Source organism: Vigna unguiculata, chromosome 11 (assembly GCF_037176805.1).
Source record: "Vigna unguiculata cultivar grain cowpea cultivar isolate G323 ecotype 2 chromosome 11, ASM3717680v1, whole genome shotgun sequence".
In the NCBI taxonomy this organism is placed as follows: Eukaryota; Viridiplantae; Streptophyta; class Magnoliopsida; order Fabales; family Fabaceae; genus Vigna; species Vigna unguiculata.
Window position 1 is genome coordinate 37,237,315 of NC_140802.1, and position 72,089 is coordinate 37,309,403.

Genomic DNA, 72,089 nt, shown 5'->3' on the forward strand with positions numbered 1-72,089 from the left:
TGACATAATCTTTTGCTTCAGGGAGAAGAAGAAAAGAGAAGAAAGGGCTGAACCACAAAAGACTAATGAGGCCATTACACAACAACAATTTTCTAGCCTTTAGTTATGAGGTTTGCTCTGAAATGTAAGAATTGGTATTCTTGACTTGCTCTTTTTCTTTTGTTGGTCTTGTGCATTGGGTGAATCGGAGTGGGGCAATTCTATCATCATGGTTTTGTATACTATACTTGATCTATCTTCTTCCATGGTGATCCAGCTAAATCCTACTTTCTGCTCAACCACAATTTACCTGTCCAACACAGTCTTGTGTAATCTTTTCTTACATGTATTTTTTTTTTCTACCACACGGTCGCAGATGTATTTTGTAGTTCAAATACACACCCGGGAAAGCATATGATCTGGTAATTGAAATTGAAATTCTTCATATTTCAGAATCTTACCTTGTGTTTGGATGGAGCATTTCAACAATGCTCAGAAATTGAAATGCTTTGCATTTGAATTGCTTGCAATTAAATTTCCTTCATTTTCTAAATAACTTGTTTGGATAAAAAAATTAAAATACCTTAAATTTCAATTTCTTGTTTGGAAAAAACAATTAAATTTGGGAACGGGTTTGACGACTCAGATGGACCGAGCTGACCCACCCAACTACCCAACCAAATTGGTCTGACCCGACGACGCAGACGGGCCAGGCCGGCTGGAAAACCTAGACAGGCTGGGTCGACCCGATGATCTAGACAAGCTTGACGGCCTATACCTGCCGGTCATGCCTGTCAAGTTCATCAACCTGGCCTGACACGACCTAGCCTAACTCGGCCCGTCTGGTCATTGGCCCGGCTTGGCCCCACTAGGTCATCAAATCGACTAAACCCATCTGGGTTGTCGGGCCCGTTTGTGTCATCGGACTCAACCCAACCTGGTTTGTCTGGGTCGTTGGGCCAGCTCGACACATCTTAGTCGTCAGGCTCGCTCGGACGGTGTGGGTTGTCAAGCTTGACCGACCTGTTTGAGTTGTCAAGCTCGCCCGACCCGTATGTGACATCAGGTTACCCGATCCGTCTAGGTCATTGGGCTCGCCCGACCCGTCTGGGTTGTTGGGCCTGCTTGACCCGTTTGTGTCGTCAAGTTGGTATGATCGTATGGCCAGCCCAGCTTGTCATGGTTGTGAGGTTGAGTGAGAAGAATTTCAAATTCCACCTTTTTTTAGGGTATTTGAATTTCTTCTAATTTAGCTAATTGAAATACTTCAAAAAAATGCATGCATTTTAAATGCTTTTTAATTTCTCTATCCAAACAAAGTATTTCATTACAAAGAATTTCAAATTCTTCAAATAAATGAATCACCCTCTTGAATTGCCTCATCCAAACACACCCTTACATTTTTTGGAGTCAATGTCTAGTTCACATCTCGAATATTTCAGACAAACACGCATTTTAGATTCGTCTTTTCCTTGCAATTTATTGGACTCTGTTTACACTTAACCGAAAAGTGTAAAGACCAAAGTATATTGGATAGGAAAATGATATTTTAATCCACTTTTTTTGACTCACTTTTAACCCATCATTCTCATCACCCTTAGATCATTTATTTTAATATTTTGTAGTGATGTGATGTGATGATCTAAGGATAAGAGTGATATGTTAAAAATGAGTAAAAAAAATGGATTAAAGTATCATTATCCTATTAGATAGGCAAATAACATATTTTTCCCTCAACTTTACAAGTGAATATGGATTTAATTGAATTTTGACACCGATATTTGAGCATTTTAATTAGAATTTGCAATGATACTAAGTCATTACTCTAACTCCTCATACTCTTCCGAGTAGCCACCAAAGCTGCGTATAAGTTAACCCCGAAAAGAGAGGGATATTTTTCTTTCACCTCCATACTTTCTTCGTGCCCCTCTGTAAGCAAAGTGAAAGGACAAATGTGTCATCATCTTCTTCCCTGCACCCGTTCCTCCTATACCATCGCACCTCCATATTTTTTTTCCACCTGGTACCCATTTCTCCCACCTCCACCGGCGCTCTTTTCCATCTCCACTGGCAAAACCATCTTCCTCCACCTCCAACCAAGCCCCTTCCTCCATCGGCGCCTATAGTGCAAAGATTGACCAATACTAAGCATGGAAAGCTCTCATCTCTTAAAAAAGCATAGTCTTCTTTTCTTTCCCTGAATCCCGTGTAAGCAAAGCGTTAATATTAGTAATGTATATATTTGGCCATTTCACCTTAAGGTGAGGAGTGATAGGAGTGTGTGCTACCATTTTATCATTTTCAGCAGTACCGGTGCAGGGGAAAATGTGATAATATAGATTTGCATTATGAATTGAATAATTGGTAATGTAAATTTGTATTATGGATTACATAATCTGGAATTTAGAATCCGGATTAACTATTCAAATTTGTACTTATTGTACTATCTTAAATGTAATTTTGTATTATGAATTGCAAAATTCAAAATGTAATTTACATTTCAAATTGTTTTTTAGATTTGCATTACAGATGGTATAATCCAAATTTGCATTTTAAATTGTCTTTCAAATATGTATTATGAATTGTTAAATTCGAAATGTAAATTACATTACAGATTATACAATCATATATATTTATAGATTGCACAATCTAAAACTATAATTAGAGTAGAAGTTAAATAAATACAGGGGTGTATGAAATTTGTTTTAGAAGATATTGATATTTAGGTTAAACATATTTTTAGTTTATAAACTTTGACGCAAAATTAAAATTCGTTTTTTTACGGAACTTTGATACATTTTAATACCTAAATTTAAAAAATGAATGAATATATTTCTTTTAAACAATGATATTAATTTTTTTTTATTTCAGTTAAAAAGATTATATCTATTCATTTTTAATATTTGAAGACAAAAATGTATCAAAATTTTATATATGGACGAATTCTAATTTTGGATCAATGTTTAGATACTAAAATTATATTTAACCTTTTATTTCTCTTCTAACAAACAAATTTTTCCCCAATGTGGACATGTCGGTTTACTCCCCTCAACAACTTTAATTCGTTCTTTTATGGAACTTTGATACATTTTAATACCTAAATTTAAAAAATGAATGAATATATTTCTTTTAACCAATGATATTAATTTTTTTTTATTTCAGTTAAAAAGATTATATCTATTCATTTTTAATATTTGAAGACAAAAATGTATCAAAATTTTATATATGAACGAATTCCAATTTTGGATCAATGTTTAGATACTAAAATTATATTTAACCTTTTATTTCTCTTCACAAACAAATTTTTCCCCAATGTGGACATGCCGGTTTACTCCCCTCAACAACTTTTTTCTTCAATCCTTTCATAATCTCACGCCAAAATTAGCCCTTACACATCGAGTCTACATGAAATTATGTATTACAACTGCAATTGCTGTATCCCATCATCCCAATGCATTTATCATGTTTACGGTCATAATAATTCTAGAAATGAGAATAGTGGTTTTCACATTGATAGAAGCCACAAATATTTAGAAGGGGTTAACTACGACTAATTAGTATAGGAAATTTCAGCTGCATAACACTATAATTGTCTTAATAATGAGGGACCTAACTAAGACGAGAAGGGTCAATATCATCTGGGATTTTAAATGTATCAGCTGCACCAAATTTCCGAAATTCCTCTGATGGAGAGGCTTCTTCATCACTGTCATCTTCCTCAACTTCTGGGCGTGGTGATAAAGGATCATACATACTTTTAGACTTGCAATTACCCGTGGATAGCATGTTAACCTGCCCAAGGTGAGAAATCTCAACCACAACTGTATCATCATCCACCGGAAGGGGTTGCTTCCAAGGCTCCCCATCAATCCTCATGAATGTATGATCCGCAGCACCTTTCCGAAACTCAAAACGGATTCTGTGTGCCTAATGAACAAGGAAAATGACAGATAAAAACTGCTATTTAACTTTTATTTCAGCCATCTTATAAATTGTAAATTTGATATAGATAAATTAATGTGACAGTCTCAGTAACAAACTGCAAAAGTATACCCATCATTTTATCATATCAAACATATACCTGAGCAAGACGCGTTCCATGTCCTTTTGGAGCATACAAAACAAGCCCATGCCACGCATTTCTAAAACCCACAATTTCTAGGAGGCCATCATCAACAAATGGTGGTGTCAAATCTCTCTGTATTCAATCAAGAAACCTTAGTTTTCTAAGAGAAAAAAAAAAAAAAAAAACTAGCGTGAGATTATACATATTCACCAGTAGTACTTAATCTCAAAACTAGCAGGTAACAAATATTTTGCAAAGTAAATAAAAACTGCAGCATTAGCATATGGGAATTACGTCACTCTGCTTCCTCCTGTTAGGTGTACCCCATGGATTCAGTCCACCAGAAAAGCTGGGCAAGTTAAGACATACAATTGACCGGATACTGTACATTCAATGAAAGGATCGTATTAGGCGTTATTCAGCAAGTAAACATAGGCAGCACCCAACAGACAACAAAAGAGGGTGAAGTAAAAGTAAATTTCTATAATTTATCTTATCTGGTCGTTTATTAAACATCTATATACAATAAGTTTCCAATGTGAGTCAAAAAACTATAGCAACCACCATCAAAGCAATTTTGTTCTGAAAATTATTATGAACTGTAATTGATTGTCTCTTGAAAGTTTGATCTTTGGCTACTTGAAAATGCTATTCTTTAAATAACCTTATTTTTGTGATCTTAGCGTTTAAATGTTTCCCTTAAACATATATGGTTGAATATATAAAATGATTTACCTTGGAGGTATGTTTAGGTCTTGCCATTCACCATGCCTTTTCATGAATTTTACTTTAGCTAGTTGTGCTATGTTCCTGCATTAGAAATCAGATTAGATTAGCTTTATGTGGTAGGTACAGACGCATGCTTATTAAACTAGCATACAAAACACAATGTTTAAATTGCTAGAAATGCTCTGAATTTCCTTTATGAAACACTGTTACAATCCATCCTGTATATGAATTTTACAAATTAAACAAGAAAAGACAATCTAAAAGAACCCTAATATTATGAGTGCTGTGCTGATCACGTTTTGTTTCGACATATATCATTGTCAATGGTACGCTCTGATAAATGGACCGAGTTATAAACAAGACTCAACAGACATAAGCAAACCAAATATAGGATACCATTAAGTTTTGTTTTCTTTTACTTGTTATCTAATTTGCCACAACCAAATAAAGTTGGACTAAAAATAGTAGAGCGCTATTATTCTGATATCTCGCCTATATTTAGTTCAAACGCTTGCTAGTTCCAATCGCTGGTTAGTGACTGCCATGACCAGCATTACCGCCACACCAAATACAAACTTCTAAAAAGTTGGAAGGCTACCTTGTAAATGTGGTCATTTGGGAAAAAAATGTCAACTAGAGAATCTACAATAATACACTTGAACTATGTAAGAAAATAAAACTATTTTATTGCTAACAATCACATACATTACATTATCAGCATCTCTATTCATAACAAGTAAACCCTCTAAAATAAAGAAATAAAAACTTGTTGAAATGAATATGAAGAGGACTCTAGATATATTTTGTTTTAATCAATATAAAGATACTACATACAGATATTTTTATCCTAATAATTAGCTATTTAAAACACTTCTCCAAGTTGGTTAATAATATCGATCCTTCTCAACTTGTCTACAAGATCTTGAAATCTATAATGAGAGAACCCCTTAGTGAAAATGTTTGCTATTAGAAGCCAACATGGGTTGTAACCACAAGGTCTATGTCAAGATTATCTTTGATGCGGTGCATGTTGATTTCAATATGTTTGGTCCTATCATGTCTTATCATATTATAGACTTTACTTATGGCTGACTTGTTATCAAAGTAGAATTGCCTACAGATGTCAATCTCCACTTTAAGGTATATGATTTTCATTTATAGTCCTTCATATATACCTTGAGCAAGGCCTCAAAATAAACTTTTGCACTAGGACGAGATACAACATCCTGTTTTTTGTTCACATAGACCAGCAATATAGCGAGTTTACCTGTAAGAGTGTTTTTATGAATAAAGTATGATTTCCTTGACTTTACTTGTATTTAAGGAAACAATTGCTTTTGTAGATCTCCACAACATGCATTTGGAGATTGCTTAAAACCATACAAGGTTTTCTCAGAGGAATCTCCATATACAATTCTTCTAAAGCTCTACAAAGAAAAATGTTTTTCCATCCAACTACTATAAACCCCAACCAAAATGAGTTGCCAAAGCAAGAACAAAGAACACACTCAAGCAAGAACAAAAGCAGCAAAGACAGAGCAGAACAAAGAGCGAGCGTGAATGATTTGAAGGTAGCAACGGCTATGGTTGTTACTGTTGTGATGCTGACAACAGTGAAGCTAGCACGATGGTAGGGAACCCAATTGATCAAAGTTACAAATGTGTCTATTTTATTGATGAAAAAGCTTGAATAAATCTTATTCCATTTCATTGTCTTAAATGGTCAAAGCAATGCACTTAAATATTACCAAGTACATACTTGGATAAAGATCTTGGAAATCTAGAAATACTCAGCACAATTAAAAGTTAAGACCTATAAAAAAGGATATAAAAAATTGCTATAGAATGAAGATGGCTTAAAAATATATGGTCAAAGCATCAGGGTTCCAAGTTAAGTGGTGATAAGTAGATGCATATTTCACAAATGCATACAATGACAGGTTTTAAGGAACTGACCTATCAGCAGGGTGCATAAGAGGAGTAAGAAACCATCCTTGTGAGCATCCAAGCTTAGCATAAGTAGTCTAACGAGTGCATTCAAATCAACACCAGAATATCAGTTTTTAAAAATTTCTGAACAAGAGTACATATCTCTTCCAAATTTATCTAGGCTTTCCTTTCAAGAGTGAGAAAGTCAAAGAAATACTGTCATTAACCAACTGCGCATTGTTTTAGCATATAATTATAGCACTGAAGGAACAATTGCATACCTGATTAATCAACTGGTTTTTGAATTTTTCAGGATTCTTCTTTCGTTCTGAATGAAATGCATAAGACACTTGAGCATCCATTCCTACAGTCAACAGTGGGTGATAATTTAACAACCACTAAAGTAGGGTGGACAGATAGATAAAACTCCTCCAATATAATCAACCATCTAAACATTCCAAGAAAAGATAAAAGTAATCTGGCTATAAACAAGAAAAATAGCAATGAAGTTGACAATCAATGAATTTAATTTAATAGGCAGATTTGCATAACATAATATATAAGTACATATTAACATTTACCTTGCAGTTCAAGTTTTCTGTGTATATTTATTTATACATTTGCTAAAACCTAATCTATAAGAGATCAATGGATTGGAAAAAAGGCTAAGTTAACGCAACAAAGTGTCAATCAACTAACAATATTCTTCCACAAGTGGAAAATAGATTTTTAAAGTACATACACCACAACGTGAAGTTAAGCAACAGAAGAGCTCAGGAGTAACTAACTATTCTTACTTACCCAGACTGAAGTAATTCCAAAATCCCCCACGAAATGTGTGGCAACCTTCCTGAAAAGCAGTTAGCAACATCCTTTAAAAGGTCAAAATTAAAATTGGGTCACACAAAAATTCTTTGACAAGAACCGTCATTCCTCAGTTTCAATAACTTAACTCAATAGTAAAACAAAATAAGAAACCCAATAAAATCACCAGAAGATTTTATTATACTTGCGTGCAGAGTCCCCCAAATAACATGGTCCTAATCTCTATTTAATTGGACCCAAATGGAATAATGTTGAAAATAATGCGTAAAAAAGGTGTGCTTCTAGCATTTCTCACTAGAAAAAAAAAAAAGCATATAAAACTTTCATTGCAAAACACAAAAAATAAATGAAGGCATTTTTCTCTTTGAACTGACCAAATTGCACCGTGAATCAGATTTCTCAGAAGATTGTGAAATAGTATTTAGTGACTCATGCAATGTCTTACCATATTAAGTTCATCTGCTTCAGACACACGATGGAAGGCATGCAAAGAATGTGGTAGCTCAAGCGGTGGAATTGGATCACAGGAACCTTCTTTAGGAGCTCTCATTCTCATGAGAATGTGCCAGCTGAAGGTTAGGAAAGTGAAGAAAAAGTTATCAGAAAACAGCATTTTGTAGAATGTATGCAGAAACTGAATAAAAAATGTGTTAAACATTCATCTAATTGCTCTGGATTAAGGGGCATGAGGACTGAACTTGTGAGGTATAAAAGAAAATCCAGACATATTACAGAGTACAGCAGCCCAAGAGGAATAACAGCTCAAAGTCTAAGAAAATCACATTGCAGTGTCGTCAACACAGCTAACCCGTGAAATGAATCAATCAAAACAAAAATCACTAGTTTTCAATTAGGATTTATTACAAAATCAACATGTCTACATCTCTATACACAGTTAAGCCATTCGCAACTATACTGTCATTTAGCCCTGCAAACAATCAAACCAGGAATCATAACCTGGTCACATAAATTTATTGATCCAATATCAACTATAAGGACATACGAGTATTGTACTAAGAAAAATGACATTAATCTAAATGTCATCCATCTAGGTATAAGAATAATAAAATAATCTCAAAAATGAAATAATAGACCCAGACAACATTACTTGTCTATCTTTATTTCCTTTGCCTTCATCACTTGATTTAAAAAGGACTCAACTGATGCTTGATCTGTTGTCGGGTTCTTCTTCCCCTGTAAAGCATAAAAAATGTGTTTATTGTCAATGACTGTTAAAAACTTCCTACTTCTAGCATAAATAGAAAAACATTAAAGGAGCCAGAAACCTTTACATATACAGGAAACAAAATGGTTATTATATTAGGAAAAAAAACGTAAGAAGTTCAGGAATAAACCAACATAATAATAATATGCTCCCTATAAAAGTAATCAATCAAAGAATTTACACAATAAAAACTCTCGATATAAAACTGTAGATCTAATACTATGAAGTTCATGACAGAGACAAAACAGGTAAAATATTCTTCATGCACTTTAAAGTTTCACTATATGTTGTTCCTACCCAACCAAACGCAAAAGGCAGATTATTCCCTGTGCCCAATGGCACTGTGGCAATAGGTGGAGGGTGAGATAATTTGAGATCACAAACAACTCCAAGAAGCCAGCCGGCTGTCCCATCACCCCCTGCAACCTATAGCCAAGATACATATCAGAAACTCAAACAAAGATCACACAAGCATTAAATTTCCTCACAAACAAAATAAAAAATCACTACCCATTAAATATTTTTCTCTTCAAAACTCACAATTAACTTCAATTTCTTCATGATCGTTTTAGCAAACTGATCACCCTGTAGATTAAGGCTTTCCAAATTAGCATACACCGTTCTGAGAACCTTATCAGGTGCCTGCTCCCCCAAATCAAAAACCTGAAAAATTACAACTTCATGAATTTAATTACCTGACTTCTCTAAAACGAGCTACTCAATTCAAAAGGTAAAGTAACTTTTATTAGTTGTTGATAAGAATATCAACATCCATAATAAATCATATGTGATAGAACACCAAAGGTTGATTTTGTAGTTTACCACTGAGATAAGATAGATTGTGTCACCCAAAAGTCACTCGAATTAAAACAACTTGATAAACTGGAAGGATCAGACCCTTCTGAAGCGTGTACTTGGATTCACTTTAATTCTTCCATAGTTGATTCCAATTCCAATTCCATGTTGAAAGTCAAAGCAACAAATACTTGCTTCCACTTTTTCAATTTTTGGATGTGATTTTAGATACCAGAATCAATTCTGGTCTCCAGACTAGAATTAAAAGGGTAAATTAAAGCATGTCAACACCAGAAAGTCAATTATTAATATAAGTTGTTTTGACGTGAGAATCAATGGGCAATATTCCACGCACATACGAGAATATTTCACTTGAATTTTCTTCATTGAAAATCTCCATCATCAAAATCCCATACCCATTTAATCTATTATTTAAAATTTCTTTCTTAAGTTCCCAGCCTAAAATCTTACTGGAAAAAAAATGTCACAGAAAGAGATCCAAACTCATGCACATACTCAATAGATCCCAAACACGTCAGAATAGAACATCCACAGTTAATTTTCTGGATACGATATTCAATATGAGGTTAATTATCAACCTGTTTTGGATTAAGTAAATTGCGATAGGTTTGGAGGAGATCTCCTCCGAGTTGACCGCCACTCTTGGAGTTGACAAAAACGAGGACGGGACAATCAGGCTCGTGGCCCTCATTTTGAACGGGAGAGCCCGGTACGAGAATGTGGTCGGGAATTATGAAGTTTCTGATGAAGGAAGAAGAAGCCATTGCCTGGTGTGATGCCATGTCACGTGCAGCAGCACAGAGAGACGAACAAATTGAGGCGAAAGTCACGTGACGTTGCTGCTATGTTCCTCCGATTATCTTCGGATTCAGTTTGGGAATTTGATAGGGCGAATTGTGAGAATTGGAATTGGGAGTGCGAACAGAAGAGAAAAGAGGAATGCAAAGCAAAAAGTTGAGTTGACCTGAACTGTGTGCAAACGCAATGACAGCGTTGGAAAGGAACTACGAGGTTTCTTGTTTACGTGTTTGTTTGGTTGTTTGTGATACCAGTGGGGTACACGGGTAAAAGAGACTGAAGTAGATAGATAGATATATAGAAGTGAAAGCCTTTTCCATTGGATACTCAAAAAGCACAATATTATTTTTCTCATATATTATTTTTTTTTTTTTGTCCTTTTCTTTTGTTATTTTGATATTGTTGCATAAATTTTTAGTTCTTGATCATTGAAAAAGTCTTACTGTTTTATTGTTGTTATCAGAATATAAATAGTCACTTATCATTTTGGCATGACATCTTATATATTGCATCATCATTGAGAATAAGAAGAAGAAAATGACATAAAGACCAAAATAATAAATTGAATATATTATAGAATTGATTTATATATTTAATATAAAACTACTTTTCAAATTAATATTTACTATTTTTATGATGTCATCAACTACTATATATAATATCTCTAATAAGAATATATATATATATATATATATATATATATATATATATATATATATATATGCCTTTGCTAAAGCCCTATACAATTAATAGCACTATTTCCTGCGAAAGGAAATCAGGATTCTTAAATATTTAAAATGGCAATGCAAGCTTAACAAGATAAATACAAAATAGGTAAAGTGCATTAAACAATTCTATGATTAAACGTAAGCAGAGAAAATCAAATATGGTTGTTGAGGCTCTTTTAAGAAATCACACCTTGCTTACTATGATTGGAACAAAATTTTTTAAGTTTGATGATATAGAGAATTTTATTAAAATGATGACAACTTATCTTAGTTTTTTCAAGGGTTCTTTAAAGTGTCACAAAATTTATTTTCAACAAGATTAAAAAGGTAAAATGTTTTATGTACATAAAGGATCTTTAAGGGAGAAACTCATAAAAGTTTGTGAGGGTAGATTAAAGAATATGATAGGGCTTTGAAAACTTTAGAGATTTTGAATGATAATTTCTTTTGGTCACATTTGAGAAGGGGTAATGTTAGTTTGACATAATTTTTTTTATACACATTTAACATTTACTATTTTAATTTTCAATATTTTTTTTATAAGTTGTCATGTGGTTCTTTTTATATAAAAAAAAAATATTTCCCTTTGAGAAAGGAAAAACATGTTCAAATTTTCCTTTTTGTGAAAAGTGGATCACTTGTTTAAATGCCAAATTTAAAGTTCAACTCTATACTTTTAGGTTATTTCTTTCTGCACCCATCGAATTTCTTTCTGCGCCCATCAACCGGATTTTGCTTTCCGGAATACACTAATCAATTCTAAAAATACTTTTTGGAAGACACTCTTCCCACCCCTATTCTAGATGAAACTTTGCGAAAGCACCCATTTTATTCTATACCATTAGGTTGTTGATGTGTATCGTATTATAAAATTTCTTCTTCAAGGAGGTTGGGTAACTCTATTACTTTCAAGGAGTATTATGTATAATAGATATTAAAAATTCTTGAGTCACTTTTAAAATACATTTATGAAAAAATATGAAATTAAAATCTTACTTTGTATTGCTTATCATTTCTAAATTGATAGTCAACATAAAGGTAAATCTAATTTTATCTCAACTATTTAAATGTCCAATTACTAGGAACCTAAAAAATAGTAAAAATGTTTTCATATAATAGACCGGTCAACACCACTAAATACCATTGGCGTAAAAAAATCAGGTATTGGGCAATAAACAACACTCATGTGAAATACACTTATCTCACAAACAACATATAAAGTCAACATTTTTGCAAATATAGGCCCAATGAAAATATGTAGGTCTTCAAGTGCTTGAGGTGGTTTGAATGAAGTGTATTAATTTGGTTTGTAATATTGATAGGATAAGACTCATATGATAATAACATTTACAATCTTCTTTTGTTGTTTGAAATGACTTATTTGTACTATTTCTTCAATACCATTACTTGTATATAGTTTAAGTGTGTAAAAGGGTTGCAACACCCTAAATGCTCACTTTATAATATTTATTATTCATTGCTTATAAAAAAATGTGACATTTGAAAGTATCATGTCAAAAATTAAGTTTGTTATGTGTCAAAATTTGGATCATTTTACCTTAAAAGGTGTATGTGTCAAAATTTGGGTCATCTTCTACTTAAAAGGTGTGTAGTGTCAAAATCAAAAAGATTCTAATGTAAAAGATGACTTTAACTTTGCATGTGTCATATTATTTTTTTTTTCTCTCAAATCAAACACCTTTATTTCTATTTTATTTCCCAATTATTTTATTTACTTTGTTTATCGATAGAATATTCGAAATATTTCGACTCATACATATTTATTCACTTATATTTATGAGGAGAAAGTTTGCATAATAGAGAAAAAATATGCATATTGAACCTTTCCTCATATATTTTATGAATCTCTAAAACTTACTTAGAGTCTCTTAAACTTAAAAATAGGATGCCAAAAAATCCAAAAAAAAAAGTTACAACAGCCTCATAAACCTATTTTATAATATTATTGAAATTTTATATTATGCTAATACCACACGCTTATGCAGAAAGAGGTATTGGTGCTTTAAGATCTCAGATAGTTATAGTACATACCTCTTTAATTTAAGTGTGATTTCCTGATTTTTCAGCGTTAGCTTAATTCATTTTTTTTTATACTATTTTTTTCCCTTCAATCGAACTAATCCATAAAAGAAAAGGTTGCTTAATAACTTTAAACTAACTCTAAATATTTGTAATGCATTTTTAAAATCTAGGCATCATTGTAGTAGGTATCTCTTGAAAACATTATTAAAATAATTGCAAGTTACTTCCATTCTCTCACCCCACTTAGGACCTTATTATATGTGCTATCTTTGCTTGAGCCAGAAGCTTAACTACCTCGTCCAGAAGAAACAAATCGTGTTACATATGCGTGCATGAAACATTATGTTTGGAACAAATTAACAAAACAAAAAATGAAAGATTCAAAGTTGGTTGCAGTTTTGGAAAGTATTGGCCAATGATAAAACACCGTATCCATACAATGAACTTAATAAAGTTAACATCAAAGTGATGGTAGGTCAGTGATTCAGGGAAGCAATCGCCATCAACACCTTCATTTTCTGCTATCTGTATGTGATCTTCAATGTCTATGATTAAACCAAATAATTAGGGCAAATTTTATACAAGAAAAAAATATTCCGAATACCATGTTGTTTGTCCAATTCAGCACAACACAACTTAATGCATGTTTTTGTTTAAGTTCACGTTTGAAGCTTTAATCGGTTCCGAATGGGGATTTTTTTTTTATTTCAAATGATTTTAATTTAAACATAGATTATGAATTTATGTTCAATTTGATTTGGTATCAGACGACATGTATTTAGTATCTATGTTTCAAATTCTCATGCCCAAAATATTTTTATATATTTAACAAATAATTTAGGGTGTCAAAATTTTATTTATAAATGTATATAAATTTGAGAATAACATAACAAAATTAAAATTAATATTCTTATTTATATACAAATTTTTATATATATCAAAAGTTTAGGCAGAACAATTCCGTGAATAACAATGAAGATGTGTCGCTAGCTATCTATTTTAATGCATCAAAATTAATATAAATATAGGTATAACATTATTATTATTATTATATAAAGAGAATTCGGATTTTTTTGCAGTATATGATTTATTTTTTCAATTTTATCTTTTTTAAAATTAAAATAATTGTCTTACAAATTTTATTCTTCAAGTGAATTTTTTTTAATTTAACTATTTTTTTATTTGACTTTTTTCCTTAGTATATAGTTTTAAACTAAAATATCTATTATAAAAAATTATTACCTATAAAATAAATAAAAACTATCTATAATAAAATTGTAAAAATAAATTTATATTTAATTTTATAGTTATAATTTTTTATTTTTTATTATCATAAAAAGATAAAAACACTAAGACATGTGTTTTTAATAATGTATTTATTTTATAAATTATCTTTTAACTTAAAAATGTTCATGTTTAATTTTTTATGTGAGTTATTTAATATATGGTTATGTAAGATCATAACAATATTAACATACAACAAGGTTAGCTATTTTTTAAAATATTATTACTGTTATTTTAGAATGTCTAAATTTATTTACATTAATATTTTATTGAGTAATTTTATTTGAATCATATTTAAAGATTTTTTTTATCTAAGTTTAAATTTTAAACAATTATTCTCAAATATTTTGTTCAAATTTTTTAAAAATTAAAATACAAAAATATTTCTGAATATTCATAAAAATCCGTAGGTATGAAAAAAAAATCTATAAATTTTCAACCGTTAACAAGATTGATTCTTTTAGACGGGACGGATACAATGTAATTAGTTTTAGAGTAACATTACAAATTTGGTTTCCAACAAAAACACTTGGTCCACTGAGAGATTTTTAACCAATATTTTGTGGGTGTTAAAATTTTGGTTGAATTAATTTTTTGCTCATATTTTTTTCTAAAAATGTTAAGTTGGTCTTCTAGTTATTTTAGTCTTAATTTAGTTTCGATTTTTTTAAAATTAGTACAATTTGATCCTTTTCATTAAATTCTTTAAAGCGAATCAAGAATTTTTTATCAAAATTGACACCAAGATTATGTCACCAACAAAGTAAATTATTTTTATTCACAACCTCAATTTTGATGAAAAACTTTGATGTGTTTCAAAAAATTTAACAAAAAAACAAATTGTATCAATTATTCAAAAATCGGGATCAAATTGAAACTAAAAATAACTCGATGACTAACTTGATATTTTTGAACGAAAATAATAATTAAACCCAAAATAACTTTTATATAAAAAAAATCACTGTATTTAATTTTTTATTATAATAAAAAATAATAAAATTATTATTATTGTCATTCTTATAATTATAAAATTAAATATAAATATTTTTTTTATTTTACTATAATTAATCTTCATTTATTATGATTAAGTTTAAAAAACCAATCAAATTGAAAAAGAGTAATAGTTAAATTAAACAAAGGATCACTTAAGAGATTAATAAAATAATTATTTCAATTTTAAAAAATTATTTAAAAGATAAAAATTAAAAAAAGAAAAGTTTTATTTTATATAAATATAGATATATAAAAATTTGTAAAAATACATTTTTAAAAGAAATGTTTCAAATTATATATTAAATTATATAAATAAAAAAATTTGGAAGGCATGACCTTCTATATATATGAAGGTCCGTCATTGACTTGGTCAAAGATTATTGTAAGTTGTAGGTATCTTTTTTATTTACTTTTATTAATGTAAACTATTCTATTATTTTATCTTTAAATTTTATAACTATTTTTTCCGTTCAATTAACTGTTATTATAATAAAATTATAAAAATAACTTTTTTTAACTATATTTTATGGATATTTTGTGTAATTTAATAATATTTTTTGTTTTAATAATTATGATAATTTCTTTTTATATTTCATTATTGTAATAAAAAAGTGGATGCACATGTTTTCACTAACAAAAAAGAACTTTTATAATGTTACTCAAGACATTAGGAATTTAAAGAAATTGACCTAAAATATGACTGATGACATTATTGTAATTAAAATTACAAAAATGATGTTGGTCCACATTATATTAAATTTGATGTCGAATCGATGTCAATTGACATCAATGTGTCCTAAAATTGACGTCAAAAGGTTTTATGATGTTGACCACACTCTCGTTCTATGTCAAACTCGTTTTAAAAAACATAAAAGAAATAGTGTGAGACCGTTTGGACAAAATCTCTTCGGTTTTCTTTCTTTTTTGCACAAAAGTTCTCCCAACAATCGATTTTCATCTTCAATCCACCTCACTTCATGTTAACGTTGTGGTGGTCGTTTGGGCTCAATCTTTCATTCCTTCCAAATATATTTCACAAAGGTTGGTGTCTTCTCATCTTCTTTCCCACTTTTAGGGTTTTGTAAAATAGGTAGAGTGTTTTAAGATTACAAATTGATCTCATATATTAGAGTTGTGGTGGTGAGAAACTTCAAAAGATCATAACTTTTGCAATGAACTTCAGATGAAGACACTCAAAAAATGAAAGTTGTTGAAAATGGGCGATGAATGTGTTGGCCAATACCCAAAGGAGGTTAAGGTTATGAAATTTTCAAAAATCCATTGTTTGAGGTTTTTTTTGTCTTATTTTTCACCATTTTTTCATAATTTACAACTTTATTTGTGATATTCAAAGTATTTAGAAGGTTATGACTTTTTTTTGTATATCTTGTATTGTATATTGATTTCCTATGGGTTTAGTGTAGGAAAATATTGATGAAAAAAACAAAAAAAAAACTCACAAATTGACTTTTGTTGTCCACTAGTGTAAAACATATACATTAGATCGGTTCTGGAGCACATATTAAATCGATTTTGTAACCGATCTAATATACAACGATGCAATATGTCTAAGAGATATTAGATCGGTTTTAAAACAACCTATCTAATACTTTAAACTGGAAAGGAAAAACAGATGTGTACTCACACTCTTTGTCTCAACTTGAATGCCTGAAATTCAATAGGTATACACAACAATTAAAGATAAATATACAAATTACACAAAAAATAGAAAACAACTCCACAAAAATTCAGATTTCCATTCCCAAATCAAAATGAACACCGAAGAGAAAATAATTCCAAAAAATTAAACATTCATCTGAGCATCTCTATATGGTTTCAATAGACCATTAGCCTACCCCTAATCATCCTTGGAATAAACCCAAATCAAGAAAAAACAAAACAGATAAATAGAGGGGAGGAGAGTTAGAGTACAGGAGGCGCGAGCAGTGGCACAGAGAGAAGAGAAGAGAGCTTGGAGCTTGGGCGGCAATGGCAGCATTAGGGCCCGTGGGTGGAGAAAACATTGGTGAGAAAAGGTTATGACCAGTGGTGAGTGGTGGAGGCACGAGAGAGAAGAGAACCGATTAAAATTAGATCAGTTATATGTGAATATTAGATTAACTATATAAAAAATCGATTAAAATTCATATATTATATCGATTAAAAATTCAATCGATTTTATATGCTTTCCAGTATTTACAAATTTATCACTGTGTTTTTTTTAAATCGATTTTCACATAATTGATTTAATATCCTATTTTAGAATGTGGTGCTTGCAACATACGTGAATTAACATCTGCTATAAATTGAATAAATGTTGATTGATTTCTGTTTAGAAACAACAAACAAATTTAATGTCACCCTCTATGATATCAAAACTTCAAAAGACGTGAAAAATCTATACTGCGAGGCGTTAAAACATCTTTTGTATTAGTATTTATATATATATATATATATATATATATATATATATATATATATATATATATATATATATATATAATTATAACCAAGTCAGGTACAAATTTGACTAAACGTTAAAACTAAATTTATCCTAATTCATTCTATAAACAACCCCCAAAGAAAAAGAATGGAGAAGTTTGTACGATGTGAACTAGAATATGATAATATTTAAAGAAAGAAAGGAGAAAAACATTGAACCAAATAACATTTGACTTACATTATAGAGTGTTAGATAGAGGGTTGATGAAAATTTGCACCTGATTTCAAAGCATTTTGAATGCAGAAAAAGCCAGCATTAAGCAACCAACACCTTACTTGCTGGGAACAACAAAATAAATTCGTGGACAAGAAAATGACACCTGTAACTCATGCTATTTGTACATTTACTCCTTTTAAGGTCCCCTACCATGGAAATTTTGGCTACTCATCCAAAAACTTGTGGAGAAGAAGGTGACACATCACAATCCATTTCAGTAACACAAAACAAAACTATAAACTTTTCAGAATTGACGAAAGTACAAAAATCAAATAGTAGCTCATTATAAGTAAGGAATGTTTTATTTAACACAGGGAATTCATTAATTCTCTTCATCATTTACACTTTCTGATATAAAATTTGCTAATTAAGAATAATTAAAACAAATATTTTAATTAAATTATATCCTTAAATTAATTTTAAAATAAATAAATTGGTTGTAATATGTGCTATGCAGAAGAGCGCAACAAAATATATATATATATATATATATATATATATATATATATATATATATATATATATATATATATATATATATATCATATTTCTAGAGATGGATGTGATAAAATTTATTTAAATTATGATAGATTGAATAATAAAATTTATTAGTCCAAAAATTGATCAAATTCGATCTGATAAAATTCTAATTCAATTAATCTAAAGATATTTTGTAAATACATTTCAAATCTATGTATACAAATAATATTTAAAGAATTTAAGGTAATTTTTAAATCCATTTTGTATTGATAAATACTGATAATTCATTTAATATTATGGATTTAATTTTATTCACTGATAATTTAAAATTTGACATAATTCTTAACATTATATAACATCAGTATCAGTAGTCTGAAAAAGTAGTATTGTAGTTATCTATAACATATATAAAGAGGATTCTTTTTTTGTGTCCATATTTTATAATATCAATTCTACCCTTTATAATATAATTATTTATTAAATTTTTAAAATTTAACGTTTATTTTTACCTATCTTCTATAAAATTGTTTATTGTTTATTGTTTTTTTTTATTCATCAACAATTAATTTCTCTATTCATTTCACTTTATTTTATATATATTAATTTAATAACATTACACTATTATTACATACTAACATATTATCATTTATATTTAAAAAATGCATATACATGGGCACAATAGCGTCTGTGTGTATACTAGTATTAGACAATGATAATTATGTTATATATATATATATATATATATATATATATATATATATATATATATTTCCCTTTCTTCACGATAATGATAAGGCAAATTATATTGTTCCAAATTGCATTTGAAAAATGTGTAATGTATTGCACAATATAAGGCCAAATTGGACTAATAATGATTTTAAAATTTTTGTTTAGGAAATAAATTATTAGGAGTTGAAAAACAGACGAGTGGGTGTGGGAAGATTTATGACCAAAGAACACCATTTTTCTGACCCAAAACAACTAACGTCACGAATACGTCAGAATCAAAAAGAAAGAAAAATGAAAAGTAATCTTCACCAAACAGTAACTTTTACAGCATATTTATGTTCCTTTTAGTTTCTTTTCCTTCATGTTCATCAAGCCTAAAGCCTGCGGTTCAAGAGACTCAATAAACCCTAAAACTTAGGCAAAAGCATGGTGCAACTAGACATGTCAAAGTGAGCCAATCCGGCTCACACGGATTGGCTCACCACGAGCCGGGTTCAAAATGAGTGAACCCAACCCGGCTCACTTTCTGGTGAGCCAGAAATTTTGTAACCCGGCTCAACCCACCACGGGTTGGTGGGTTAAGTGGGTTGGCTCACCAACTCACCTAAAAAAATTATTTATTTATTTTTTTTATTATTCAAATATTTAAATAAATTTTTAAGTAACCAATGAGATGACAATCATAGTAAAATAAAGAATCAATGTTTTGATCATGCTCACCACCAATATATGAAGAATTATTTCCAAGAAAGTATCCATTAGTCTAAGAAAGCATGACTAATATTACAAATTTTCTGTCATGCTATTCAACAAAATATAAATAAAAAAAACTATATATTTTTTTCATGCTAATTTAGAAAAAATTGTTTATAAGACGGTTACTTGAGTAATTTACTATAAAGATTATAGTTAAAGATTAAAGTATCAACATATATATAACTTGATAATCAAATTAATTAAACATTCAAATAATTCAAATATAATTAAACAACATTCTAGCATTCAAAAATATGAAATTGTGAACAAATATAATTGGAGTAGTAAATAATTTAAAAAAAATTAAAAGAAAATTAAAAAAAAATTAAAAAAAAATAAAAAAAAAATTGTAAAAAAATGTTGGTGGGTTAAGTGGGCCAACCCACCTTCAACCCGGCTCGAACCCGTTTAACCCGTGGGTTAAGTGAGCCGGGTTGAGTTCAACCCACTTTTGAAAAAGTTGAATTTTTCTCAACCCAACCCGACTCGAACCCGTGGTGAGCCGGGTTGACTCACGGGTTGAAACCCATTTTGACATCTCTATGTGCAACCGTGTCTGACACGACTTTAGTATACATTTTTAAGTTGAAATAATATATAGATCACACGACTTTAATTTATTTTCAAGTCGTATTATGATAACACGAATTTTGTTTAATTTTTGTAGAAGTGTGTTAATGTAATATGACTTCGGTTTAACTTGCTTTAAATTAAAATCATCTTACTTTGAATTTTTATAAATATTTTAAATTAAAATCGTGTTAATTTGACTTTTTTATATAATGAAATTGTGTTAATTTATCACAACTTATCTATTTTTGTAATTTTTTCAAATCTATCAATTTCGATAATTTAAAAAAAAAAATTGCACTAGAATGGTGCTTTTGCCTAAAACGTGTGAAACAAAGTGGAAAAAAAAAATTACAATTGAACATGATCATTGGACTAAGTTTACCTTTCAGAAATACAATCCTCTGACGTGGAAAATTGTTACTAAGTTAACGATAACAGCACCATAGACACTAAGAAGAAAACGTGATAAATTTGATATTAGTGACTTTTTGAAACCATTCTCTTCCCTTCACACCCTTGTAGAAGTTTGATGCATAAACAACTTTAGTCAAACGAAACCCACAGGGAAGCAGTGTAGTGAAAGACAAAGAGTGGAGCATATTTTCTGCAAATGTTGTTAAGGAGATTTAACAACCGTACCGTCCATCATTCTACACAATACGTAAAACCTATAAGGTCAAGCAAAAAACTTCAAAAATCGTTTTCAACCTGCTTCTCTTCTCTTCACTGCTTTTACGATGGAAAAAGTCAGCTCCCTTTCATGTCCTTTTCAGTTTTGAATTTCGTTAACCCTGTTCTGTCCTACAATGTCACGTGCCTTGCTTCATGTGCCGTGTCACATACGTAGACCGTACATGGATGCAAGTATATTCTACGTATGTCAAGTTGAACTAGTAAAGTGAACTTCTTAACCATTCTTATCATAATTAAATGCTTATGATATATGATAATCTCTTATACTTATCTAAGACATTGTTTTTGTTTAGATATCAAACACATGACGTATATAAATCCTGAATGCAATTTACTGTATGTACAATACACGTATATTATAACACACATAACGCATTGATGAGTATCTTGGCTGAGCCTGAGAGAGACATGTGTCACATGGTCGGCGCCAAATCCTTTTGACTTTGAACATCTAACACTGCTTTCCTCTGCTATAAAAGCATTGTCGTCTCATCCATCACCACAAGCAACAGAACTTCACTTTTGTGTCTTTTTGTGGTAAGAAACCCTTTTGGCTTATTGGAACCTTCTTGCACCGTACTGCACTTTTCATCCATATACTTTGAAAATGGGAAGAGCACCTTGCTGTGACAAGAATGGACTCAAGAAGGGTCCATGGACACCAGAAGAAGACCTTAAACTCATCAACTACATTCAGAATCATGGACCAGGCAATTGGAGATCCCTACCTAAAACTGCTGGTTTGTTATTTCCTTCTCCCTCCCTCTTCATTAGCATTTACTAATAACACATTGTTTTGTTACAGAAAAGATTAGAAGATATCATTTTTGTTTCCAAAAGATGTAAATGTTGTTATATATTTCAAATTGTCCTAACAAAATATTGCTTGGGTTGACCTTGAGTTTGAGACACACCACTTTTGTTTATACCCTAACATGTTTTCGACATATACACGGCTTTCTTGTTCTATCTACTCAGTTATTATTTACCAATCTCAATCATTTAGAAGTCGAAGTTTAAGACAGTTTAAATATTTTTTCCTCTATTATCGTGATTGTAATTCTTATCGTCAGATTTGAGATCGGAACATCAAAACAACTAACGTATACATTTGACCATGTTACCTGATTACAGGTCTACAAAGGTGTGGCAAGAGTTGCCGCCTTCGATGGACAAATTACCTTAGACCTGATATTAAGAGAGGAAGATTCTCCTTAGAGGAAGAAGATACGATTATTCAGTTGCACAGTATCATGGGAAACAAGTAAGAACTCTATCACCATTTTCCTTCATATTTATCATGATCTGTCTAATAAAAAACCTAAGCTTCAATTTTGGATTTTCTTATATGGTATAGTTTCTGATCAATATATAACATGGTTAATTTCTGGTTTATTTAGATGGTCATCTATAGCAGCTAGGTTGCCAGGAAGAACAGACAACGAAATAAAGAACTATTGGAACACACACATAAGAAAGAGGCTTCTTCGTATGGGAATTGATCCAGTTACACATGCCCCACGCCTTGACCTACTTGACATGTCCTCTATTTTAAGGTCAGTGTTGAACCCCTCCCTTAACATGCAAGGCTTCTTAGGAGGAGCTCAAGTTTTGATGAACCAAGGGTTGTTAAACCTTGCTGCTACACTCTCTCTTATAGAGAATCAAAATTTGGCTTCACACAATTATGTACAAAACCAAGTTGCTCAACCACTGGACATAACTCAGCTTCAAAGTGTGGCCATGGAAAACTTTAGCTGCTCAAATTCTCCTTCGGGTGATGAGAACCTTGTTTTGCAACAAAACCAAGTTGATTTGTTAGGTAATTATAACCATGTTTTGGTGCATTCCCTGAAAAATGAAGAGCAGAAGAAGGGGTATGACTCGGCTATGCCTACGCCCGAGTCAAGTTCAAACCAGTTGAATTCATCATCCAACTATTTGAGAAGTGGCACGGAGGAAGAGAAGAACGATTTTTGTAACAGTGACTTGTTCGAATTCGATATTCCAGAGGGTTTAGACATTGCTGATATCTTTTGTACTGTACCACAGTGTTAATCTGTTAGAAGTTATCTGAAGAAGTGGCTTGTGTTGCCCCTTTTGGATGCATTGTTGCATGTATATATACATTCCAGTATTTTGCAGTTGAATTTTGTTGTTCATACATTGGATGTTCATGTTCCTTGGTTTGTATTCATACGTGAAATTTTGACTTTTGAGAATATTGTTGGAGTTTTGTGAGTTTCACCTTCTGTTGAATAGTGTATGTGATTTTGTAAATAATTCAACACTCTCTGATCTTTTTCAGAAAATTTCATGAAGTTATACTTCCTTTGAATTTAAATATACATTTCTTTTTCAGCTTTTCTCTTTTATAAAATTTTTATTTGTGTGGTATTGAATATTTTCATCAGAATGTTTTTAAATGACTTTAATCTGGGAAATTCTGTATGAATTATTTCAATATATTTGGAGAAGAATTTTAGAGTTTAATTTTAAAAATTACTATTGTACAATTTTAAATGGGAAAAGTTATATAGTTTGTCCCAATAATTTTAGGGATAATTTTACAAAATTGCAAGATGCTAAATTTTCAAAGAAAATACTACTTATGAAGTTTTGATTTATTTTGTAGATACCTTTCTATTTAAAAAATAGTTCAGTTTAAGAAATGGTCAATTAAAAAAATAAGTAAATTTAAACATACGGTCACTTAAAAAATAATACTAATAAAATAATTATATTATCTTTAAAAAATAATATTTAAATTGAAAAATCGAAAAGAAATATGAACATAAAAAAGAGAATTCTCAACATGCGTGTTTATTTTTTATAATAATAAAATACAATAAAGCTATTATTGGTGTTATTATTACAATTATAGAATTAAAAATAAATATTTTTTATAATTTAATTATAAATAATTTTTATTTGTTTTGTAGTTAATTTTTTAATTAAAAAAATGTTAAAAGATAAAAAAAATATTCAAATAAAAAAAACTTGTTAAAATTTAAATAAACAATCACTAAAATGATAAAAATTAGTAAAATAATTATTTTAATTTTAAAAAAAAATTATATAAAAAATAAATTTGGAAAACAAATAATTCCATCCATACATGTAAAAACGAGGAATAGCATAATAAAAAGAAAGGAATGACAATTACAAGAAAAAGACCCTACTCTCTAATCTACACCTGTAAACTATTGCCCTTGAGTCATGGAGGCTCCTCTGGTGTTTCACTAGATTCCTCCTCGGGAGCACATGCCTCAGGTTATAAACAAAAGAGTGAGTGTCTAATAGATATAATTTTTACTTAAAATTTGAATTAGTTTTTCTTCAAAATTTTAAAGTCTTTCAATTTCGTAAACGCATAGATTTAGTCCTTTTAATCAAATTTTGTTAAATTTATTTGACATTTTAAACACATTTTATTATAGTATTTTAATTTGTTTACATTGTTTGACCCATATTTGATTCAATGTTGTTTCGGGGTAGGGACCAAGAGCCTACTAAAAGAATCTCTTCACTTCGCGTTATCTTTCTCCTCTCCAGTAACTTCAGCGAAATCCGCTCCTTAGCTCGATCGGTTGGGATGACGATCGGGGTACCTGTCTAAAGTACTCCGATGCTTAAGTCAGGAAGGGCCGGTCGGTATATCAGAATATCAGCTGTAATAAATGCGAAATTAAGATCCTTACCAACCTACCTTTGGGCCCTATTTATAGCCTTCGACATGGGCCTGTAATTAGGGTTTCTTAATCACGGCCCAATGACCCTAATTAAGATTATTGACTCATTTAACCGATAATTATGGGCTTAAGTTATTTAACCGTGCGACCGATGGCCGCTTGGCTGGGTTATTGACGTTATGCTTTCGACAAGCTAACAATGTGTTTTACCGATCAGCCGACGGATGCTCTCATAAGGTCCATTGCTGTTGTTTTGCCGACGAACCGATGGGCCATCGAGGTTAGAGGGTCCATCGCTGTTGTTTTACCGATGAACCGATGGGCCCTCCAGGTTAGGAGGTCCATCGCTGCTTCTTTACCGACGGACCGATGGATACGAAAATGATTAAGTCATGACTTATATGTTCAACCGTTTGACCGATGGTCTTGTATTTTATCCGTTTCACCGATGGTCTTATTCTTTAACGATGCTACGTGGCTGTGTTCGTTTATCCGTAAGACCGGTGGTCCCCTTAAGATTATCTTGGGCAGGTTGACCGACGGGACATTCAGTACAAATGTTAACTAAGAAACGCATTTAAAACGTCAAATAAATTTAACAAAATTTGATTTAAATGACTAAATTTATATATTTCTAGATATAATAAACTAAATTGGTTTAAGATTTATGAGAAAGACTCATATCAATTTTTACTAAAAGTTGAAAGACCGAAAACATATTTAAACTTATATTTAACTATTAGATAGGTTTTGGAAAAATCGATCTTGTACTTTATCTGAAAAGTCCAAAACAGTATTCTTAAAGGCCTACGAAAGGTCTATTAGATCAACAAACAGCATTTGTTGACGAGAAAATGTTTGTTTTAGAAATGCGTGCAGGGCTTGTTTTGTTGCTCCAAAATGACACGGAACGCGTATTGCTCAAGTATATGTTTGATATGATAAAGTGATGAGTATACTTTTGCTTTTGCAGTTTGTTACTGAGACTGCAACAACAATTAAATCCATATTACTTTGTAAAGTTTGTGTGAAAATATGTTACGTCACTATCCAATATACCTTGATCTTACATTTTTCGGTTAAGTGTAAACCCATAGTCCAATAAGTTGCAAGGAAATAAAGAATCTAAAACGCGTGTTTGTCTAAAATACGCGAGATGTTAACTGGGCATTGACTCAAAAAAATGTGAGATTCTGATGTATGAAGAATTTCAATTTAAATTACCAGATAATATGCTTTCCCGGATGTGTATTTGAACTACAATATACATGGTAGAAAAGAAAAAAATACATGTAAGAGTGATGTAGGCAGAACTAGGAATAAAACTATTCAAAGAACTACAAATCTATAGAAATTCCCATGAATGAATAGAATCTGTAAGATATATTAAATTCAGGAAGAATTACAATATATTATTCAAAATTGACGTGCCTCCACTCTATATAAAGTTGGCTTATTTATAGGAATATAGAAATATAATGCCATAAATAAAAATGCTAATGGAATAATCAAAAATTAATTCTAATCATTGATCGCTTGTGATGCAGCTTTTTTATTAATATGCAGTTTCCTTATTAATCTTCCTGTATCAAAGAGAAGATTACACAATACACAAGACTGTGTTAAACAGGTAAATTGTGGTTGAGCAGAAAGTAGGATTTAGCTGGATCACCATGGAAGAAGATAGATCAAGTATAGTATACAAAACCATGATGATAGAATTGCCCCACTCCGATTCACCCAATGCACAAGACCAACAAAAAAAAAGAGCAAGTCAAGAATACCATTTCTTACATTTCAGAGGAAACCCCATAACTAAAGGCTAGAAAATTGTTGTTGTGTAATGGCCTAATTAGTCTTTTGTGGTTCAGCCCTTTCTTCTCTTTTCTTCTTCTCCCTGAAGCAAAAGATTATGTCAAAGAGTCAGGATCTTGCTGAGGAAAACAAAACAAGGTAAATATAACATCTACTGGAACAATACTTCAGGTAAAGGATATGGGTATCAAACACAGGGTACTGCAAGCACTATGGAGCAAATGGGATCTAATTGTTATCAGTGGTAAAATAACTTGCTACAAAATATTTAGAGTAAAATGTGCTCTTGGTCTCTTCCTACAACTTCAAATGTGTTTCTGGACTTTCTAAAACTTTTGCAATTCAGTTTTTGTCTCTCAAAAAGTCTTCCGTTTTCAATCACTCTGATTATAAAATGTATCATTTTTTATCTTTCAAATGGATTAGAGAATGCTTGCTATAGGATAAAAACCGGTTCAGATTGTAGCAAGAGCACTAAAAGTAGTGTATTTCAAAATTAGGGAAACAGAAAATCTAGAACTTTTTAGAGAAACTAAAATTGATCTTTGGAAGTTATAAAGAAACTAGAAACATATTTTACCCATATACTCAACAAAAAGTTAGAAAGACACCTTGATACGAATGGTCTCAGTGTATAACTAGAAAGTTTGTAATCATATCTTTTCTAAATACGAAATTTGGAATGGAATGTTGAATCTGTGTCTAAAAAGCTTCATAAATAGGCTGGGGCAAACCTCCTCAAATTTGACTAAAGTTAATACCAAAGTTTTTAGTACGTTGCTCTGATGTTTGTGATGTCATTTTCTAGAAAAATTGAAAATTTGGAATAATGTGTTCATGAGCTTAATGGGCTAAACTGCCAAAGAATTAGTAGATTTACAACTGCAGACTAAAAGGTTTAGAATGGAAAAAAAAAACCACTGATATTCGTAGATCCTGAGAAGGGAGTTTTCACTAAATAGCATTGCAAGATGATAACTCACTAAGTTCACTAAATACCATTGCAAAATGCCGAGATCTAATATTTTACCTGTCAACATATTCCTTTAGCAACTCTTTAGCTTGAACCAACTTAGAAAGCAAGTTACGATACACATCCGAGTCCCGATCCACACTTCTTTTGTTGACATTCAAAACCGCACAAAGCTGTTGGATTAACACCAGAGATTGATTCATAAATAATCCTATATAGAAAGTAATTAAGCCGTAGAAAGTAGATAGTTTTACTCATAAGCATGGTATTATATGCATCTCAACTATTCCATTGTCATATCATCTCCTATACGGAAATTGTTGGTTTTATCTGTGATTTGGTGCCTATAATTTGTGTATGACTCATATTCTACAGTCAGACAAAGACATGGATGGCAATGTGAATCTGTACTATATATATATATATATATATATATATATATATATATATATATATATATATATATATATATATATATATATATATATATATATATATATATATATATATACATAGGTACACGGACACACACACACATATATATATATATATATGATGCATCGCTACTTAGTAAATAATAACATAAACAACTATTCTGATCCAGAGTATGTAGATACACTTTCAAACCTCCTTAAATCGTTGAGTGTACACACATTTATTCTGCTGATATAGAATTCAATCTCTATTGCACACAATAATGTTAAAGTCCTAAATGCTTATTACAAAAGATGGAGTGTTTCTCTTCACATGTCGTACAATTATTTCAGCAGAAGAAAAATAATGAAATCAATATCACAGGTCGTACATTTTTACCTTGCCCATCACTGATTTGGGCGTTAAAGTCTCTGCAGGTACACACCGCAATGCTAGCAACAACTCCATCTCAGTATGACAGATGCAATCAAATGAGCACACCTACGGTCAACACAACCGAAAAGATATGGACAGCAAAATTCTTACTTCCCTCCTCCCTTCTTTATGTATCCCTTGTTGGCTGATGATTCAGCCATTGGGTTTTACTGTTAGTTTCTTTTTGTTTCTGACTGTTAAGGTTCTTTCTTTAACGAAAAAAGGTAGGATATTTCGATGTTTGAAAGAGAAAACTTTTAGCTAATGTGAGTATAGTGTGTAATATGCACCTCCATAAATTAGATAAAAAAATTGAAAATGAGTAATTAAAAGAATAAAAAGAGGGCACGCACATAATTGGAGAGACTAAAGAGGGCACGAGCTAACATATTTACCTGTTTGATGTTTAAGCCAATGAAAGAAAACACCAACTTCTCTCCTTGTTATAATCAATACCCATCCAACCCACCTTGCCGCAACAGCGGGCGCCTGCATAATGGCCTTCACCAGTGACATGAAAGGTGTAAATCACCAAATACACTATAGCCTAGGAAATAACATATCCTGCAAGAATAGACTCCTCAAGCTCTAATACTACTAATTTCAAGTCCCACCTTCCTAAATCGTGTGACCGAAGTTCTCCGTGAAAATTTTCAAGGGGAATGTCACTCAGACGACATCAGTCTCCAGTTTAATAAGCAACTGATAGTCATAAAAGCGCTGTCATGAGATGTACAATCGATCTTCCAGTAGAATACAAGGTCCCTTTTGTATAAATGATCGAGGTCTCTGCAGAGGTGCTTTGATTTCAACGACCATCATAATGAGATTATTGTTCATTTCCTAGAATGATTTGTGTATCATTCTTGCTCACACTCCTGCTATAACCGGGATCCTTAAGGACCTTTTTATCACTCATCATATCCCTTACAACACGTGCATCATCCCATCTTCCCAAAGAAGAGTACGTGTTGGCAAGAAGCACATATGAAGCAGAATTTTGGGGGTCCAGTCGATAGAGTTCCTCAGCAGCTCTTTTTGCTAAGGTTAAGTTAGCATGAATACGGCATGAACTTAACACAACCTCCCATACAACTGCATCATCTTTACATGGCATGGTATCTAGAAAGACTTCTACTTCATGAAATCTCCCTGCTCGGCTCAGACAATCTATGATGCAAGTGTAATGATCCAACTTTGGCACCACTCCAAATTTTGGCAGCATGACATTGAATATTTCAAGTCCTTCATCAACCAAAGACGAGTGGCTACAAGCAGTTAAAACAGCAACAAAAGTAATATCATCAGGTTTCTCACCAGATGAAATCATGTCATTATAAAGGCATAGAGCACTGCGACCATTTCCATTCTGTGCATAACCGTGTATCATTTCATTCCATGTAACGGTATTTTTACTAGGCATCACATCAAAAAAATATTTGGCCCCATGCACATCACCACATTTACAATACATTTCTATTAGAGAACTCCCCACAAATATGTCATCTAGAAAACCATCTTTTATTATCTGAGCATGAAAAAGTTGACCTTGAAACAAGGAAGAAAGTTTTGCACAAGAGCTCACTATGGTAGCAAAAGAAAACTCAGATGGGAAGAAGCCAAGTTGTCGCATCTGTTTGAAGAAAGACAAGGCATCTTGTTCAAGAGCATTGATTGAGAACCCTGCTAGCATTGAGTTCCAACATACAATATCTAGTTCAGGCAGTTTACTGAACACATGCTCACACAACTCCATTTTCCCACACTTGGAGTACAAATTAATAAGGCTACTGGCAACGTAGACATCATCATAAAATCCAAATTTTTGAGATGCAGCATGAACCTCTTTTCCAACCGCAAGAAGACCCAGTTCAGCACATGAACTGAGAATAATGGCCAAAGTAGTCCGATCAGGATGTTGGCATTGAAACTGCATTTTTCTAAACAATTCAATTGCCTCTCTGTGGTCCGCAATCTGATTATAGACTGAGAGTATAGCATTCCATGAAGCCAAATTTGGGCATGGCATGCAATCAAATATTAGACGCCCGGTTCTAACATCCCCAGACTTGACACACGCTGTCAGCATATTAATATAAGTAACATCATCTGGTTCATATCCATCACACTGCATTCTCTGAAGATATTCTGCCGCTTTCTCACTGTTACATCTATTCCCATACCCAGCAATCATTATATTCCAAGAAACATTACTGTGCTCATTCAAATTAACAAAAACCGTCTCAGCACTGTCCATATCCCCAATTTTTGCATACATATCAAGCAAAGAGTTGCATAAATGGAGGTCTCTCTCAAATCCCAGTTTAATTGACAGTGTGTGCATTTGTTTTCCTTGTGCATTACACAAGAGACCATGACAGATACCGATGTCCCTTTCTCCTTTCGCACACACACCCAATATGCTGGACAAGGAAACAGAATCAACGGGAACACCTTTTCTCAACATGAGTCTAAACAATTCCAAAGCTTCCTTGAATTGATCTGTCTGAGCTAATCCCCTTATCATGGTGGTGAAAGTAACCTCATTAGGCTCAGGAATGTCCCTAAAAACACAAAGCGCATCCACATTAAGCCCACACTTAGCATACATGCACAAAAGAGCATTAACAACATATATATTACTTTCAAGACCGACCTTGACCACAAACCCATGATTTCTCCTGCCACAGTCCACATCCAACAAAGTACCACAAGCACTAAAAACGGTAGCGAACGTTATGTGGGAGGGTTTAATTCCATCCAGCATCATCGAATTGTAGGTATCCAGTGCCTGGCGTTCATAACCACACCTGACCATGGTGCTGATTAAGGTGTTCAGTGAGACGGTGTTCCTCTGAGGCATTTCCAAGAACAGACGACAAGCGTGTTGCAAGTTGCGGGTTTTGCAATAAGCAGCCAAAATGGCGTTCCAGGAAAAGATGTTTTTGTGTGGTATATTGTTGAACACGATGTGGGCAGAGGCAATTTCATCACACTTTGAATAGAGTTCGATGAAGTGGTTGGAGAGAAAGGTGTCAGAGAAAAGACGGAGACGGAAAAGTTGGGCGTGAAGAACCTTGCCGGCTAAAAGATCTTTTTTGGTGACGCAGAGTTGCACTAGATTTGCCAAATTCAAACTCTTGCTTTTGTCCATCAAAATCTCTCCTGTGGTTGCAAAATTACCAAACCTCAAAGGAAGAGCATCCTTGTGCTGCAATAAATATAAATCTATGCTCCTGCTTCTTTTCCTGTCAACAAAAAAGTTAATAAAACAAAAAATTGTTACATTTTTATAATTCAAACCTCAGAATTAGACAAAAAAAAATTCTTCAGTTTCATTTCAAATGACATTTTCTTTGATTAGAAGAGAGATAATTGTTTCATCTATATCCATATTTATTTTTCAATTTCACCTTTTAAATGCTTTTTTTTTCAATTTTACTCTTGTCACAACCTAATTCGTGACGGGATCACGAACCCGAAAAAGATAAAGAATTTTAATTTTAAAATAAAATAATGGATAGAGTTGTCACCATAGTTTATTATGGAAAGCAAGGTATATGAATTTCAGATTTTGAGTCTAGGACGTGTAGGGAACATATTAGCACCCTACAGTGCCCGTCCGAAGGCTACCTTTAACTAAATATATAAAAAAAGAGGTGGATTTCAAAATGCTTAATTTTTCCAAAAATAATAAGAAATTAACACTATAAAGAAACAAAAAAGAATTATTTTTAGGGCCCAACAAAGACAAATCCTCGCTCCTACATATCATTAATGAAGAATTAAGATTACGTAATTCTTTTTATGCAACTATTATACCCCAAATCTAATGCCACCCTTATACCATAAAAAATCATCATGCAAATAAGAAATCCAATACCTCTGCATCATAGTATACTAGCGGGATTGCACGGGTAACAACAAAAGCCAAAAGAGATATATGTTCCAGTATAGTCCAACCACTCAACCATGTAAGTTACATATGAATACTTCAACAGTATTAACTACATGATATAAGATAAGTGACCTCTGACATAAAGAGGGCATGGACTAGAAGCTACTTTCACCATCCTAGTAAAAATGGTACTAATATTCATAGGATAAGTCCATGAATTCAATGCTCTCTGTAACAATCAATCAACCCTCGGCCACCTCAAGACCACCCTTATTTTTCTTTTAAGAACCCATGATCCCTTTTAGTGGACTCCCTAACCGTTTTAAAAACAGAATTAGCCCTTAACACTTAAACCACTAACATAGGTTGCACACGCTTGGTTCCAATTCAGACCAAACCACCAAGTTTCAACCAAATTTCTCATTTTTCATGCATCCACCACCATTTTCACAACATCACAACCTTCATTATATTTCAAAACCAAAGAATGCATTGAATCAAGTCCAAATCAAAATCGCAGGCTCACAATCTCAAGACTCTAAATACTAGAACATAGCAAACTTGAATCATCACTAAATTGTCTTTAAAAGATATGTTGTTCATGTCATATCATTTAATGACTCCAAACCTAACATGTGATTAAACCTGTATGCACCATGTTTATGATGAGGCCCTACGTTCACAATTTGAAAAGGGGCATTGAACATTTATTTTTTGAAATGGCTCAAGACTTAACCTGATTTTAAAGTAAACTCAAATGATACAAAGATGTAATAATGAAATTGTGTTATGAGCCACATAATACACAAACCCACTAAACGCAAATTCCATGGACCAAGTTGGATGAAGGATTTTTATTTTTAGAAAATGTTTTCTTGAATGTTATAGCCCGACCTTGGGCCCTGTTAAGATATCATTAATATCTTATCTCTATCTTATTTTATGTTTCTATTGTTATTACTCTATTTTCTTTATTATAAATACAGCTCCTATGTATATTTTCTACACAAAAGAGATTAATCCCAAACCTAGTTTCACTATATTTAATACCAATTGTACTGCACTCGTGCCCAGTATTTATATCACATTGTCTACAGTGATATTAGGAAAATGAATGAAGAAAGTTGTTTTATGTTTTTGTCTTCTCTTATGTGTAGCTCTACCTAGGGTAATAGAAGTTGTGCCTAACAAATTAGTGCTTTCATTTGCCCACCTCAATGCCTCCCAAACCCTCAACCAACGATTCAGCTGATTCACTCAAAGCCCTCCATGACCTCCTGACTACCATGCAAGCCCACATGGAGGCTCAAGATCAATGCGACCAGTTCCTCCAACAAACCATGGAATCACGGCACGACACTTTCCAGGCAGCCTTGGAGTCACTAAAAAAACTCGGGTTTCATCTTTATCCCTTCCACCCACCCCCACACCATCTCCTCCCCCACCCCCCACCCCCCCCCCCCCCCCCCCCCATAGTCACACTTGCTCCTTCTAGTTGGTATAAATGGATTTATCACAACTCACAATTTACCACGTGGGAGTCCTTTACTATAGCTCTTGAAACACGCTTTGGGCCATCTTCCTATGAAAATACCAAGCTGAAATTTTCAAACGTCGCCAATATGGGACTGTTTCAGACTATCAAGCCAACTTAGAAAAAAATTGTAATCATATTTTGGGGTTACCACTAGATGTGATTCTCGATTGCTTTCTCTCTGGTCCAATTCCTGAAATTCGCCGACAATTAGCCATTCAAAAACCTACTTCAATCTCCTAATCAATTGGATTAGCCAAACTCATTGAAAGAAATATCAAGATACTAAACACCGCCTTTCAAAGTCCCAAGTCCACCCTACGAATGTATCCCACCCCACTACTACCAATTCCATACCTCAACCCCACCCAATTCCCCCCCACGCCTCACCTACCACCTTGCCTATTAAGCGATTAACAGGCTCTCAGCTCCCAGGGCCTCTATTACAATTGTGATGAAAAATTTATTCCCAGCCATAAGTGTACTCACTCACGTTTTCTTCTCTTTTGATTACCAATGAAGAGCCCCAAGTTGAACCATCACAAACACATTCACCTGAACATGAACCACCAGATTCATCTGACCCCTTTCCACTTCTAATTATCACCTCAAGCCCTCACATGCCAACACTCCCCTCAAACCCTTCGTTTTCAAGGTACCCTTCACAACCTTCATGTGACTGTCTTAATTGATACAAAACCATAGCCCAAAACTTTCGAACAAGAAAAACAAACCAAGTAGCAAAGATGTGGGCTTGGCTCCTGCATATACCACCAATTAACAAAACAATGTCCAATATTCCCACATCTTCAAAACATCAGTCAACAATTATAAGCTAATTCTCAACAATCAATCATTGTCGTCTAGTTATCAAACATAAAGGATTATATAACCCTTTCAACAATTAATTCGACAATTTCAATTCACAGTTTCATCAACTCCAACCAGTTTTCATCTCACATCAACGACAAACCGAAGAAAAATCAACAATTCACGTGCTCGATTTAACACAAGCGCAATGTCAAGTTCACATTCCAATCAAATTAGCTTTAACATATTACGCTAAAAGATGAACAAATAAGTCTCGCCAATTAAATTCAATACACAATCGGTGAATCCAAAAATAAGAAAAACAGAGAAACAGAGGAGAATCGGTTGAACCTCTTCGACGTCTGTAGCGTCTGGCAGTTTAGTGTTCAGCAAGGTTCCAACGGTGGTTGGCGAGGAGATAAGGAAACGGGTCTCGACGATGCAACGCTGTGAGAAGATGCGAGCTCCAAGGACGACGAACTTGTGGCAAGTTCGAGCATAGGCGGAGCGGCGAGGAACGGCCAACTGCGGTCAAGAACCGGTAACGACGGTGGTGGCCCAGGGGAGGAGAGGAGGATAAGAGCGATTCCGCACTCGCGAGAATGCTGCGAAGAAGATTAAATTCAAAGTAGGGGTTTTAGATTGATTGTGCGTATGTTAGGGGTGGTAGTCTCTCGTGTCCTCCTCTGTGAAAGGTGAGTGGAGTTTTTTTTTTCGTGAGTCTGAAAGTTAGTTAGGGTGAAAAAAGGTGCCACATACATAGTAAAGTTAGAATAGGACTTTTAAAAAAAAATGAAATAGTAGTATAAACAGAAAAATAGGGTGTTGGAAGGTGAAAATCGGGTTTTGGGCTACAAGCAAAAACAAAAACTTTAGAGTAATTTAACTAAAGTTGGACCGAATAGATAGACCCAAAATTACCTGTTCTATTATTTTTAATTTTTAATTAATTTAACTAATTATTATTATTGTTTTTTTACAAATTTTTTTCATCTACTTTTTTTTTCTTGGAAAACATATTTTATTCATTGAGTATTGACAGATTTTTAATGATTATTTCTTTAAATTTCACCACTTTTTTATTTGACAATTAATTTAAATTTAAACATATAAAATAATTAAAATTTATTTTATTACAAAATTATTTAAATATAATATTTAAATATTTTTACTATAATAAAAACAAAATGTAAAACACCTAATTCACAATAAAAGAAAAAGAACAGTTCACCAATTGACTTGATTTTTCAAATTTATAATTTATAATAAAAAGAAATAGATATGTACTCTTAATTAATATGAAGTTTTTTTTTCTTTTTTGTTTTGATACATTCAAATAAAACATTTAATTGAATTTATTTCCTACGTTTAACGAAAACAATGTTACAATTATTATTGTATTAAAAAAGCACAATAATAGCTTTTTAGACTATATATATTTAAGACATAAATTTATTTTGTTCTGGTTAAATTTATTTAAACTTTAAAATAAATTATAAATACAAATATAATAAAACTATTATTATTTAATTATTAAAGTAAATTTAAATAACTTTTACAATTTTAATTTTTGTAATGTTTATATTTCAGATAGTTTTTTTATAATAATAATTATTTTAATTTAAAAAATAAGTAAATTTAAAAAAATAGTTAAATTAAAAAAATAGTTATATTTAAAAAATAAAATTAATAAAATATAATTTATAATGACAAATGTATTAGACCTGTCAAAAATAAAATTAAGTTAAAAATATAATAAGAAAGATTTTGGTACACTTTTTTTAGTTTCTCAAAATCCCTAATTTTTCAATTGTTTTTTTTTTTGACTTAAATTGTCATTTGGTCCTAATTTTGGTTAATTTTTTCAGTTTGATCCTAGTTTAGGATATGTTTTCAATTTGCTCCTAACTTTCGTAAATTTCATTCAATTAGATCATTTTCATTAACTTCGTCTAAATAGTTAACGAAACAGTATCCAACGTGATTCATTTTTGTGAAGTGAAGTATTGTTGAATGACGCGACCGTTATTTTACTATGCTTGTCTCCTCAGTGGAGCACTCTAAGAGATCTTCATTAAGGTCATCCAGAGAAAAAACGATCAAGTGTGAATAGTCTCCATTTTCTAGAGACTTTCTTTTTAAACCGTGTTCCATTGGGCCACAAATTTGGAGAAACCAACCTAGAAACAAGAAAAGTGTTGAGACTTTATCAAAAAATCAATCTTTTTTCACTTTAATAGCTTTTATCAATCATAAATGCCAATTAATGTGAATTAAGACTTTCAACTTAAATGGCTAACACCAAAAATTATTTATTTGCACCCAAAAAGATCAAAATTTTCCCTTTCTTTCTCCAACCTTGTAAATTCGCAAGACTCGTTCTTGAATTTTGGTAAGTTGAAACTCATCCCGCACCATGAAAAGCTATTAAAAAAAATTAACAAGCTATAGTTTAGAAGCAAACATGAAACTAGAGACTTCAAAATCCAAAGCAATTTCCTTCTTTTCCCTATCCCGACTAACCCTATTAGTAGAAATCAACACACAAGATAAGAAAACAGTAGAAACAGTGACTCGAGACAGAGGTGGTTTGATTTCATGAGAAGAAGTGGCGAGTAAGCAGATGAACAAGCATTCAACAGAATGCAACAATCTTTCATACAGAACAACAATCTTTGATGGAGGTGAATGCACAGTCTTCTTAGATATCCAATTGATTGAAATTCCCAATTCTTTATGAATTCATAAACCCAATTCGACAAATTTGTAACCTTAAACTTATTTGATTAAAATTAAAAAGGGTAGCACAGTAAAATAACGGTCACGTCATTCAATAATGCTCCACGTCATAAAAATAAATCACGCTGGACACTATTTCATTAACTATTTAGACGAAGTTAAGAAAGATTTAATTGAATGAAATTTACGAAAGTTATGATCAAATTAAAAACAAATCTTAAACTAGGACTAAATTGGAAAAAGTTAACCAAAACTAGGAACTAATAATTATTTAAGCCTTTTTCTTTTAGAAGTAATCCATGCCTTGTTTCTCATCTTCTATTCTCAAGCAGTCCCTCCATTTTCTTTCTCATATCCAAGAAGTCCATGCATCTTTCTCCCCCAAGTAGTCCCTCATTTTTTTCTTTATCGTTGTCGTCGTCAACCTTTCCCAAACTCAGATTCATGTTTAGACCGTTTGTTGACAACATTGTCTCCCAAATAGTTGGAGCCTTTGTCGTGCCGTTTGCCCTGTTTGCCCTTTTTGTCATGTCGTTTGTCGTCTCCCAAATAGTAAAAGCCCTTTTTGTCATGTCGCACTGTTGATTCTACCATTTTCGCTCTGCACTACGAGAACAAATTGGAGTGGTTGTCGCACTGGTGCCACTGTTTGTAAGACCCGGGAAAATTAATTAATTAAATAATTAATTAATTAATAAATGCGGGAGGAGAGCGTCTTTATGACATTAATTGTTGTATAATGTGACATGAAAAAGTACTAGCTCATGTGGTTGAGAGTACTTTGATTGTGTGAGAGGACTTGGGTTCGAGTCCTATCTATGCCAATTTTGTGTGATTGTTTTTGTTATTGATTTTTAAGGATATGTATGAGTATGTGATTAGTATTGTAAGATATTGTTGATTTGTGAGTGTCACCAAATGGGAGTTGGCATAGTGGTTGTGTTTTAGCCTTATGAGTGGAAGATCATGGGTTCAAACCTTGATGGGCAAAGAATAAGCTTTATTTTTGTTAACTAATAGTTGTGGTATGAATGTGAAGGGGTAAAGAAAAGCCTATAAAAGCCCAAACTCGTTTTATTTTTAATACCCACCTTAAAGGCACCTATAAAAGCCAAAAATTAGGTAAAGGGAAGGGTTTTGGCAGTGCTGGGAATTTGATTTTGAGAGGAGCACAAGTTGAGAAAGTGAACTGAGTTTGAGGGCAAGGGCTGAAGCAAGAGGAGATTGTTGAATCAAGGGATCCTATCTGCACAATTTTGATCACACACTCCAGGTTAGGGGAGCTTTTCTTTGTGCGTGTGAATTTCGTAATATGTATATGGTTCTGTGTCATGGATTTCACAATTGATCTATGTTTGGCATGAAATTCGTGTATTATGTGTAGTGATTGAGAGGTTGATTGGTTTGAGGTTGTGTGCATAACCATGTGATACATTATATGATTAGAATGAGGGTTTTGGGTGTTGTTATTTTTGGGTCATGGCCAATATGCGGGTTCAGAAGATTCAAATGTGTTGCACTGCATATATAGGGCTTGGTTGATGATACAAGTTGTTTGAACATGTTTGGTTGCAATTTGGGATTGGTTTGGGTATATTTTGAGTATTTGTGTGCGTGTACAGAGGCAAAACCCTGCAAGTCTCGCCCAAGCGAGTCCATCTCGCCTAAGCGAGAATTGCAAAGCTACTCTTCTGATTTAAAGGTCTTGTAGCTCGTCTAGGCGAGCTATGTTATTGTTGAGCGAGTGACACTCTCGCTTAGGCGAGACTGGCTCGCCTAAGCGAGATAGCAAGGAGGTGTGCTCATGTTGAGCGTGATTTCTCGTCCAGGCGAGGTTTTATGGGTTTTGAGCGAACCAGAGTCTCGCTCAGGCGAGATGACCTCGCCTCAGCGAGATGACCTCGCCTCAGCGAGATGTCTTGGTCATGTTTGGTGCTTCGCATGTATTTTAGCCCAGGCGAGGTGGGAATGGGTGTTTGGGCGAACGTGTGACTCGCCCAGGCGAGATGGCGTGTTTGGTTGCTGAGTTAAATTCGCCCAGGCGAGGTGGACTAGCCTAAGCGAGATTGAAGGTCTAGCGTGGGCGAGGGGTCCCTAGCCTAAGCGAGTTTATGCTAATTACTATGTTTTTATGTGCTTGTGAGTGGTTTGGTTGTTATACCATGGCTAGATTGTATATGCATGTGTTGTGGTGTGTTGGGCTTGAAGGACTAAGTCCATTAGGGGTTTGGGATGTGCTTGGTGGTTGGACACATGATGGGCATGGAACTGGTTGAGTTTTCGTCGGCTACTATTGGGCGAGGAGTCCTTAATATGGTGATTGCATGTGTCGGGCGCACGATCGGCAAGGAACTGTGATGTTCCCGTCGGCTACTATTGGGCGAGGAGTCCATAGTATGGTGATTGTGTGCGTGTCAGGGTCCAAGTGTGAGACTTGGATGTTTTTACTACAAACGAGGAGTCTGTAGGGCAGGACTATGAGCGGGATAGGCTCATAGGGTTGGACCACGAATGAGTCAGTTTCGTGGAAGCACAGGGAAGTCCAAGACCTAGTTCATGCATATGACTCATGAAGGACTATGAGGTCATGATTGGGTGATTATGAAATATGAAATTAGTTATGCTATTTTGGGTTGGGAAACATATTTATACTCATGTTTCTTTATATATATATATGTTGTGCATAGCTCATCCTTTCTGTGTGTGTGTGGCGATGATCGGGTAACTTGTTATCCGGGAGCAGATGATGTGACAGGTGGGCCAGGAGATGTTTAGACTCGGAGCGAGGGCTAGCATGAGATATTATGTAGATACATATGTATTATGTTTATTATTTTATCCTTGTGAAGATTATGTAAACTTGGCAAGAGCCATTAACTTTATTTCAGTTTTATGAATTATGGACTCCTGGTTTTTATAACTCGTATATTTAAAGTTTTAAATTTTTCATGTTTTTGGGAAATGAGGTATTATTAAATGCAGTGCAATTATTTTACTTTGATTTATTTTATTAAATTCGTAATATCCTGACGGGATGTTACACTGTTTGCATAGGTTTTCCCTCTTTCCTCCACTTAGTTGCTTGCACTTATATGTAATTGCAGTTCTATGTATGCTTTTTCCAAAACCTTTTATGCTAAAGAAGCTTCATAATGAGGTACTGTTTTTTCCTTCCATGTGTGTGATTTTATTTCTTGAAAATTGAGGATGTTGTTCACTAAATTTTTTGTTTGGTAATCAATACACCACAACAACCAAAGAACACATAGAAAGTAATTTGGAAGGGCTCGCCGTAGATTATGTCTGGTTGTACCCATGGTTTCACTAATGAAGAAGCTGAAGAGCTCAAGTAGTTGAGGTCCTTTATGTTTCTTGTTTGGCTTTATATATTGGATTTTTAACCATTCTTGTTTTTGTCATTAATTGAGAGAGATGGTTCTTATCTGAGAAATATTGGGGAGGATACAAATGAATATATTTTTTGTTTTCTCTGTTACCGATATTACCAATGAATTGAAATAAAGTTATGCCTTCTATTCATTTTGAGATGAGAAATAAGAACATTATAGTTTGGGACTAATAATATATACTAGTTAGTTGTGCTGTTGGAGGAACTTTCCTGTTAGAGAGTAGGGATTCTATACTATATTTCATGAATTATATATGTTGATTTGGAGTACTTTAAGAAAATAAAGTTTTTTATGATCATATTATTATGATATGAGCCACAATATTGATTTTTTTTTTTTTGTAATTTAGGATGTTTTCCCTTTGTGGAAAGATAAGGAGATCCTTATTTTAGGAGACGAGATCACACGTTTTATGTCCTCTAACACTAGATGAGGCAACCTTAGTTCAGCGAGCCTTAGATTTTGGTAGGGAAACTCATATCTGTATTTCAGATCTGTATTGCAACTGGTGAAATTTATGGTGGTGAACACAGACATGCACAATTGAGATTTGTATATCCACGAATTGTGAGTTTTCATTGGATTATATTTTTTCCTACCAATTTTTTGTTTATTTTTTTGGATATTCAAATGGTTCAGAATAATACTAATGGGTTGTTATGGATTATGGAAAATTTTCCTTGCACATTCTGTCACTGGTTGAAATTTGGTCTAGCTCTCAAACCTGTAGGCCATATCTAAATTGCATGTTCTCTTTTTTATCCTCTTTTCTTCCCTTTAAAATTGTTCTTCATGGAAGCATTTGACTTTTCTGCTTCGCAATTTTAGGTAAAAAAGGAGACATTGCTAACCTAGGTGAAAAAGGAAACATTGTCAACACTTTCTTGCTTTATGTAGAAATTTGGTAAACATGATTGTCTTAATTAACAATGATGAATGTTGGACCTTTAGTTTTCCCTTCAAATCTTTATTGTGTGTCTCGGCTTGGAATTATAACTAGTTTTTAAATTTGGGAGAGGGAAAGTTAACTTAAGAGAAAGTGAATTTAACAAGTTTGGCGGAAAAAAAAAAGTCTTTTTGGAACCAATATTGTAATGATATGTTGCATTAACTTGTTTAAGATTTATTGTCCTTTAGTTTTATCAATAAAATGAAACGCTTTTAATGGAATTTCTCATTATACCTTTTTTTATTGCTTTGCAAATTATTTTGGCAGTGGACTTTAGCCATCAAAAAGAACTCGGGAAAGAAGTCATTGTTGTTTTAGTTGTTGTGATCTTCTTGATCCTATTGGCATATGGGAGAAATTGAAATCTCCTTAGATGGTTGGTTCATAATGAAATATGTACAATGTTTAGTCTTTTTTTTAGAATGTATGAATAAATTTTAAAGTTATATACATACATACATACATATATATATATATATATATATATATATATATATATATAATTTGATAGAGTAAGTCTCTTTTGGATAATGTTTCTTGGATAAAGTAAGTCAATGAAATTCTTTTACTTGAGAATTGTATATTGTTATATTCAGGTAATACTATTATGAATGGAGAAAAATTGAAATAAAAATTAAAAGTATAATCACTTATTATGTCAGGTCTAGGAGTACTTGTCATGGTAAGTTGGATTTATTATGATAGGTATTCAGTGACAATGGCGGAACTTGGACAAAACATTCAGGGGTGCCAAATTAGATTTTTTTTAAATTCTTTATATCTAACTATAAGAACTTTAGAAAGTTGTTTTAAATTGTCTTGGATTCACATGAAATTTCTCAGGTTTAATTCACGTAGATGCATTTTTTATCTCCATCACAAGTCTTCTCTTTGAAAAAGAAAGAATCAATTCTTTTACTTTTTATTATAATTTTTCTAATATAAATTTATTACTACTCACCCATTTAGAAAAAAGATAAATTTATCACCTTTAAGTGATACACATAGTGATACACGAGAAGAAAACATATTGCTTTAAAAAAAGTAGAAAACAAATTTATTCAAAAAAAAAATTAATCAGTCCAAAATGTTTCTTAACTTCTTAAGTCCACTCTGATGTAATTTTATTTTAAAAATAATGTGAGATTGATAGTGAAAATTAAAATAAAAAGGAAAATGGAAGAAAAAATGGAGATATATAAGAAAGAAACGAAAAAAAAACTATGCATGAAGTTTTTTAAAAAAAAATTAAAAAGTTAATATAAATAATATAATAATATATAAAAATAATTTTAAAATAAATATTAAAAATTGAATAAAAAAATGGAAGAGTCGTGGCTCCCCTTGGTCATATCTAAAGTCCCTGTCATAGTAAGTTGACTTACTATGTTAGGTATTCTAATATTTGTTATAGTAAGTCAATGTATTATGACAGGTGTGTTATAAGATGTTACATCTTTATTGTCTTTAAAAATATCTTTTACTCAAAAACTTCTTTAGCATATTTTTATTCCATTAAATTTACATGTTTTATACATTAAATTAAATTTTCACATCTTGCTTATCACAACATTATTTCATTCAAATCAAACTTGTCTAAACTTTGTGTGTTCCACCAAATCCCTATGGATACACATTTGTTGTACTACAAAATTACGTAGTATACTTGCTGAAAAAATAGATTGCATTGAAGCTCCAAAATTGACTAGGAATACATGTTGGTTAGAAGTCATCATATACTATATTAAACTTACAAACTCATACAGTATCGCAGACTAGGTGGTGAGATTCGAAGAAGGTTCTTATACCCTTGTTTGACGATGTCATACTTACTATGTTTAGAGGAATTTGATTCAATTTTATTAGACCAAGGGATTAGGACCTTTGCTATAATCCACTTTTACGAGGGTTGTTGCAATTTTTAGGATTGTTACAATATATATACTTCTATATAACAAGGATTCTCCTTTTTGAGATCCTCTTATATTTTCCAATTTATAATTTAAATAAAAATTATTTTAAATTAAAATAATTATTCTATTAATTATATCATTTTAAGTCGTTGTTTTTCTACATGTAATCATGTTTTAAATTTAACCATTTTTAGTTAAAAAATTATCTACAAAAAAATAAAATGTATTTATAGTAAAATTATAAAATTATGGTATAATTACTAATTTGGTACCCAACTTTTTGGTTAAGTTCAATTTAGTACTCATACTTTTGGTTTGTTCAATTTAGTACCCTAATTATCTAAAAAGATTCAATTTGGTCATCTCCGTTAAGTTGAAGTTAACACCGTATCCGTACAGGAGCCGTGAAATTTTTAATTTTTTTTTTTAGTTTTAATTTTTTTCAAAAAATTTAAAAATTGCCACATGTCAATTTACCATCGTGCCACGTAACAACTTACAATCATGACATGTGGCAGTGGTAATAGTTGTATTCAATTTAGTCCTCTATTTAAATTTTTTGTTCAATTTAGTACCCAATTTTTTAAAATGATCCAATTTCGTCCTTTCCAATTTGAGACCAAATTAGTAACTAAGTTTAATTATAACTTATATATACATGTTAAAATAATTGTTTTGAATTTATACATCAAATCACTACACCTAAATATTCAAATTATTTTATTTTTTGTAAGTGTAAAAAATTTCATGTGTAAAAAATTACAGAGGTAAAAAATGTAAAAAATAAAATAATTTAAGTATTTAGGTGAAATGATTTGATGTATATATTAGAAAAAGTTATTGTAACATGTATATATAAGTTGTAATTAAGCTGATTTACTAATTTAGTCTCAAATTGGAGAGGACGAAATTCATTTTAAAAAGTTGAGGTACTAAATTGAACAAAAAATTTAAATAAAGACTAAATTGAATACAACTATTACTATTTTCACGTGTCATGATTGTAAGTTGTCATGTAGCACGATGGTAAACTGACATGTGACAGTTTTTAAATTTTAAAAAAAAATTAAAATTAAAAAAAAATAATGTTGTTTTAAAAAATAAAAAAAAAATTCACGGCTTGACATATGTCCTGTACGAACATGGTGTTAACTCCAACTTAACATAGATGACCAAATTGAATGTTTTTAGATAATTGGGATACTAAATTGAGCAAACTAAAAGTATGGGTACCAAATTGAACTTAACCAAAAAGTTAGAGTATCAAATGAGTAATTATACCTAAAATTAATTATATCTAATTTTATAATTATAATAATAACAATAATAATAATTTTATTATTTATTTATTTATTATCATAAAGAAAAATGAACAAACATATGCATAATGCATGTGTTTTGACTAATCACTTATAATACATTTTTAAATAAATATTTTTAAAATATTTAATTATCGCATCTAATAATATCTAATATTTTTTTTAATTAAATGATTATTATACATTTTTTTATTTAAAATATTAATTTAATCTTATTTATTTATTTTCTTAGTTATTATAATTTTCCCCCTCCTGATACTTGACTCGGAAAATTTGTATTATATTTTAAGACTTTTAAATTAAAAAGTAAACATAATGATTTGGATAAAATAAACATTATTTTGGAGGTGAAAAAAATGTGAAATTTTTTTTTATTAATTTAAAATATTTTATTTTTATGCATAAGGTTATATGTAAAACCCTAAAAAATACATTTTAGAATAGATTGTGATTTAAAAATAATGAGACTCGATTATTTTAATATTAAAAGATTTTAGTATAAATAATTTTGTTATAAACGAGTTTCATTATTTAAAAACACATAATCTCTCTAGAAACCACTTTTTTAGAGTTCTCTGACTTCTCTCTAAAAGTTCTCACCTTTTGTTCATCTATTTGAAGATCGGAGACCGCAAGGGTGATCCTCTTGACGAGCTCTTCCTTTCTATCCGATTAGTTTCTCCAACCATGTAAGTTGAACTTCTGCTAGTTTTCTTGTGGGTCTTCTCTATTCTGGCTTGCATGTGACCCTGCTTTGGTTGCATGTGACTATTTAATCATCAATATGAGTCTTTGTTGGTCAATGATCATAACGGTAGGTCCTGATCGTTCTTGTGTTATTCCTAAATATAGACATATTGTCCTATGGAGCAGAAGGTGTTTTGGTGTTCCTTTAGTATGTTGAGTTGTTTGGGCTGATTGAGCCGCTTTCTCAGGTATAGAAAGCTAGTATTATTTTGCTTTGTAGTGTTTTTCTAAATTAATGATTGCATGTTGATGAATTTGATATGTGATGAGTATGATTGTTTTGCTTGTATGGTTTGATATATACTTCTCGTAACTAAATCCACAGGTTGTAGAAATATTCAGTGGTTACTTGTGGAATTCACTGTTTGAATTATCTCAAAGTTGAATCCACTAGTTGTGGAAATATCCAATGGTTACCGCTGGTGTGAATTCTGCATCCTAGAGCTAAATCCATAGGTTGTGGAAAAATTCCTAGGTCACTTGTGGAATCTTCTGTTTGTTTCTTCACCTTTAATATGAACTGTCATCTTCCCTCTATCATGTGTGACATTTATGTTTTTCTTTGTGTTTAAGAAGTTTTACTAGTTGTTCTTGAACATTTATGTTATAGAGTGCTTATTACATGAAATTATGAAATATGATATGTGAATATGATGAATGAGTTGTGTATGATTGGTGGGTATGTTTTATGGAGAAGTGATGAGGTTTTAAGTATGAAAGAATCAATGGAATGAGATGGTTAAAGTTCGATTGCATCTTTGTTTTGAAGTGTTGGATTCTGAGGAAATGTGATGATGGTAAGAGAGTGAAAGTGGATCTTAATGGAATGGAATGAGAAAGTTGATTTGAATTGTTTGTTGCATAAGGGTTGTGCTTCTAAGGAAGAAGTGCAGTCCTCACTAGTAGGTTGTTATGCATTGGCTAGGGATATGTGTTGGTCAGAAGCTATCATATACTCTACTAGGCTTACAAACTCATATAGAGTGTTGTGGCCTACGTGGTGAAAGTTGAAGGAGGTTCTTATGGCGGGATTAGGGGTGGGCCATTAATCTGGTGATGCCATAAGTAACTTACCCTGTCTAGAGGAAATTGATTCATGTTGGTTAGACCAAGTGGAGTCAGGACCTTTGCCGCAATCCACTTTTCGTTAGGCCAAGTGGAGCCAGGGCCTTTGCCATAATCCACTTTTATGACAGGTGCACAACTTTTATGTCTGAGTCAATGCATATCCGGATAATTGAGTTTAGAAAGTCTACAATTATATGTTTGGTATTTCTTTTTATGAAAGCTTGAAATATGCTATTTTATAATGTAACAAGTTTAAATGTTATATGATTATTTCTTTTATAAACTAGCTTACTGGTGCACTCTATGTCTCTTGTTGTTTGTATTTCTTTTACGATGATCACCTATTCGGTGGGAGCAGATGAGGTTACAGGTTTAGAGGCACCTTTGGAGGATGAGGAACCATCTGTTAGGCTAGTGAAAGGTTTCTGGGAGTTGTAGTAAGTGGTTAACGTGTGTATATAGAACTTGGTTGGTTTTAGTTGGTTTGTATAAATGATATATTTTTATAGTTTTATCTTCTGTAAGACTATATTAATATATTTTATACAATGGATGATCTATTTTGAACACTATGATGAAACATCCTAGTTTATTAATTTTTAAGTTGCTGAAATTGGGATGTTACATTATAAGAAAACTTTTAAATGTTAAAAGAAATTAAAGGAGTTTTTAAACACATTTAATAATGCATTGAAAATAATAATTACAAAATATATTTTATATTATAAATTTTGTAATAAAAGTTTAAAATGTTAAAATTGATCAAGTTTAAAACTTAAACTTTAAAATATCATTTGTGCATGAAAGTATTTTAGCACCGATTTTTTTTAACAATTGTGTTTTGGGTCAACAACCGAAACATATCAAGACGAGATAAAAAATGTGACATTTTGGCCTCAGTTATAAAGTAAAGCCAAAAAGTTCACATTATGTTTTGGTTTAGGTACTAACTGAAACCTAATACTTTTTTTATTTAAAATAAAATATTTAATTTAAAGATATTAGAATTCATTTATTATTAGAACTGAAGTCCAATACTCTTTAATTTTGTTCAAAATCAAAAAGGATATTTGGCTTCAGTTATGACCATAACTGATACCAAATATCCTCAAAATTAAATAATTTTAAATTAAAAATAGTATTAGGCCTAGATTATTACCAAAGACTTAAAATTATGCTTTGGTTCAAGTGCTAACCAAAGCCTAATACCTTTTTTATTTTAAAAAAGTTAATTTAAAGGGTAATAGAATTCATTTATTATTAGAACTGAAGCCCAATACCCTTTAAATTTTTTTTTAATCAGAAAGGGTATTTGACTTCGGTTATGACCATAACTGATACCAAATATCCTTAAAATTAAACAATTTTAAATTAAAAGTAGTATTAGACTTCGATTATTACCAAAATCAAAGTTGAATACCTTTTTTTATGTGATTTTTTTAATATTTTTTTATTTTTGTGTCTTCATACATTTTAAACCTGCATAGATTGAGACATAACTAACACAAAACACATTATATTTTGTCAAACCCATAATCTGAATACAACTATAAGTTTTGTCTTACAACAAGTAAATATCCTAAATACTTTTGTACATTTGTATTATATATTTTACACAAACTATCTTATCATACTTTATGGACTTATCAGGATTGGTGCAATACTCTTGAATTTTTGCACAAAAGACAATAATTTCAATTAATACATAAAAAGACAAAGTTGCAAAGTATTTGATTCAATGCAAATATTACATTTTCCCAACTAGTTGTAATACGAGCATGATCAATGGTTTTAATCCATTGCATTACATAATAATTGCACTCATATGAGCCAGTTTGTTTATTACACTATAATATATCAACACAATTATAAATAATTGAGGAAGACAAGGAACCAAACAATTATAAATATATGGACCAAAGTTCCAAACCTGAAGGAACAACCATGTAAGTGTTTTTGCTTTAGTAGTTGATTTTCCTGACAACATGTTATGTCTAAAAATTGAACTATGAAAAAAATGAATGTTTTAGGATACATTTATATAACAAAGAAAATTCATAATATAACATCTCAAAATTTATACCACAATATTTTCAGTATGCAAAAAAAAAATGGTTAAATAGTTATTATAATTTTTCAGTTATAAATAAAAAAAAAAATATATATATATATATATATATATATATATATATATATAAATGACTGTACATAATATTTAAATATGTGTACGTAATATTTAAATATATATATATATATATATATATATATATATATATTATTTAATATCGTAATGTTATAATTGTTATAAATCAAAATATATGTACGTAATATTTAAATATATTTGAATATAAGTACGTAATATTTAACGTGTATATATATATATATATTATATCAAATAAACATTATATAATAATATATTACGTTTACAAGTATAATATAAGTTTATCTTAGAATAAATGGTGCAAGTACAACGTTCAAAAAGAGATAGAGTTTCAATTAATAATATTCCATTCTTGTGCTGCAAATCTAAGAAAAGATTACATGAATTTAATGTGTGAATCTTCAAGCCTCTATATATAGAGATGGTTCACTGAAAGCTAGACGAAGCAAAGCAAGAAGAGAAAAGAAAAGAGAGATCCGAGAGTTAGAGAGGCACATAAGAAAAAGGGAAACGAAACAATGAGACTCAAAGGAGAAATAAGAGTTGAATCGTGCATTTATTCAGACCTTTTTCAATCTCTAAGGTAAGGGAAGGGGACATTTATCATTCTATCTTTTGACTTTTAATTTTTCTTATCTCCTCATAATTATTTTTTTATATTTACCTTTAAGTGAGGTGTCCCTAACCTCATTCTAATTTATATTTAGTTTTCGTCCCTATTTATTTATTTTTATTCACCTCCAGTTATGCATTGGTCCTATTTATTCAATTTATATTTATTCTTAATTACTTATTTATATTTATCTCCAGTTCCGTATTGGTCCTTTCTATTTATTTATATTTAATTTAACTATTCATTGATCCTATCTATTTATTTGTATAATTATGTGGTTTAATATTGAAATAAAATTTATGATAAATAAAGATTTGATTATTGTAGTTAGAGGTATAACCTTGAGGATTTAAACGAGTTAGTATTACTCAAGTGAGATGTTCTTGAGTTACTTTGTTGGCCATGAGCTCATTTATCCTGACTAGTCACTACAAAATTAATCAATATCTTTATAAAGTATGATAAAATCTAGTTTTATGGATTTGGGAGAATTTTCATTTCATTTTATCTTATTATGATATGTTGTATATTTTTTTTGTGATCTTTGTCTCACTTCCTATTTTATGATTGTGTGTGAAAAACAAAATTTTATAACATTATCATAGATGGTTGATCCCTTCTTCGCCGACATTGTGGTTGTTTTTCCGGGAGAAATGCATGGCAAACCAATGCAGTGAATAATTCTATGACATTTCAGGGAACGAGAAACTCTACCATTACTTTCCTCTATGCTCTGAATGCACCGATTGTCATCGAAGGACAAATCAGAGTTACCTTCTATTTACCCCCAACAGTCCAAGTGAACCCTATCCATAACATTTTCCCTCCACCTGTTTGAAAACTAGTATATGAGGGGGAAACTGTAAATAAATAACACTCCTTTCTCTTATAGTGTAGGAAATATAAGATGTACTAAACGGTGTAGATATAAGATGCATACAGTATTGTAAATATATATATATATATATATATATATATATATATGTGTGTGTGTGTGTGTGTGTGTGTGTATGTGTGTGAATATTTTAAGTATAATTAGATATCATCGTATAATTTTGCCTTTAAAGTTTATAAGTATATTGTAGGAAATAATAATAATAATTAAATAAATAGAATTTTTTTTTTATTGTCACACATAACATTGAGGTTCTTACCAATCTATTACTTGTCTAAGATGGTTAGGGGGAGACTTGTCCAAGGAGCAAAACCACACATCAATGTTCTTCTTCAAGAAAACCACAAATAATTGCCAATGACGCTCAAATTGAAAATAAATTCATTGTTATACCTTAAAATGATGAATTATATTGACAAGTTAACAAAGTACACTTATGTGGCAATATAAAGGACAAAATATATTTGTTTTCCTCGTTCAAAGCATTTGGTGATGTATGCTTAGATGTCATCAAATTTATTGCCTTCATGAGTGAGTTGGGTCTATGAACCCATATACATCATTCAACCCCGTATTGTTAGTGACACCACATATATACCTAAACATAACATTTATTTGATATAAGTGAATAGATAAATCAATTAAATATAAACAATGGTTCAAAAGCTTACATCATCAACAACTAAATAACAGTAATATCCAGTTCTTTTGTCCATGACACAAGTTCTAACACATCTTGTTTATGCAAGTACAATGGGATGTCAATGTCTCACCCAAATACATTAGAATCCCATGGAATCGGCATCGACTCATCGCTTATGATGTCAACAAGATGGTGTAATGCACCAAAAGGATCATCCAAAGATAGAGGAATATTCTTGGATTTAGAACTTTCATATCGATTTAACTACTGTAATTTCCCATTGAAACAATAGACATAAGGACAGACATCTAAATTTCACTTCATCATCACTTCTACTTTCATTACATTGCGCAAATTGTATAAATTCTTCTACTCCTCTCTCATATTTTGCATTGATGCGTGATGAATGAATCCAATCTCGATCTATACATACACACACACACACACACACACACACACACACATATATATATATATATATATATATATATATATATATGTGTGTGTGTGTGTGTGTGTGTGTGTGTGTGTGAACAATTTCAGTGAACTTTAAATGAATTATCACCTCACTTTTTTATTCAAGGTGTGATCTTATCCCATTCAAGAAGATAAACTCTTTTTAGTTTATTGGTACACATCAATTTTAAGCAACATATCTTAAATTTCACAAAAATGTACTATCATTTCACATTGGTTTTCAAGTTACACAAAAGGAAAGTGATTATCAACCATAGTCAAATATACACCCAAAGATCAAACAAAATATAGTTGACAAATGTTCATGAATTTGAAGACATGTATATTAAAATATATATGCACTAATAACCATGAAATTAATCTTCTTAAATTGAGTGACTGCGACATGGTACCAGCAGCGGGGAAGAGGGGATTAGAAGGAAGGGAAAAGATGGGATGGAAGGGTATTGGTAGCGTTGAAACAACAATAACGGTTTTAGTTTGGGGTTGACGATGATAACAGTGAAATGGGGGACGATGCAGTACGAAACGAAAAGTTACATGGAAGAGAAGGAGGACAATGACGGATGGAGTGCGGAGGAAGGGAGAAAACAAATGGAAGGTGATAATGGTGTAACATATGGATGTTTCGAAAATGACGTTCGCAATGATGAACGATTCAATGGAGGATGAGACAACAATGATGTTTTCGTAAAAGTTTTGCCTTTGATTTTTTAAATAATCGAGGCCTATATACTACTATAGGGCTTTTTTGTATTTCTAGGTCATTTTGACCATGAATTTGTAAAATAGGGTCCGTTGAAATATTTTTTTCAAAATTGGGTTAAGTCGTCATGGGGAGGACAACATAAAAGGTGAAGTCATCCTCCCCCCAGTCGGTTTCATTTTTTTTTTGAAAAAGCGATGTCGTTAGGGTGGAGGTCGGTTTCTACACATCTGAGAGTGAAGTCGTTGTCCGCTATATAACGACTTCACTTTTAGTTTTTTTTTTAATGTAGCAGTTTTATTTTATTTTTTCAAAATTTTCACTTTTCAATTTTTTTAACCTTGTAGTTTTTAGGTTAAATCATTCCATAGGTCTCACATTTTTGTAGCGAAATCTCAAGTAGGTCCCCCCATTTTTATTTGACTCAATTGAGTCCCTATTTTTGAAAATTCGTTGTAATTGGTTCCTTTCCGTTAGTTGACCAGTAACGGTGCTAATTATGTGCCACGTGTCAGCACGTGTTTTTTTTTTAATTTTTTATAATTTTTTTATAATTTTTAATTTTTTTTTATAATTTTTTTTTAAAAAATTTAAATTTGCCACGTGTCAATCTGACATTGTGCCACATGGCAGAGACAATGTGATATGGCAGTGCCACGTGTCAATATTGGATGTGAAAAGTCTCAATGTAGTCCCTGTATTTGTTATTTTGTCTCAATTTGGTCCAAATTTTTTTAAAACTGAATCAATTTTTTCCCTATATCAGATTTAATTTTATATAAATTTACAATGGTATTTTTATTATAATTGATATTTTTAACAAAATTAAGTTTATTTAAATGTATATTTTGCATTGAACTTTATTTAAATATTGTTTCAAATATTTATATATCAATAATTTATAGACAAATGTTAGAATTGTTATAATTCTTTTTAAAAAAAAATTTATATTTGAATTTATAAAGTTTTTATTTTTAAAACAACTCTAACATTTATCTATAAATTATGGATATATAAATATTTAAAATAAAATTTAAATAAATATTAGTTCAAAATATACATTTAAATAAATTTAATTTTGTTAAAAATATCAACTATAATAAAAATACCATTGTAAAATTTATATAAAATTTAAATTTGGTACAGGATGAAATTGATTTAATTTTAACAAAATTGGGATCAAATTGAGACAAAATAACAAATATAGGGACTACATTAAGACTTTTCACATCCAATATTGACACGTGGCACTGCCACTGCCACATCATTGTCTCTGTCACGTGGCATAATGTCAGATTGACACGTGGCAATTTTAATTTTTTTTTTTAAATTATAAATAAAAATTAAAAAAAATTAAAAAAAATTTAAAAAAAAAGTCAAAAAAAACATGTGCTGACACGTGGCACATAATTAGCACCGTTACTGGTCAACTAACGGAAAGGAACCAATTGCAACGAATTTTCAAAAATAGGGACTCAATTGAGTCAAATAAAAATGGGGGGACCTACTTGAGATTTCGCTACAAAAATGGGGACCTATGGAATGATTTAACCTAGTTTTTATATATATTTTTCTTACAAAATTTTTTTAACAGTAGAGATTATATTTATTTTTTTGGTAATTATTTTTGATTGGTACAATAAATTAATTTAATAAAATACATTAGATAATAGAAATAACATAATAAAAATTACGTAATAAAAATTACATAATAAAAATTACATAATAAAAATGAACTGAAAAATTGGATAAAGCAATAAATTACTGACGATAGGGACAATTGCCCCTATGATGTCCTTCATTTCTATAATATGAACATTTACTTCGTTTGTTGGGATTTAGTTCATCCATCTCATTATGGATTCTATTAGTTGGTGGTCTTTCCCTTACCCTACGACACATGTTTGGGTTTGGAATGAAGTTTGGTCTGGTGTATATGGACCAATATTCTTTATTCCTAACTGGATGAAATTGTATTTCATATGTTATGTTGATGTTGTAGAGGCTATAAACTGGATGGATGTATGAGGTTAGGTCTATATGCGAGAAAGAGCAAACAATTATGACGTGATGACCAGGTAGTCAAAGAGCTTGAAAATGACCACAATCACACCAATCATTTAATTTAACTGTAAAAGACATTGGTAGGCGGATCATGTGGAGAAAACATCTCTTGAACTTGAAATTCATTATTTTCTCTTGAGTATCGACGCACTTGACACATTCCCGCTTGTTGTTGATTTTTTCTAATAATAGCATTAATTTCCTCGGGATATTGGTGGTCTGCTTGTAACATGGAGTCTGACTTAACCCTTCTCTCAACAAACCATGTTGTGGTGCTTTCAAATGTTGCCTTAATTAGAGCATAAATTGGTAATGAACAAGCTCTTTTTAAAACAGAATTCATACATTCAACCAGGTTTGTTGTCATGTGTCTGAATCTACTACCCTCATCGTAGGCCTGAGTCCACTTTTGTAGTGGTATCTTGTTGATCCAAGATGCCACTTCGGGTGAATGGGATCTTAATGCCGCCAATTTAGCATCCAATATGGGTTGTTTCACCTCGTAAGCTGTAAAAATGCAATTATATTACTTAGTTTAATTATTAAATACCATTTTCGATGAATAGGTAATATGGTGAATGAAAGAAAATTTTTATTACCCATATTCTTCAACCGCCTTTCAACTCATGATTCTTGAATTTTTTGTTGAAATTTGAAGCAATATGACGTATGCAGTATATTGATTGCAGTCCATCTGCTTCCCATTGTACTTCTTCAGATTGTAGGGCATCCAATATGTCTTTCCCCCTGTATGTTATCAAGCATAGGTTTGATTGTGGTGTAACGTGCTCCCTTAAGAGTTGAAAAAACCAGATTAAGGCCTCCTTTGTTTCTCCTTCCACTATCGCGAAGGCCAAAAGGAATATATTACATGACCCATCTTGAGCTAGTGTTATTAGCAATGTCCCTTGATACCTTCCTGTGAGAAGTGTGCCACCTACTTGGACAACTGCTTACAATAATTAAAGCCTTGGATGCATGGTCTAAAAGACCAAAATACGCGTTCCATAATATAGCAAGAAAGGTCAGGTGGGCCACTTACAACTACAGGATGTCTAGTGCATTGAATTATTGTGTCGGGATTACTTTCTTGTACAACTTGATACCACCTGGGAAGTTCATTGTAAGAATCTTCCCAATCTTCAAACTCCTTACCAGTGCATTGAATTATTTTGTTAATTTTCTCTTTGAAATCTGATTTCTTGTCACGTTTAGCATGGCACAAAATGGATGCCTACCTCAGGATATGTCACTACTCTGGCTTCAGCACGAACATATCACTCACGACTTATGGAAAAGGAGGGAACGAGTTCTTAGACCGAGAAGAGCTGGAGTTTGGATACTAAACAACCAAGACATAATTGATCCACGTGTGATAAATTTAATTCAACAGGCTAGATTCGGACACACCTTGTATATTCCAGACATGGATGTGAACCACTTCCTCATTATTTCCTTATTAGAAAGGTGGAGATTAGAAACTCACACATTCCATTTCCCCCATGGAGAGGCCATTGTAACACTAGAGGATGTAGTCGTCCTCCTTGGCCTACCGATAGACGGAAATGTGGTCACTGGTCCCACTTTGGTTGAAGACATATTCTCCACTTTCCATGAATATCTAAGGGTCATTCCACCACCAATAGTGGTAAGAGGGAACTCAATTAGAGTATCTTTGTTAAATAATACTTTCCAACAACTTCCACAAAATGCAAACAATAATGTTATTGCTCAATAAGCGAGAGCGTACATTCTAACATTGATTGGAAGCATTTTAATGCCAGATACGTCTGCAGCTAGGGTACATGTCATGTATCTACTTAAGCTAGCTGACTTGAATGTAGTCGGGAATTATAGTTGGGGGTCTGCAATTTTGGCCTATCTATATCGTGGCCTAGATCATGGCATTCACCTAAGTCAAGAAAATATTGGTGGATGCATGATTTTGTTACAATGTTGGGCTTGGGGGAGGATTACTTTTATAACTCCACAACTTCAGCCTTTAAGTGATGAGAAGGTGGCTAACTTTTAAATTAATTTTTTTTCTTGTAATTTAACTAACTTGAAATTGGTACACTTTTTTTTAGGTGGATGAACCTAACACATTAGACAAATCCAGCTTCAATTTCAGTTAGTGAATTTCGGTTGAGGTTTGATCAAATACGTACAAGACAAATAATAGTTAAGGTAATTGAAAGATTTTTATTTTTAACATTTAAAACTAATGTCTACAATTTTGTTTCAGTTCTTGTGGAGGCCTTACATTCAAAACGAAGTTAGTCGATTGATTGTGGTTGACATCCCTTCAGTGTCCAGAGCAACAGTTCCTATAATTTTCTTCACGACAATAGAAATCCATTAGGCGGATAGGGTCATGCATTAATTTGGTTTAAGACAAAACATTTCGCCTGAACTGGTTAACCTGGATCAAGTTCACAAGGATGACTTGAGGGGGAGAAACGACAGAGATTGGGTAGCGCATCATCACTAGTGAATTGCAATTTAGAATGATAAAAAAAATCAGATCATTCAAGGTACACCGTTCAGTGGAAACAACCATTTGCGTGATCAAACACCGTACACGCAGTGGTACATAAACCACATTATCCGCTATATATCTCCATCGACAGAATCTTCTGACGATGAGGTTAGTTTTACTACAATGTTGTACATATGTTTATCATGTATAATTATTCATGGCAATAACCCTGCTATTTATTTTACAGTATGATATGTCACAAGAACCTTTACAGCCTACTTCACAACCCTACACTGGCCATGTTGGGTCTTCTCCAGATTTTATACATCATCCCAACCAATTTTTGGGACAGTCGCCTATGGTCAGGGTCAAATGTTTGGACATTTACATCCTCAATTTGGCAACCCATCAAACACCTCATTCCAACACGTCCCTTCCTCATATGGTTTCTTCCTGCATCAGTCAAGTTATGGTGTTGGTCCATCACATATGTTTGGCACCACAACCATGACACCATCTGCCAATTATCAGGATCTTCATCATCAATGCCATTCTATCATCCGCCAATGCCTTCCCAATCGCCACAAATAACGGTTCACCATGCCCAAAATCCCCAAAGTCATCAAGATGAAGATGATGATGGTGATGATGATGATCAACCACAACAACAACAACCACCAAGACGACCCAACAGACCCAGAAGACGACCAACATGTGGAACTGGAAGACATAGATGACTGTCTTATTAATTTCTATTAACTTAATTATTGTATTTTAATTTTTAATCAATGTTAAAATATATTAATGTGTATTTTTTTATTTCAATTTATTATTTTTTTTACCACTTATTGTTCCAAAAAAAAACCTAAAAGTGAAGTTATCAACTATGAAGACGACTTCACTGTGGACATGACCAGAAACCGGACTCGTCCATGATGACTTTGTTTTTTTTTTAAAAAAATATGAAACTGATTGGATGGAGGATGACTTCTCCTTAAATGTCGTCCTCCATCCTAACGACTTGACCCTATTCTAAAAAAAAAAAAAAAACCACTTTTTACAAATTCGAGTTAAAATGGAACCACAAATACAAAACCCTACTAACTAGAGCCTATAAATTCACAAAATATTCAAAATTATTACTATATTTTTATATGTTTCAGTTTTCTGAAAACTAAAGCATACAAATGAAAAATTCACTAGTGTGATTTTACTGTAGAAAATATTTATAAATGTGTAATTTTTTTTTCTTAAACATCAATTTAATGATTTTACAATATATCTAACCATTTTTTTATTTTTTAGTGTATTTTTTAAAAATTTTAAAAAAGTTATATGATCAACAATAATATAAAACTTTATAGTTTTCTTCTATCTTTTATTTAATTTATGTACAAATCATTATAAATAATAACAAATTCTACTTTTAACAAATTATTTATTTACTATCATTAAAAATATAAAAAATGATAATTATATTGTAAAATTTTATATTCTTTTGTATTTTATTCATTTTTCCATAAATTACTACAACAATAACATTATTTTAAATCATATTATAAAACAAGAGTTATTTACCCTTAAATTATTTTCGGTGTTTCAACTTTCAAAACATATAAAGTTTAACTTGAATACTTTTATTTAAGTTTTTTTGTTAGGTAAAGTAAACTTTGGTTTGTTTGATGGTAGTTAATTTGTTTAGGGGTTTTGTCACCTTAGAGGGCAAGTGAGTTTATTATATTATTAACAAATAATAATTGTGTTTTGATAACAGAATTTAAGACTTAGAGATAAAAAGTAAAAAAATAAAATCTATAAAGTGTTGTATTTTGTTTACCTGTGAAGAATTACGGGAAGTGAATAATTTTTTTCACATAAAGTTTATTTTGCTAACATTTAAATTAATTTTCTCTAATTTAATTTTAACTGCTTTTTTTTTAATTTCTCCTTTTTTTCATAAAATAAAATAAAAAACCAAAAAAATATCAGAAAATTCTCTCAAAATCTGATCTTGGGACAACAAAATTCTGGAGAAGTTTTCAACTGAAAATATACAAAAAAATCAGAAAATCCTCTCAAAATCTGATCTTGGGACAACAAAGTTCTGAAGAAGTTTTCAACTGAGAATATACAAAAAAAAAAAAAAAATCAGTTATGAATTTCCGAAAATATTAAGCTCGGTTCATTTGGAGAAATATTTTTTGAAAAGTATTATTCCCGAAAAATAAATAAAAATCTTATTAAATTTTTTTATTTATGAAAATTAGTTATGAGGGATTGATGTATGACCAGTACAAAGAAGGTGAGAATGGCTAAACAGGCATTCTTGTCACCTGTCACTGCACTCTATCGTGGCTGAGCTAATGAAATGGAATAGGAATATCGTGTTTACAAAAAGATAAATTAAAATACTCATCAAATAAAAAAAATATCCTTAAGACAAAAGGTTATCAAGCATTTTAGGAATGCCATGAAGAAAAAAGCAAAAGCCAATCTTCTTTATTAAATTTAAGTATGATCATGGATTGAATTTTGAATTTTAATGATTTTATTCATATTCATTTTGGATTTCAAATAATTGGATTAGATTTTCAATCCAAATCCATTTTTTCAGAAACAGTAGATTGAATTTTTTTTTTAAATCTAGATCCAAATATTTGGATCAAGTTCAAAATCCAAAATCCAAAATCTATTTTTCATAAAATAAATTTAAATTGAATTTTCTAAAACTTGTGTCCATAGGGTCAACACCATTGAATTTGGTAGATTTTTTGTCACGGCCAACGATGTCAAATTTCAGTATAGGACGGACTCAGCAGACTTTCGGTCGGGACTGACAGCCGATCGAATTTTGGTCGAGCCCAACCAAATTTTTGTTAAGCTCGATTTGGTCGAATTCGGCCAAATTTTGGTTGGGGTCGACTCAGCCAAATTCGAATGAATTTCAGTCGAGGACGACGTGACAAAATTTTAGCCTATCCTAACAAAAAATATAAATTGAAAATTTGGATCGGATATTTTGAATTATCCATTTTGAAAATCTAGATTTGGAGAATGGATATCCAATCCATAAAATATATAAAATGTAAATCAGATTGAAATCCAAATCCAATAAAATAGATTTTAAATGGATTAGATTTTTTTAATAAAATGAATATTAAATGGATTGAATTAAAGAAAAAGTGGATTAGATGGTGAAAATTAGATTTTTTGTCCACCCCTAATTAAACTTATGTGTTCGTATATTATTTTTCTATCTCGATCCTCATTTTGTTAATTAATTTGAATGTGTCACTATATTGCTATATGATTTCCTGAAATTTCCCAAAGAACAAAAGGTTATGTATATTACTCTTACTTGAAGCTGGGAAAGCTAAATTAAAGAGAAAGAGGACGAGAGAGACCAAATCATAAAGTGATTATTACTTTGTTTAAAGTTAAAGACTTCAAAGTGGTACACAGGTGGATTTGCACAATCCATTTCGAAAGTGTTTCCCAGCACAAGACTTTGACATGATCCTCATTAATTAGTACCTAATCATTTCACTAATTTAGGAACATGTCTTCATTAAACCAATGATATGAATGATCAAAAGACACAACATGTTTTTCCAATCAGCCACAAACATGTAAAGTTCCTTTAGGTCAAGCTTTGTGGTGGTGATGTTACCCTAGTAGCTACCATAGAACTTGATTGAGTTTGAGGTTGATATCATGAGGGAGGAGGCTTTTCTGTACTTGCACGAGCGTGTGAGTGATGAATAATGAATATTCATATATTCATGCATGAATATTCATTGTGCTTACGCAAGATTGTGCTCAAGCAAAAAAAAAAGAAAAGAAAGCCATTGTTTTGATGAATTGGAAGATGATATAGATGGACCCTCGAAGCTCCATTTGTAATAGGCAACATCAACAACACCAACACCATGATTACACCTTTTGGGATAAACTTTTGGGCTCAATTACCAACCATTTTCATTCTCCTTTTGGAACCTAATCCCATGTATATAATGCATTCTTTTTTATTGACTAGTAATAATAATATGTATATGCACATGATATAATATTATTATACATATGTAATGTATGTAACACCCAAGAAAAAAGCATCATCGTCCACGGGTATGATTTGAATTTGGAGACCCTACCCGAGAACCAAAGCGATGAGATTATTGGAGGCAGGAAAAGTGGTTCAAGGCTTTTTCCAAAGCTAGTACTTTTTACGGGAACAATTTTCTTTTGGTTGACACTTTGTGTTTGTCCTTTAAACTAATAATGCATGCATTGCTTTGCTCCTATCTCTCTCTCACTCTTGTTTTGTTTTCCCATCTTGCCCCACCACTCTGGTTTTCACTCTCCAACCTACTTCACACTACGTCTTACTTTGTCTTCTTGCGTATCAGAATATTCAGCGCAACGAATGCATATATATATAAAGTTATATGAATATGCAATATATATAAATCAATTTACTATTGTGAAATTGTGAAGAAGAATAGCAAAAGTTTTGTAATGGTGTGTGGCATTCCCATGTGAAATGCAAGAGTTGTGCTTGTCCAGATTAGAGATTGAGGAGTTTCGTATGTTTAAATAATGTTATCTTTAGAAAATGGTGTTAGTGTTGGCTGTCACGCATGAATATACAAGGAAAAACAGGTATCTGATGTGTACCAGAAGTTAGGTATTCACACTTTGCATGTTTGAATTTCATCACACACATGAATTTGGTTAAGTTATTTGCGTTAATGATAAGTGTTTGATGATTTAATTTGTAGCATAGTGTTAGAAAAATGTTTGAGTGGGAAAACCAAGGGTCCAGCACTGCAATCGCACCAAAAGCTTTTTCCCCATTCCTAGCAAAAACAAAAATATAACAGAAGAAGAAAGGACAAAGAGAGAAGAGAGATAATAAACTGATAAAATGAAAAGGACAGCACAAGGGGACAAATATGTGGACAACTTTTTCTATTTTTTAATAATAATAATATTTAAACAGTTACTTATATTAAATATATTAGAACATATTCATAAATAAAATTGTTTTATACCTATACTAAAAGCTGTATAGGATTGCGAAGGTGGTTCCTCCTAGCTAGTGTGTCTGTGCCTGAAACGAATCTCGCTCCATTTCTGAAGAAGATCCCGTTGTTCTTTGGTTTTGTGATGAAATCGAATCACCCTCCATTATCCAATTATAAAATTCAGAAACAGGAAACAAAAGAAGAACTGTTTTTTCAATTTAAATTTTTATCCAAATTTCAAAATTAGAACTTTGAGCACTGATTTCTGACTAACTGATGTCTACTTTTTATCATGTGGATTGGGAAAACCGAATATTCAAATATTTGCTATAAACAAACAATTACTTAACTTGATTACGTTTAATTAAAATTTGCGAAAGATAAAATTCTAATTATCACGTTGAAAGCACACAACTATGAAGCTTTACTTGTGTAAACAGTTCTCAAACTATAAACACCAATCTCCGGGTTCTCTGAAAAGCAGAAACAAGTGAGAGAAAGAGCAGTGGCAGGGTCTAAAGTTAAACTAAGAAAATAAAATACTACAAACCTTTACCCAAACAATCCCTTCCCTCGGTCTTAGCACCTCTTCATCTTTTTTCTCCTTATCAGCATAGCATGCACTGTTGTTTTAGCAAACACGCTCCAATCAAATCATGGGTCTACCAATCTCAGACCAAATACTTGTGATATTTTGACAAAAAAGTGGGTTTTTTATATTTCTTTTTCCTACCATATAATATAACCAGACCAACTCCACTAGCATCGTCCCTTCAATCTCCCCTATAATTTTTCCAACCAAACCCACACCCCTCTTCCTTTTTCATTTTTCAACCCATCCCCATCTTCAACCCTTTTCCTCAAAATTCTATTTTTCCTCGAATCCCAAACAGAGCAAAACAACACCCCCAAAAAAATGCAATCATTCTCGCTCAGTCTCGCGTGCTTTGCTTTTTTCACCTCAGTCCTACTACTACAACGACAACCTTTTTCTCATGCCGGTTTACTGTCCGAGCCCGTGAGTGACCCGAACCAGCCTCTCGAACCGGGCCAATACCCCTCCTCCAACACGGTTCCCGCATTCCCGGTTCAGACCCAGACGCAGACCTGCCGGCTTGACCTCTCCAACGAGCTCTTCGGCGGAGTGAAGGACGCCTGCGGCAAAGACCTCGACCGGAGCCGCTGCTGCCCCGTCCTAGCCGCGTGGCTCTTCGCCGCACACGCCCGCTCTGCCCTCGAGGTCTCTGGCGCGCCACCGCCGGCCTCCGGCGACCTCCCCATGATGCCCGATGACTCCCAGAAGTGCGTCAACTCCCTCCAAGACTCGCTCCTCACTCGCAACATCCGAATCCCCCAACCCAACGCCACCTGCGACGCCATCCTCTGCTTCTGCGGCATCAGACTCCACCAAATAACATCCTTAACTTGCAACGCAGCGTTTAACGTTTCTCTCTCCCACAAAAACGCCACCCCCACCGCCGCCGTTCGCAACTTGGAAAACAATTGTCGCAACTCCTCTTACGCCGGTTGCACCAGATGCCTCGGTGCTCTACAAAAGGTACCTCGAATTATCATTACTTTGTCGCGAGATTTTCTTCACTTGCTCACACTGTTTTCACTCTTTACTCATCAATGTGGGACATCCAATATATTTTCATGCCGAAAATTACACCTTTCGGTAATTTTACTACCACATCATCACCTCTGAATGAGTCCCAATGCTATCTTAAAATTTAAACTTAACGCTAATTCAAATTTATAAATTCATTACACATTAAATTTTGCATGAAGTATTTATCTGGGTTGGATGCAAATGTTGGACGAAGCTGTGAGCTATCGACACAAAAAGTGAAGAGGAAAAAATAGTCTTGTTTTTTTGCCGACCAGGTTGACCTGCGAACATGACTTCCCATGTGCGTTTACGAATTATTAGAAACGTTTCCTTTTCATTGTTTCTTTCTCGGGTTTACTTTTGCTACATTGTTGAACCGTTTTCTGTTTGTCCGGAATCGCGTTTCACTGTGCAAGATGTGGTTTGGTGTAGAATGAATAGTTATAATGAAAATTTAACGCGGTTTTATAATTTTTTATTTGATTTTTGAAGGTGAAAGGGTACAAGAACGAGACAAAGGGTAGTGGAGGAAGCGAGAGGGTGAAGAAAATGTTCAACCGGGACTGTCAACTGATGGGGTTAACATGGCTGCTTGCAAAGAACAAAACGGCGTACATACCCACCGTTTCGGCGGTGTTGCGCGCGATGATGTACAGTGCGCATCCGCATGAGTCGAAATGCAGTCCCGACCAGGAGAACATGCCGCTGGCCGTTGATTCGCTTCAGTTCGAGAGTGGAAAAGGCGCATCGCGGCCGTCGAAGTTTACGGTGACGGTTTTGCCCCTGGTGGTTCTGTTATTTTCATGTTTTGTGTAGAAGGGTCCACTAGGGTTGAATAGTTTGGGTTAGTGTCCTCTTCTCTTCTCTTCTTCTCTCTCTCACTGTCACGTGAAGTTGAGGTAGTGGACAAAAACATGCAAACGGGGTCGTTTGTTTGAATACAGTGGAGTGGAGGGTTTTGTCGCTGTAAATTTCAGAGTTGATTCACATGTCTGTGTACATGCGCTGGTGGTGCGGTGATGCGGTGGTGTCACCAACTTACATAGAAAGAAGAGGTTTTTCTTTTTTCATTTCTTCCTCTCCCCATTTCTAATCTTAAAAAAAAACAAATACATAGAAAATTTCTTATTTGAAATTGGACGAATACATTGTTATTGAAAAAGACTCCATTAATCCTTTACATTATTATGTTGGCACTTAATTAATTAATTATATTTCAAAATCGGCGCTTGAGTTTTGGGGAAACAAACAGCTCTATGTGAAATGGGTATGTTAAGAAATGCTTAAGGAATCAGCGATTTAGACGGAAAAATACAAACCAATAGGTTTACGTTGTTCAACGAAAGTTCAGTGATGAATTGAAATCCGAGTTTCCAATTTTCAAAGCAATATTTAAAATGGATAATTACCGATTCACGGGTTCAAATGCCGTTTTTCGAGTTTAATTAAATTAAGGATAATGAAAAAATAATAATAACGATGAAAATGAGGTGGAATGTCTGTCATTTTTGGGTGTGGGGGTGCATGTTAGGGCAACCAGGTATCCGATCAAGGCACAAGCTACAGTTGTACATTGTTGGGTTATAAAAGGTTATAAGATTATTAATCGTTTTGAAAAAAGAAATGTAGTTTTCTATGAAGATGTAATGGAGCCTTTGTTGGGAGGAAGAATGAATGTGTAAATCAGTAATATTTGCTGGTGGTTTCAAAGGAATTATCTTATTTATTATACTAAAACAAAAAAGGATTATCAATAAATTTATTTCTGCAAATAATTAAATGACCACTAACGTTAAAGACAATGTATTGCATTAATCTTCTTCTAGCCTTTTGCAATGAGCTATTCCAGGTTAGATCTAATCTTTACTTATTATCAAATTATACAAGTTAAATAAGTTCACCCAAAAAATAAAATAATTATAATTTCATCTAATATTGTTTGATTCTCTATAATTTAGTTATATAAAGTAAGATAACTTAGTTTCCATAATTTGGAAAATATTCGTGGTAATGACTAGAGTATTTTTTTTTAATGAATTTAATTATTGTTGCATCACTATTTTGTTATTTTAGTTCATATAATTTAGTCTTAGGAATAAATATCACTAGATTAAAATAATGTCATCTTGACCAATAATTTTTGGAGAGTCAAAATAATACACTTAAACATTTATAGTTTTTAAATTGTATTTGATATGGACTCTATTTTAAATAAGTTCTTTTAATCTTATCTATTGTAGTAGTTGGATCTTTCCATATTTAAGGATGTTTTCCTTAGTCACAATCCAAAGAATTAATATCAAACTCTTCACTTGTAATTCTTTGAATCTTAAGAAAAATTTCTCTTATAATTCTTTGAATCTCAAGAAAAATTCCTCTAATTGAACACTCATTAGTATCATGTTTCAGAATATATAAAAAAGTTGAATCTATTTCGTTTTCATCTTCACTAATAACTTCCTTTAATCACTCTCACAAAATGAATTTATTCTTTTATTCTTCATCAATATACCTATTTTGTTTTGTTAAGTTCAAATTAAAAAAATAATTTGTCATAATCTAATCGAAAATTCAAAGACGAATTCCTAAAAGAAAACTTTATGATAATCAAGTCACAATTAAAAAATGGTTATGCAAAAAACATATTACATTATTTTTTCTTCTATATTCATAAAAAAATAAATATACAACAACTCATAAAAAATGTTAATTATTAAATTAATATTTCATTATCAAGTGAGACAAAAGAGAGTTATTTTTTTTTCTTCAAGAATATAAGAGAACATATGAGAAATGAGAGAAAAAATAGTGAGTTTGTGTCTAACTTGATAATGAAATTTTCTTTTATTCTTTATTGATAAAGAAAAAATAGTGAGTTTGTGTCTAACTATTTTTTGGTCCCTAAATAGTCAGAAACAAAAACAAAACAATGATAAAGAAAATAAAAAGAAAATCTTAATACATTTTTTTATTCTTTATTATATTTAATTTTATGTTTTATTATTTATTAACATTAAATGTGGTAATTTATAAATATACTTAATTTAATTTCCATTAATTTCCAATATAGACTTCATATAATTTAAAGTTTGCAATTTTTTTAAATTTAAATATATAAATTAAAAAAATTAAGGGGCCATGGCACCCTGCCTCTTAAAAAGTCCACCACTAGAACTAAAAATAAAATTTTAGATGTAAAGTTAAGATGAATGTAATTTTACAAAGTTATTGTGATAAAGGTGATCTTTATGTTCATTTATATATTATAATTTGACTTTATGTTTAGTCATACAAGTTTTCAACACATGTTCATACAAAGAATTAGACACCTCAAATATAAAACTCTAAAAAAACTTGATATTGGATGATATGAAACCCAACAAACTTAATCATGATAGATGTTAAATGATTTTGATACCATTTTAAAAAAAAGTATAATTTATGTTTAACTTAGTCCAATAAAATTGACTTGTAAATTAATATTTGTATCCCAACATTTTAACTTTTATTCATTTGTTACAAATTTTTAGTGACATGCAACTATTGGAATGAAACACATTATAGCTTATGTCCAAATGTGGAAAAAACATTTTGTAACATTAACATTTAGAATAGTTGACAAGTTAGACTAGATTGGTTTATAGAACTTTTATATTTTTTTTTATCAAACTTTTCTTAGAAGATAAGTATTTTATTTTATATTTATTAAACGGTTTATGATTACAAAATGAATATGTTTACAATTTTTTTTCAAGATTGTGGAATAACCATATTTAAGATCTCATTTTTTTTAAATGTAACATTTTTAACGACAATTCATATCAAAACTGTAGTTGTAAGTGGCTTTTAACGACGATTCTTGATAAAATCATCTTTGTTTCCTTGTCCAAACTTTTTTCTTTGCTTTTGGTATTCTGTGACAATTTTTTTTAAATTGTCGTTATTTGTGTACATATGATGTCAATTCTAACGACGAACCATCATTGTTTTCCATGTATTGGTGACGGTTAGAACTATCATCGATTTTTCCTACTTTCAATAATAACTTGATTAATAAGGATTAAATACATCTTTAAATGCCTTATTTCACCGTCCTTGGAAGCCATTTCTACAATAGGGTTGATTGAATGCCTTTAAATATTAGAAATCTAAAATCCTGCACCTTGGACAAAAATTCAATCATCATAGTTGAGAAATCATATAGTATTTGAAATTATTAGCTTCTAAACTCAAAGAATTGATTTAGAATTAACCAAATACTTTTAGGAACAATAAAATATGTTAAATAAATAATAGATCAATAATAATACAGTAAAAAAGATTAGTGAATCAATCTCAACATGTTTATGTTTATCGATTCATTTAAATCTCATTCGATTTTTATCTTACTTGTTCATTATAATCTCTCAAAACACTATTTTATTGAAATTCAAAAATAAATTTGAGTTACAGGAATGTGTGAACAAATCCTTATGAAGCCCATACTTATTTTGTATTACTAATAATCGAGTGCAGTTGTGGAAAATTAGACAATATACAACATCAACAAAGAACGACAATCATAAATTAATTTAATTTTTTAGGTCAAGAAGAAAATTAGCTTATACATTGAAAAAGGTCAATTATGGTGAGTCGTTCTGATTCGTCCCTCTTAGCATGTCAATTGGTAATTCTTAAATGATTAAAAATTTATAAAAAAATTACGTTTAATCTTTTTATAATTGACTTTTACAATTTGTCTGATCTTATAAAAATAAAAATATATTTATTATTATTGCTAGTTTATTTTGTAAATTAATTTCTCTAAAATAATAATATTAATTAACGTTTATAATAAATTATTAAAATATTTATATATTTAATTAACTTTATAAAATAAATAAGGTAAACTATTTATTAGCCGATTCTTAGACCAGATCAATCTATTGCTTTTACTTCCTGTACCTCCATAATTTCTTTACACACTCCCTCAAAGTTTTGAAATGACTATTTTATCTTCTAAAAATGATTTCTAAATTATATATTTCAGGAACTTTTCAGAATAAGCATTTTTAAATTTTTGACACTATTTTTAAAACAAATTTTTCAAAACGGAATTTTTAGAACTTAAATTTCGAAATGAAATTTCTGGAACATATGAAATGTGTTTTAAGATTTTTGAAAAACAAAAAATTTTCAAAACTCATAGAATGCTTTCCGGAATACCCATATTCACAAAACATGAAATATGCTATAAAAAAAAAAAAGGTGTCAACGAGTTTTTTTTTTTTTTTTTCCGTAGATTCTCCCTTATTTCTTTACAGTGTTCTTCCTCTCTTCTTCCACTGTGGCAGGGTCAAATGGGGAGAAGTAGCAGAGTGGTGAAGGACATTTGAATCTTTTCCTAGTATTATGAGAGTGTAGTTAGTATTTATAGGAGTGTATGAAGTAATAGCCTTCATCATCTATTGTCAAGAATGAGAGAAAGCTTCTTTCTGCACTTCCATGCACCTCTATATATTTGAAAATCTAATTTTATTGTTTTTATTTATTTATTTATTTTGAGTTTCAAAATGTATAATTCAAAAATGTTAAATGAAGCGCCGATTGATGATGGGGGAGATAAATAAGGATTGATTTCAAAAATAATTGCTGTGAAATTCTCTTTCTCTTTCAACTGAGCTAGAAAGTGCTCTAAACAAACAATAAAGTATGTTTTTGAATAATGAATACCTAACACTTAAATTCTATATTTTGAAAGAACAAGCATAGAATCTGAACTCTGTCATTTCTCTAGTTTGGCTTTTGGTTAAGATTTCACCACCCTTTCCCAATTAACCACAACCAGTCAAGTGTTACACCTGCAAAAATACCTGCAAGAAGAAACAACACCAACACGTTTCCCAAAGCATTTTGTTCTGGTCCCTGCAAACATAAAAAAAAAATAAAAATGCACAACATTAATCGATCTGAATACGAACTTAGAAAACCCCGAAAAGTTGTGGCTGTTTAACAAACCTACCATGTAACCTTTGGGTGCTGAAGTGAGAACACAAACAGTGAGGTAACCATTGGTTAACCCTAAAAGGGATGTCAACATTATCATCCACCCCTGTGTGCCATACTTTGCAGTAAAATAAAACGCCGGAACAAACAGAAGGCGACCAACAATGACTATGGTGAGCATTTTTCGGGACTCCATCTTCAGACTTTCCAACAGTGGAATGTATCTTCCAATCAGATCACACACATTGTACATGGCGATTAACACAAGAGCATACCTGAAACAATTCCAAATCGAAAAAATAAAACACTAATAAAACATGATTTCAACTCAAATAAAAAAAGATTTCATGTACTAAAAGATATAAATATGAATGAAGTAAAAAAGTAATGTTGTTAATGAAAATACCATGAGCCTAAACTGTGTGATCCGGTATCTTCTGATAAGAATCCGGGGAAAATCGATAGTGTAAGTACGTATATTAGGAACAAATCGAGTGCGTAATCAATGTTTTCTAATAACAGTTGCTTAGTCCCTTTGCGCTCTAATTGTTTGCCCTCTTTGACCTGAAAAAAAGTGCTTTCATTGTAAACTGAAACTCGAATGATTAAGAACATATTGTGATTTGAAACATTGAAAAGAAAAGAAACAGTACTCTTATCGATGAGGTCTGAATGCCAGCTTCAGCAAGGTCAGATGAAACAGCGTTTGATCCTTCAAATGCTACTTTTGAACGGTAGTACTTCACAATTGGTAATTTAGGAAACACAAATGCATATAGAAGAACACAGAGAAGCTCAAAGAATGTTGATATGGAAAAGAACAAAACTGCAGGCAGGTAGAATGACAACCGATCAATATAAACTTTGTAAGATTCATGTACTGCAACAATATTTATAGCCTAAATTTAAATGACATCAATCATCACAATTTTTCAGTGAAGGCAATTTTTCAGAGTAATGTACAGTGAGTTGTGATCAAAATAAACCACATGACGAATATACGTTCATTATCAAATGTCTTAAGCTATGGAGAGTAGAACTTACTGGCTCCTTTGTGAAGACCATTCTTAGAATTCTTAAATGCTGCTTTTGTAATCAACCTCAAAGCAGATGTTAGTGCACCAGATGCTGCTGCACCAGCAAGGAAAGACTACAGCAATAAAACCATGTAAGAAGAGAAAAACAATGCATAGCTTGAAGGAAATTTTCAAAACTTCATAGTAATTCCATGGCTAATGCAAACCTGAATGAATTCTGGAAGCATGTAAGATAGCTCTCCCACCATTCCACCTTGCGTGTGAGCATCTGCTACTCCAAATGCACCACTAACTATGCATATACCTACAAAAGTTCCAAGTCCTCCTTGACCAGATGATGCTAAATCCAACTATGGCAGAAGCAAAAGTCAAAACCACATTATCAAGTGATTGAATTAGAATTGCTTAATTTTAGGAAAATGATTCTGAACCTAATCACATGAAATCAATTAGGTAAGTGAATGAGACTTACAAGTAACACTGCCAAAGTGCTTATGAAGAAAAGAGTGTATCCAAATAGGTTTCTTATCCTTGTATTGATTCTATCCCCTTTGTAAGCCAGTATTGCCAGTGTTCCAACCGCAAATGGCTGATATACAAGAGTCAGAACCCTAGAGGGGTGGTATTTCTGCATAAACAGAACAGAAAATAAAATTTGAAGTAGTATAAATTGGTATAGTAATCAGATGAAAAGAAAAATATAACATATATGAATTACCGGAAACAAGTAAATATAGTAATCTTCTATAGTCAGCATACTGTTCCATGAGAAAAGGCACCCATTTCCAAGAAGCCAACACACTACTATTGCAGCAAATTTTCCCTGTTAATGGCAAAGAATTTAAGTGAAGAAATAATGCATATTTATTTGTTTCTGAAACTAAAGTAATAAAAAACAAATAAAGCACCTCAATAGGCCTTAGAGGCTCACTGTTCTCCATGGCTGCCAGAAAACAAATTAGAATTTCTTCTCTTATATTGTATCAACCTCTGCAACAAGCCAGAAAACAAAACTGTACTTTTTCTTAGCAATGATATTTTCACAGAAAACCCATTAAACCGATGCAATGATATTTTCACAGATGCATACTATGTCGTATATTTCTCGTTTTCTATGTATGGAAATAACACATAGGTGTGCATTATGATGTTCCTAAGAAGAAATCAAAGAAAGATGAAACCAAAAATAGGAAAAAGTGAGAGATCATACTCTATTAAACAAAACACAGCTCAGAGAGAGAGAGAGAGTGAAAGTGGAAGAGAGAGATTATAGAATGTTCTTATAGGTGCAGCAGGTGGGGTTGGAAACAGA

General features: G+C 31.8%; 6 protein-coding genes across 14 annotated transcripts in view; 3 read left to right on the forward strand and 3 right to left on the reverse strand.

The window, feature by feature from the left end:
• The window catches only part of LOC114169906 (protein THYLAKOID FORMATION1, chloroplastic-like), a 5,427-nt gene extending 5,001 nt beyond the window's left edge, over positions 1–426 (forward strand). The window contains exon 5 of the mRNA XM_028055294.2: positions 22–426. Coding sequence (XP_027911095.1) covers positions 22–103 — 82 coding nt within the window. The 3' untranslated portion in view covers positions 104–426. The remainder of the gene's footprint in view (positions 1–21) is intronic.
• Positions 427–3,381: 2,955 nt separating this feature from the next.
• Positions 3,382–10,620, reverse strand: LOC114170082 (diacylglycerol kinase 5-like). The gene is made up of 12 exons (XM_028055562.2): positions 10,148–10,620; positions 9,294–9,416; positions 9,051–9,179; positions 8,637–8,722; positions 7,974–8,097; positions 7,505–7,553; positions 6,985–7,067; positions 6,731–6,798; positions 4,781–4,855; positions 4,340–4,427; positions 4,061–4,177; positions 3,382–3,906 (listed from the first exon to the last, which is right to left on the reverse strand). Exons 1-12 carry the CDS (start codon positions 10,349–10,351, stop codon positions 3,589–3,591), a joined length of 1,464 nt encoding a protein of 487 aa, XP_027911363.1. The 5' UTR covers positions 10,352–10,620; the 3' UTR covers positions 3,382–3,588.
• Positions 10,621–21,885: 11,265 nt separating this feature from the next.
• Positions 21,886–23,590, forward strand: LOC114168642 (transcription factor MYB41-like). Its single transcript, XM_028053534.2, has 3 exons — positions 21,886–22,105; positions 22,500–22,629; positions 22,766–23,590. The coding sequence occupies exons 1-3, from the start codon at positions 21,973–21,975 to the stop codon at positions 23,421–23,423; spliced, it is 921 nt and encodes a 306-aa protein (XP_027909335.1). The 5' UTR covers positions 21,886–21,972; the 3' UTR covers positions 23,424–23,590.
• Positions 23,591–26,572: 2,982 nt separating this feature from the next.
• On the reverse strand, positions 26,573–35,673 carry LOC114168641 (Pentatricopeptide repeat (PPR) superfamily protein). Of its 8 annotated transcripts, XM_028053530.2 has the most exons (6): positions 35,288–35,673; positions 29,309–31,942; positions 29,090–29,195; positions 28,659–28,760; positions 27,903–28,018; positions 26,573–26,954 (listed from the first exon to the last, which is right to left on the reverse strand). In XM_028053530.2, the coding sequence occupies exon 2, from the start codon at positions 31,846–31,848 to the stop codon at positions 29,524–29,526; it is 2,325 nt and encodes a 774-aa protein (XP_027909331.1). In that variant the 5' UTR covers positions 31,849–31,942; positions 35,288–35,673; the 3' UTR covers positions 26,573–26,954; positions 27,903–28,018; positions 28,659–28,760; positions 29,090–29,195; positions 29,309–29,523. The 8 variants fall into 8 exon arrangements, with proteins under 8 accessions (XP_027909331.1, XP_027909333.1, XP_027909327.1 ...); XM_028053532.2 differs by lacking the exon at positions 28,659–28,760; XM_028053526.2 differs by having other exon boundaries at positions 28,659–29,195.
• Positions 35,674–62,902: 27,229 nt separating this feature from the next.
• LOC114168124 (putative GPI-anchored protein At4g28100) lies at positions 62,903–64,825 on the forward strand. The gene is made up of 2 exons (XM_028052846.2): positions 62,903–63,701; positions 64,248–64,825. The coding sequence occupies exons 1-2, from the start codon at positions 63,060–63,062 to the stop codon at positions 64,569–64,571; spliced, it is 966 nt and encodes a 321-aa protein (XP_027908647.2). The 5' UTR covers positions 62,903–63,059; the 3' UTR covers positions 64,572–64,825.
• A 4,546-nt stretch (positions 64,826–69,371) lies between these two features.
• The window catches only part of LOC114170622 (equilibrative nucleotide transporter 3-like), a 2,922-nt gene continuing 204 nt past the window's right edge, over positions 69,372–72,089 (reverse strand). Inside the window, exons 1-10 of one of the 2 annotated variants that reach the window (XM_028056137.2) lie at positions 71,988–72,089; positions 71,686–71,767; positions 71,496–71,600; positions 71,250–71,405; positions 70,984–71,127; positions 70,785–70,890; positions 70,394–70,566; positions 70,147–70,304; positions 69,757–70,015; positions 69,372–69,659 (exon numbers count right to left, since the gene is read on the reverse strand). The exon at positions 71,988–72,089 is cut by the window's right edge and continues 204 nt beyond it. In XM_028056137.2, coding sequence (XP_027911938.2) covers positions 69,552–69,659; positions 69,757–70,015; positions 70,147–70,304; positions 70,394–70,566; positions 70,785–70,890; positions 70,984–71,127; positions 71,250–71,405; positions 71,496–71,600; positions 71,686–71,718 — 1,242 coding nt within the window. In that variant the 5' untranslated portion in view covers positions 71,719–71,767; positions 71,988–72,089 and the 3' untranslated portion in view covers positions 69,372–69,551. Of the gene's footprint in view, positions 69,660–69,756; positions 70,016–70,146; positions 70,305–70,393; positions 70,567–70,784; positions 70,891–70,983; positions 71,128–71,249; positions 71,406–71,495; positions 71,601–71,685; positions 71,791–71,987 lie in introns of both variants that reach the window. The other variant, XM_028056136.2, reaches the window with a different exon arrangement.

Bases quoted from the DNA above. Each gene is read 5' to 3' on its own strand.
- LOC114170082 (XM_028055562.2), bottom strand. From the start codon at position 10,351: ATGGCATCACACCAGGCAATGGCTTCTTCTTCCTTCATCAGAAACTTC. The intron at 7,554-7,973 runs GTAAGACATTGC...ACTGCTTTTCAG, and splicing joins AAGCAGATGAACTTAATATG to GAAGGTTGCCACACATTTCG. The intron at 4,428-4,780 runs GTAAATCATTTT...TTGAATGTACAG, and splicing joins GACCTAAACATACCTCCAAG to TATCCGGTCAATTGTATGTC.
- LOC114168642 (XM_028053534.2), top strand. From the start codon at position 21,973: ATGGGAAGAGCACCTTGCTGTGACAAGAATGGACTCAAGAAGGGTCCA. The intron at 22,106-22,499 runs GTTTGTTATTTC...ACCTGATTACAG, and splicing joins ATCCCTACCTAAAACTGCTG to GTCTACAAAGGTGTGGCAAG. The intron at 22,630-22,765 runs GTAAGAACTCTA...TGGTTTATTTAG, and splicing joins CACAGTATCATGGGAAACAA to ATGGTCATCTATAGCAGCTA.
- LOC114168641 (XM_028053532.2), bottom strand. From the start codon at position 31,848: ATGGACAAAAGCAAGAGTTTGAATTTGGCAAATCTAGTGCAACTCTGC.
- LOC114168124 (XM_028052846.2), top strand. From the start codon at position 63,060: ATGCAATCATTCTCGCTCAGTCTCGCGTGCTTTGCTTTTTTCACCTCA. The intron at 63,702-64,247 runs GTACCTCGAATT...TGATTTTTGAAG, and splicing joins GCCTCGGTGCTCTACAAAAG to GTGAAAGGGTACAAGAACGA.